Source organism: Corvus hawaiiensis, chromosome 26 (assembly GCF_020740725.1).
Source record: "Corvus hawaiiensis isolate bCorHaw1 chromosome 26, bCorHaw1.pri.cur, whole genome shotgun sequence".
NCBI classification, from domain to species: Eukaryota; Metazoa; Chordata; class Aves; order Passeriformes; family Corvidae; genus Corvus; species Corvus hawaiiensis.
Genome location: NC_063238.1, coordinates 28,212,934 through 28,285,022, shown reverse-complemented (window position 1 = coordinate 28,285,022; position 72,089 = coordinate 28,212,934). Strand labels below are relative to the sequence as shown.

Sequence of the window (72,089 nt, the reverse complement as noted above, 5' to 3'; positions counted from 1 at the left end):
TGGATTGGAAGGGACCTTAAAGATCATCTCGTCCCAGCCTGCCTGCCATGGGCAGGGACATCTTTCACTAGATCAAGTGGCTTATAGCCCTATTCAATCTGGCTTTGAACATTTCCAGGAACAGGACAACCACAGGTTCTCTGGACAGTCTCTTCCAGTGCCTCACCACCTGCACAGTAAAGGATTTCTTCCCAATGTCTAATCGAAACCTACCTTTTCTTCAGTTTACAGCCGTACTCCCTTGTCCTATCATGACATGTTCTAGCAAAAAGTACCTCTCCAGCTTTCTTGTGGTCCACTTTAGGTAATGGATGGCTGCCACAAGGTAACTCCTAGTCAAACAATCTCAACTCTCCCCCTGTCTTCATATGGGATGTGCTCCAGTCCTCTGATGATCTTCGTGTCCCACATCTGGGCTCTCTCCCACAGGTTCATGTGCTTCCAATGCTGGGACCCTATAGCTGAACAAAATACTCCAGCTTGGGAGTCATGGGAGTAAATTAGATGGGAGGAATCACATCCCTCTGCCACGCCTCTTTTGATGCAGCCCAGGACAGGTTGACTTACTGGGCTGCAAGTGGACATTGCTGGGTGATGTTGAGCTCCTCATCCACTAATCCCTCTACACAAGTCCTTCTCCTCAGGGCTGGTCTCAATCCATTCTCCACTCTATCTGTATTTGTGTTTGGAATTGCCCTGACCATGTGCTGGATCTTGAATTTGGCCTATAGAAATCCATAGATATTTCTTCTCTAATACTATCTAATATTCAGATATTCTCTTGATCTTTCTTTCCATCTTACTTTGTAATGTTTTGATGCTCACTGCAAGCTGAAATTTCTCATTGGTCTTATCTTTTTATAATCTGATGTTCAGGAGAGGTTCAGTTTTTTTTCTTTTTTGATCGGCCTTCTGTGTAGGGTTTTCTGAGCCTCTGCAGATGTTAAAAAATGTAATGGATATTCCTGAGACATTACAGTTAAAAGCAGCCTGCACATTGCAAAATGGTGTTTGCTTACATCCACGTTTGATGCTGGCAAGAGTCCAAACCTTATAGGTTCCTAATCTGCTCAGAATTTATGACTAAGTAAGGATTTTAGTCTAATTATAGTAGGCTAATTTATATATATATATTTAGTCTAATTATATATATATATTATGAGTTTTGATGTATATGAATAACAGTGTTCTAGATGTTTAAGAGTTTAGTTTGCTGTCACCTTTGCTCCTTCTCTCCTTAGTGTGCTTACAGTCACAGCTAAATCCTGTCTTTCATGAAATGTACCAAGGTGAATGTTCTGCTACAATGATAATCAATTACTCTTAATTATTGATGGTTCAGAATATTTGGGGGTATATACTTCAACATCTGCAATTATTCACATTAAAGCATATTTTTCCTTAATATATGTAGCTGTAATAGATTGTAAATATATTTTAACCTGTAACTTCAAATGCATATAAGAGGTATAGGCAGTAATATTAATTAGAAATTTGCTTTATATACAATATTATTTATTAGGAAGGAATGTTTTCTAACAGATATATTGTGGTAATCAGTGAAGTAGGCTTACCACTGTTCTATGATTATGGGGATTTGTCTTTGCTTTCCCTTCCATGATCTGTCTTACCATTCTAGAAGGTAAGTTTTCCAGGGTATTATGTTAAATTTTATTACTGTATTTCAACCTTCAGGTTGATATATAACACTAAAGTTTGCAATCTTCTTTGCAAGCACAATGAAAAACAGGGACCATCACCTTAGCTGGTATAAATTGCATAGGATTTTTCAAGTCGGCTGGTTTATATCCAGCGAAGATCAGATCGTAGCTGGCAGGCTGCTTGAAGCTATATGTAGGTTGCATATCCATTATCTTTTTGATAGCTTGTTGGTTCCTTGCACAATAGAGATGGTAAAAGGACAGTGTTGAATACAGATTCAAAATCAAGTGTCATCACTAAGGCAGAAAAACAATTTACAAATATGGAGCATTTAATTTCTATTAGGAACAAACACATAACTAAAATGAGACTAAAATAAGTTGCTGTGGAACACAATTTTTTTCCCTCTTGAAAGTCTTCATAACAACGTTTCCTCTCCCAACAATTACTGAATGTTGGACAAAACTTAAAATACAACTGGATATCACTGAAACTTCTGAAGACAGGGCCAAGTTGATTTTAGTAAACACAAAAGGGGAGACTATTCTGAGGTAGGAGGAAAATAACAGAAAATAACTAGGATGTGTATTACCATTAGATAAACTTGCAAGCTTGGATACTACTGGAGGGAATAACTGAAACATGCAGGTTTTCAAATATTTATGCAAGAATTAATGTAGAAAAAAACCTGTTTCCTTTGGATGTATAAACAAAGACTAAACTTGACATAAATTTGTATTACCTCAGTCTGGTTTTCAAAAATGTTATTGGAAGAACCATTTGGTATTTCAAGAGACATATAATGATATATTAACTTGTGAATTGCACAGTCATTATTGCTAGCTTGCATGTGTTAAAATGTCAATAGTTGTTGACTTGCCTGTAATCAGATTGTCTATGATAATGTGAGGAAAAAAAAATCTGTAAGAATCTGCGTTGCTTAGGCTTCTGACAAGCTGGAAATATGAGGTATGTGTGTAGTCATTACTCTGCTTGGTTCTTCAGGAAGCAGGTGGAAAAAGGATTTTGAGAACAAGGTATATATATTTTTTTTTCTTTAGCAAAATTTCACATCTGTCTGGGCTGCTAAGGGGGTAAAACAATTACATCCTTATGAAAGGCAGTACCTTCTAAAGCTGAAAAGTCAATTCAAACATAGCAGAAACTCCTAGATTTTTTTTTCAATAGCATTGTTAATAACAGTCAAGAGAGATATTACTTGATGGTTATTTGTCAATAACTGTGACATTTCGATTTTGCTAGCTTTCTCTATTGACAAGACTAGTATGTTATAGGCATTGCCAATACAACTTTTCTGTGATGGAGTTGTGACAACCTCTAGTATCATTTGAGTGAGCAGATGCTGACCTCTGTAAAGTAGTTGCAGCTGGGAAATAATAGTCTATTCCTTCTAGAAGTTTTAACATTGATGTAGAAATATTGTGGCTTTTTTTTTTTCCTTAATCTCAACATTTTCATGGGGAATTACATAATGCAAAACCTTGGAAATGTACGGGCCTCGAAGTCTTGACTGATAAACACTAATTTCTTCTAAAGTTTAGAAAAATACATCATTTTGAGGTATATCTTGTTACTTAGGTAAAATATGTCTGTAATGAGCCTAAAAAGAAATGGAAGCAAGGCCTATAATAGTAAATTTAGTGAATTTGAGACCATCCTTTGGGCATAACAACAATGTGACCCACCTCAATATTCCTACACTTTCTTATCCTGTCATTATTCACTACTTTCTGTCTTCAAAATCTTCTGTGCAGTTAAGGTTACATCTCCAAGGGTGCTGGGGTCCTTAAGCTATGTCATGGGTATGTTTAAAGTGAAACCCATCTGTCTGAGACTGAATAGGTTGATGATCACCTCACCCCTAAATTTGTTCAAGGCCTCTAAGCAGGGAATTTCCCGATTTGGTAACTTCTATGGAGAATAGTACTGTAGGACATGTCAGAACATTAAATTTGATTGATCCCAAAGCACAGCAGATAAGGTTATATTTACTTGAATACTTAGTTGATGATAAAGGTGAGGCCAGCTCTTTCCATCTTTCAATGTGGGTACTGTGGACTACCAACACTCTTCTGAAATTCAATAGAGTTGGATCATTTAAAAAAAAAAAAAAATCAAACCACTTAATTTATAATGTCAGGAAATGTATCACATGAAGGCTGGTAAGCAAGTAAATCTGCTTATACTGCGCATGATAAAACTAATAAAAAATTATTGAACATAAAATTGTATCTGTAGTGAGATCAAGGCTGATATTCTTCTGTCATGATTGTTTTTCTGTAGCTCAAAGGTACCTAAGTTCCAGAACCATTACTGCAGTCTTGAGACTATTCTATCTCCCCATGTTTGTTGGTACTTGTTTCAGTCTTTTGGAGGAATGAGATAATCTGTTTTCAATTGCCATTGTCCTTACTTTTTCCTTTGTTTCTGTTTGGTTGCTAATTTATTTTCTACTCTCTGCTTTTCAGTCTTTCTGGCTTTTCAATTTTGTTTTTGAGTCTTTTGTCTGATCATTACACCTTCAGTCTTGAACAAACTATGAACCCCAAGCAATGTTCAAATTCAATCAACTGGGGATGTTTAAAAGATTTGGACACTAGATAAAATAAATGTTGGTAGTGTCCATTGGGATGATTCTATAGAGGGTAGTTTATTTTAGAAAAAAAATATGACTTTATGGATGAAATTTTAAAATTGTCTTAGCACTCGTGTCTTATGTCTTATTGCTGTGAATCACTAAGCCTACCAAAATGAAAGCAGACTGCTTTTACCATTATGTGTTTGGGATTTGCATATATAAATCAAACAACTTGTAGTGCTCTAGTGTGTAACATGTCTGCTTGCTCATGTAGAACAGAATACATATGTTTTTTAGCTTCTGTGCCTGCTAACAATAAAAGAGAAATCAGTAGACGAAAATATGTTTCAAAGTATTACCAGCAAAGTAGATGTAGCTAATACCTTTCTAATACTAAGGTGTCTTCTGTCGATGCAGACACAAGAACTGCAGAAAATATGCCCTGAGCTTTGATTACATCTAGGAGTCAAACACAAAAGATACTTATAGTGATACCTATACTGAGAAACTGAATTAATTAGAATATCCTTAAGGTTTTACAGGCATATATGCACATGAACACAGGAAAAATGTGGGAGAAAAAATTACTATCTATTTTTTTGCGACATATTTATCACATGTAGCCTGTAGTCACACTTTTCAAAATGTGAAACATTCCCATATATTTAAGCTTAAAATATTTTTTTAGAAGTTTAACTTTTCAGACATCTTAATGTTTTTCAGAAAATTCGATTCTTGTTTTCTTTTGAAAGACCTCCCAGATACTTTCAAGGTCTGAACAATTCCAGGCCTGACCCATTTTCTAGGGTCATGGTCTGACCTAAAAATTCTTTTCTTGAACACTAGGAAGAAACTTCGTGTTCTTTTTGTTTTCACTTTCATCCTTGCCTTTTTTCAGCATCACTGATGGTACTGAACTGTATTTATGATGTTGGCTATAACTACATTCTTTTATGATGAAACTTTTTCCTGAGAATATGCTCTCAGAAATATTAAGGAAGCCTGTTAATGTGATTTTTAGATTAAACATGTTGATTCTCTTCCAGTAGCAATGATGCTGTAGCTGTATTTATTTCAGCACAATAAGAGTGCCCAGAAATAGAGCTATGTGTAGTAATAAGATGAATCAGTACTGCAGTCATGCTTACTGGTACAGAAGCATCTTACAGCTGATGCTTTGCAATAATACATTGCAGAATTTCTTTAAAGAAAAAAATCATTAAAAACACATTTCAAAAGGCACAGAATTTTGAATGGAATGGATAGAAACTTTAAAATGTTTAGAAAACCTTTCCAAATTTATCTGAACGATCTAAGAGTTAAGAAACAGATTTCTTGTAAAGATTCTGGGCCACTAGACTGCTCCAAGTACAGAGAGCACAGGGTGTGAGATGTTCTGTAGTTGGTCTCCTACCTGTGGCCAGAAAATTAAAAATAATTTAGACATTTGTGAAGTAGTGGGTCTTGTTTGACTTTATTTTAGGTATGAAGAAAATTACTTTTTATTTTAGCTATAAGTGTTCATTGGCTCCTGTATTATAATAGATATAGAAAGCAAGCAATAGCTATGTTTGGGGTTTTTCAGTTGATTTTATGAAAAAAGTTTCCATTTACATGGATCTTAGTGCTGCAAATTAATGAACACATCACAAGTGGCCCCACATTTTTTGAAACTCTAGCACTCCAGAAAATAGTCCAAAGGATATATTTGATTTAGTAACCAACTTTGCTAACACAATAAGATAGAAGTGCAGTATATGCTGCTGTTTCTTATGAAAGCAACAGCAATAATACTGATTATGTCTTTGAAATAAAAAAATGCTTATGTTTTAATTAGATTTTTGGTTTTTGTTGAGATACCAAAGGTTTAATTTCTGTGATTTTCTTCATAAGGTTTATCTCTCTCTAACTCATGTGTTGTCAGATGGATTCATAACATCCCAGTGGCACAGTTTTACACAGCAATTTATCTGAATTGCAAAGATACAGTGGAAAAAGCCTCTAATGTATAAATTATTTCTGCTCATAAGAATGTTTTTGTTTTAGTTAATTTGTTATGTTTGAAATTACACACGCTGAAAATCTGATAGCAGTGCCCCTGCTGCATTTAATCAGATATGGAATTATTTGCTGTTGTTAAAAATGCGTGGATTATTAGCTGCCTTAGGTGTTTCTGAATTGCTAACATTTTTCCAACATACTCGGCAAAGAGCATCTGTTTAGTGATTTCTCTCTGTTTAATGATACTTTAGTAAATCCACAGTCTAAACTAAAAATTCAAATAAAATAGTAAAATAGTAAAAAATAGTAAAAAATAGTAAAATAGCCATATAAGCTATATTTCATGTGTCATAGAAACTGTATTTTTTTTTACAAAAGAAAGACTTCTAAAATACTGTGTTAGAACTTGTAAAGAAGGAAATTTTTTAAAGATTGGACCTTCAGCATGATTAATATCTAGTTCTACCTATCAGTGAATCTATTTCACAATTGTTTACATAGTTCCTTGACATGGAAAAATTTAAAAGTTAAACTGCAAATTGGAAAGTTGATTTGCTTTATGATTGTTTAAAATTTTAATGCTAGAAGAATAAAAAGGAACACTTCTTACTTTTGAACTCTTCAGTAAGGAGTTCTCTAGACACCTTCCAATTTCTCTGCATGGCAAACTGAAAATTCACATTTCTGGAGCAGAATGCATTGTGATTTTTCACCTACTGAAATTGGAATAATTCATGGGAAGATTTAAATTAAAATATATAACATTTTATTTGGACAAAATACAAACATTTATGCCATGCTAAAAGAGAGTAGAATAGTTGTTTTCACTTTCCAAGCCTTTTTTTGAGAAGTGTCACATTTACTTAGATCTGTAGGACATCCCACTGAATAATAGAAATAAAATGTAACTCAGTTCTTTTTGTTGTTGTTGTTACTAGAGGAGCACTGTATTTATATTAATCACAGTAAACGTGCTATTTTCTTAAAAATTAGTGAAAATAATTTTATTCCTTTATAATTGGTACCAGGATTTCTACCTGCAGCCATTGCTAAGTGAAAAATCAATTGTGTCAGACCTTACCTTACAACTCTTCACTATTCACAGTCATCATTCATTCTTTTTTGGTCTCATAGAATCGGAATATAGAATAATTTATCTTAAAGGGACCTGGATACTGGCAGGTCCCCCCCCAGTTTGGTGTCAACCTGATGAGATGGCATTCTGTCTCACCTTCCAGGATAATTAATAAACTAAAAGTGTGCTAGCCCCAGTATTGTGCTGTCTCTGTCAACTGTGTGGCAATTGAACATTGTATTAAAAATCATAAGAGTCCCATCAGTTTTTAGTCCATTTTCTATCCCACCCAACATTTCTCTCACCATTTTGACTGTAAGAAGAGACTTGAGAGATCAAAGTCTGCCTAAGTCTGATCAGATTCAAGCATTGTTTTGACATTTTTGCTTCCAAAAATTGATCTCATAGGCTTTTTCAGGAACCACTATTAGATGGAGCTCAACACAGCATATAAATGCAGGAATGTGAAATGCCTTTTTTCCACCTCTCTGCACTTCTTTAATCCAATAGTTCAGTGGTTAGAAAACATCTGGAGAAACAGATGATCTTCTGCCTAGAGAAATCGTCTTTTTGCCAGATATATATTCTAAATTATAAACTAACATCCAAAGCAGTGGGAGAGTGGGAAGAGTGCTTATTTTTATTCTTTTGAAAGAAAAGCTAATTCAATATTCATTTAACAAGAAAAATAAGTCATTATATAGCGTTATAATTAGACACCTCACTCTGAAATAGGGACGTGGGTTTTAGTCATTAACCCAGTGCATATATATCATCAGATGTTTAAGTATTCATTTCAGGAAGGAATAGAGCATCAATATTCACTTGCAGGTGCGTTTCTTAACATTGTGTTACAAAGTCATTCATGTATTTCTTCACTGGTCTTCCTAGTATGAGTATGCAAAGAGTAGGGGAGAAGGACAGTTCAAGGGAAGAACTGGGCTCATGTAAAGCCAAGACTTCATAGAATTTTGGAGAAACTTACATTTCTTCACTTTATTTGAAGGGGAAGCTTTCTTTTCTTAGGAGGTGTAGACCTGGACTAATGTAGCAGAAGAGGCCTAGAACTCCTTTTGCAGGAAGAGAAATGGGGTGAGCAATTCTAGCTGCTACCTGGAAATGTAATTCGCGGAAGTCTTTACACAAATTATCACACCTCCCTTCACAGCAGAAAAGCTGATTTACAGACCACATGGAAAAAGGCAGTTAAACATAATTTTTCCACATGCCACCCTGTACAACTGTGCATTATTTTGATGCCTGAAGATATTCTTGGGCTACTGAAAGCATTTACTATATTTGAGAGATAGAAGATGAGATCACATCAAGTTATGCAAAAGATATAAAATAATCCAAATTCTCAATTCAAATAGTCTGAACAAGTGTGGCAACCGCTGAAAAGATAGTTAAAAGATGGGAATGGATCCTATCACTGGCTGACTGCAAAGACTATGAATTAGGTCAGTGATCCATTTCTTCTGAAGATGACAGCAAAGTCACTAAAGGCACCCTTTTATCACCTTTTTGTCAGCATTTCTTACTAGCTACCTTAGGCAGTTTCTGACTCTTTATAGTAATTTTTCAGTGTATCTTCTCAAAACCCTTATCCTTCCACTGAAAAAAAAATTAGGTTTAATTCAGCCCTGCAGATTCCACCAACAGACAGAAACCTGTATTGTCTTGACAAAAGCTTGGGGCTTTGGCATGTACTTCCTTAGTCTTGGCAGAACTATGACAAGGATCAATGGTCAAACAATTATGTTTTAAGTCTTAAAATGGTATGATTCTTTCTAATGTTTATAAAATACTGGGTTTTTTTCCAAAATCCATTGTCCAGACATCATTCCCTCAATGCATTACTTCTACTTACTTTGAGAGATTGCTTCTGTGTAACTCTCAAGTGGGTGGGCAGCAGGATGGGGACTGGGGGAAAAAGGTCTTTCACACTCTAATATCAGGCTCATGACCACCTGAGGAACCTGAAGGTACTTTAGTCTGTGGGACGCAATGAAATACATCTCAGAGTCCTGAGAGAATTGGCTGATGTCATTACTCTCTATGATATTTGAAAAGTCATAGCAGTCAGGTGCAGGCCCAGGAGACTGGAAAAAGGGAAACATTGTATCCATCTCTTAAAAGGGTAGAATGGAGGACCCTGAGAACTACTGACCTGTCAGTCTCACCCCTGTGCCTGGGAAGATCATGGAAAAGATCCTCCTGGATGCTAAGCTAAGGTGCATTGTGTTGGTTTTGTACGGCCGGGTTCTTGGTAGTGGGGGGCCACAGAGGTGGCTTCTGTGAGGAGCTGCTAAAAGCTTCCACTACGTCTGGCAGAGCCAATCCCTGATGGCTCTGAGGATGGGTATGCTGCTGGCCAAGGCTGGGCCAATTCAAGATGGTGGTAGTGCCTCTGTGACAACTTATTTAAGAAGAAATCAAAACAAAGTTTGTGGCACAGTTTTAATTTTCTAGCTAGAGAAGAGCAGAGTGAGAACATGTGAGGCAAACAATATGGTGACACCAAAGTCAGTGGGGAAGGAGAGGGAGGAGGTGCTCCAGGTGCCTGAGTCAAGATTCCTCTGCAGGCCATGGTGATGACCATGGTGAAGCAGCTGTGCCCCTGCAGCCCGTGGATCCACAGGGGATGCAGAGATCCGCCCCCAGCCCGTGGGGAAGGTGCCCGTGCGGGAGCGGGTGGATGCCTGGAGGAGGCTGTGATTCAGTGGAAGACCCGGTAGAGAGAGAGCCCTTGCTTGCAGGCTGGAGCAGCCTGTCCTTGAAGGACTGCACTCTGTGGAAGGGTGCCCCATGCTACAACAGTTTGAGGGGTACTGCTGTCTGTGGGATGGACTCACATTGCAGCAGTTTTGGGAGGACTGTTGCTTGTGAGATGGATCCATGTTAAAGAAGTTAATGGAGAACTGTCTCCCATGGGAGGGATCCCGCAGTGTGGCAGAGGAATGACTCATCTCCCTGAGCAGCAAGAAAAGCCACGGATGGTAAACTGACCAAAACCCCCATTCCCTGTCTCCCTCTGCTATCAGTGGGAAGGAGAGAGGGTTTGGGGGGAGGGGGCAGTGAAAAGGTGCTTTTAAGGGCTTATTTTGCTTCTCATTTTCCTGCTCTGACCTTGTTAGTAATAGATTCCCTTTATATCTCTTAAGTTGAGCCTGTTTTGCCCTTGATGGTACTTGATGAGTGTTTTCGCCCAGCCCTTATCTCAATTCATGAACTCTTTGTTATATTTTCTCTCCTCTGTTCAGTTGCAGGGGAGGGTGAGTGAGCGGCTTTTGTGGGTGCCTGACATCCATCCAGTGTCAAACCATGCCACACATGGAAATGAACAATTGTAATCTCTAAAAACCTCTCTTCTTACACCACCCTGTAACTTCAATTTAGAATCTAAAACAGTCTCTACTGATTCAACTTGAAGCATTCATTCTGGAGATTTTGTGGGGAGCTGTATTTTTTTGATCAAGATTTTTTTTAATCAGTTTCTATATTATGCCCCATTTGAATGCTTTCATAACTTTCCCTTAGAAAATTATTAGATATTGTGATTCATCCGACATATAAGATTTCCTCTTCTAAGTTTGTTTCCAAAAAACTGTCAAGCTGTAAAAACAGCTGAGACTATATTGGAATTTAATCTGCATTTAAAACGAAAAGATGATAAAAAGAAGCAAAAATCACAATATTGCTTCTAGTGTTTAACCCAATGTTATTTCAAAATGACTTAAAACTGCAGTCTTTCTTGTTATGGTCTTGTTTTCAAAGGAAACAGGGTAAATACTAGTTTCCATTTTTTGCAGTTTTTGACAAGTGTGTAAAGGATTTACAATGATATAATGTGACTGTTTATCTGCACTTTGAAGAGTACAGATATTTACACTGTTTTCTAAGCATAATTTTTATTAGCAAGGCTAATGCTCCTGCTATCTGAATAAGACCTAATGCAAATACAACATTACAGGATTTCATCAAAATTTGCAATATCTGGCCTGAAACTGATCTCTTATAGGATAAATCTATGTTTTCATATATATTTCCATCTAGTCCAGCAAAACCTTCATTTTTTTTTTATTGCAGCTTTGGGGCATTATTGCCATGAAAATATTAGGGAGTGAGTACAGCAAAGTATTTTCCCGACTATCTGGGATTCTTAAAGAAAACGATAAATTTCATTTTCTGTAGAAACTGGAGCAAAAAGTAATTTTAATATAAAAATCTTTTTCTGGTTTCTAAATAAACTATTCTCATTTACTTATTGATATTTCTTTTCTGTAACTTCAAGATTATAGTTAGCAGCTTGTCAAAATATATGTGAGAAATTACTGCTTCTGGAAGTAACGGAATACCTAGTAGTATAAATGAAAATTAAAGAGGTGAAACAGAAGTAATAAAAATAGAAACGAGGAATAATGGCGTGCAAATAATAACGAAAACTTACAAATCTACATAGAGGGAATTAATAAGTCTATTCTCATATGTTACAGTAACTATGAAAAACCCAACCAACAGAAGAAACCCAAAACAAACAATAAACTAAACCCAACAAAACCAGTAAAAATATCAGAAATCTGAGTCTGTAAATTACTTGACTAATTTAGAAAACCACTACTTGGGGAGGGGAGGAGGGTGCTTCTATATCTTGGACTTCCAATTCTGCAAACTGTAAGCATACCAGTAATGCTATTGCTTTAAAAATTTGCGTGCAAATTAGACATTCAAAAGGTGTCCTGGTAACAACTGATATAGAGTTACTGCTTAGAAATCTTCAAACTAAGCATTCTTCATTAGTTGAATAGCAAGTGTGAAAAACCTGTATATATCACACTGTCATTAGTAAAAATATTTTAGTAACAAGTGATTAATTTAAATATTTATTAAAATAGGCATATGAAAAATATATCCGTATATTTATAGGTACTTATAGATATTTATAAATAAAATATAGAAAATAATATATATATGTTCTTTTACTATTTCCATGTTGCTTTTAGTCCTTGAGGAACCAGAAAATAAGAAAGTAAAAATTATGTGTGACAAAAAATTTACTAGGGATTTCTTGAACGTCTGGAAAATCATCACTAATAACTTTTAAAAGAAGACTAATCTACATCTGAAGTAAAAGATACCTTGAAGATTAAAGGCCATATTTTGTCTGAAAATATATGCTCCAAAAGGTTTTAATGTTGCCATATTTAAGAAAATAGAAATCTCCCATGGGAAAATAGCAATACACATGTTGAGGGAGTGCACAATTTAACCATGTGGGTGGTGACTGCAGTTGACCACAGATAATAGCATAAGTGGAGCCATCTTTTGATGATGTATATCAGGCTCTAACAAACATCACTGAGTTTTGGTTAAGCATGCAGAACTGATTCCTGATATTCTCTATGGTGCAGTTATACGTCTTGCAGTATCTTGAGCAAATGTTATTCAAGCCCATCAGCACAAAAGCATAACTACATGTTTTAGATCTTTTGAATGGATGTTAGAAACAAAGAAAATCAATTAGGTGGCAGAAAGGGTCTGTGACTGTATGGCCGGTCTCAAGGAAAACACATCTGTAAAAACCAAGTTTTTTGCCTTTTTGACCTTACTGACATTCTGTCCCAAGGCATCTCCTCAGTACATGGGCTGGATATGTCCATGAGATACTATATGACTTGTTACAGTATGCCAAGTGGATGAAAAGAAACCTTTTTCTTCCCATTTAAGGATGTCCTTCTAGTGCATGAACGACTTTTCTTCTCAGGAAATTTGACCTTTCACTTTTACAGTGAAGGTCCACCTTTTTTCAGCTGGAAAATCATTTATACTACTTGCAATCAAGAATTATTTCACTGCACTCTCAGTTTATTTGTCTGGCTGTATAGTAGAAAATGGATGCTTAAGAAATCATTGGAAAGTGCACTTTACCTATAAACCTTAGAATATTTCCCAAATAATTTGTTTTGTTCTCACCTTGCATTCTGGTTCATCGTCAGTATTTAATCAAATAAACTGTTAAACTCTGATGGTTGCATTCATTATCTGGTGGGAAGTGGATGAAGTAAGGAAGCATTAGGTATCCATATCTTTCCATTCCTTCCCTGTATTAGGTAACACTTTTTTTCTTATATAGAAACTTTTGCATAAGCTTTATACTACAGAATAAAATACTTTCTATAAATGTTATATCAGCTAGCTTCTGATCACTTAGTGTGAAGTGAGTCTTGGTCCACAGACCCATTTGAGATCTCACTTGTTCTTGTAAAATATTGAGTTAATTTTTTCTATTATGTAATAATTAATTTTAGGTAAAAGGAAGTGTGCTAGATTAATCATGTTAAAATGAAAATATTTTGTTTCCAATATCAGTAGTTTGAAACTTCACTGTTGCCAAAATGTATTCTGTGAATGAGAAGACCTGATTTTTCAGATCCCTAGGTAAAGAAAAGGTTGGTTATATTTTCTTCCTTAATTGCCAGACCTGATGGCAAGAAAAATGCAGAGCTTTTTTTCACTGACAGCAGAGGAATAAAATATATTAAGAATATTTTTAAAAACCCTGCATAAATGAGAGCAACATCATGGTACCAATAATAAAAGAAGGAATGGTGTCATTTTAGTACAGTTAGAAGCATTGGTCTGTATTAACTAAACAACTAGACTCTGGGAATTTCAAAGGATTGCCACAAATAAATTGACATTTCAAACTTTTTTCCATTGTCACATAAAATCTCAACTACTAAAACCCTGCACCTTATGTATATCCCTTCCTTATTCTTATTTTAATTATTAAGAAAGTAAAATGATTAATGAATATCTGACCTGTTTTGGAAAGAACAGGGTTAGGTTTTTTGCAATGAAACATAGATTTAGAAGAAACATAAAGATTTTAATTGTAGGCTAGCTGTGTGGAATGGGTGGAATAGGAAAGAATTTGGGCCTAGTGAGAGTTAGTTGAAATAGTTAGGAGAGCTGGACCCGAAATAGGGTTTTAGATGTTAGTAACTGATTACCAAATAACTGATGATCTGTCATTTGCATGTTTGTTTATCTGTGCTTAGAATAAGGAGTAGAAACATTGATAAGTTGATGTATAGAACAAGGACAATTACCAATTTCCTCCCTTTGTGGGAACCCATCCAAAAGTCATGCAAGAAGAAACTTATTTCATCTTTTTTGGGACCACTGACCCAATTCAAGTCCACCGACTCAATTCAGAACACGCACTACGCATGTTTAATGACATGTAAGCTCATTTCCATACGAAGCGGAGAATGGGAGGTGTTAACGCTATGAGTATGCATTTTGTATTTTGGATATTCATAATATTTTGGAAATAAAAGGTATCATGTTTGCTTGTATCGGGGCCCTGCGTCTTAGGGAGCTGTCCCACGCAGTGCCTGGCGCCAAATAAAACATACACTTTCTAACTCTAAACTGTTAGAGAGTTTTTGTCCATCTCAGTTGGATATCGATATTAGATCGATATTCCTATTTTGGTAAATCAGCAATAGCCTGGACTGTCCAGGACCCTGATATTATTCGGTACTACTTCATGCCAATAATGGGAGCAGGGGAAAGGGACTCTCGCTTCTGAGGAGAAGGGTGTTCTGTCTGGTCAGGAGAAAACGTGGTGGAGAAGAGCAGATCGGTGTTTGTTTATTGTTGTAGGCTTTCCATGTGAATAATTTCTTTGTCTTAAAGAATTTTGCATTAATATTGTTGCTGTCATTGTTTTTTTCTTCCATCACTGCTGATCCCAGTAAAGTGTTCTTATCTCAACCTGTGATCTTCACCTTTTGTGTTTCCACTTGGAGCAGGAGGGGGAGTGAGCAGCATCGTGGTTTTGGCAGGAGTGTTAAATTGGAGAATACCATTCCAGAGCCAGGATAATACTGCAAATTTTATCTGTAGACCACAAATGTTATCAGTTTGGGCAATTTTAATGCCTGGGAAGGGTATAGAAATAGCATTGCTTGTGGTAAGAATATTGATCAGCCCATAGGCAATGGGGTGAAATTTTCATAGTAAATTTTTTGGATTTGTGTCTGACCTTCAGTACAGATGATTACAGAACTGGAGTCACTCATGATGATGGGACAGATAATAAAGGTTAAATATAGTACAAAACCATCCTTTTCTTAACTGTTATTAACAGGAATATAAGTTATGTGAACTTTCTCTGGCAGCATATTCAACTTGGGAAATAAACTAAAAAGATAGATGAAAGTAGGAATTTATCCCTTTTGAACCACTGTTTCTTCAATTACATGTAAAATATCTATTAAAATAATATTTATGATACCCTAAAGACACAATGAAATGTGGTTTAATGACTGTAAATTTAAAATGTAGCTTTCCCTTTGCCAGGGGTACAGTACAAATATGGGCACTGTAAATTTTATTGCAAGGAATACCCCTATGCCTGCATAGGGATGGAAGCATAGCTTATTCAACCTTCTTGCACTTCAACCTTTGCAATATTTCAGGAAAATTTCTTAAATTCTTATGTCACTTAGATCTCAATTTGATTTATTCCTGTATTTTCTTTTAAATCTTGTTTCTCAGTTTTTTGGTTTGGGAAATTTTTGGGGTTTTTTTAATGTTGGTTGGTTGGTTCATTGGGGTTTCTTTTTTCTGTATCTCAAACAACTTTCCTTTTACTTATAGTTAGGACTGTACTCTGCTGTGCATTAAGTACGTGCAGGTACCACCAGTCAGTGATTTGCTAGTATAGTAAGAACAGAATAAACACTTAGTACAAGAGATGTGAATATAGAGTCAAATGTGACATCTGGAAATCTACATTCTTGTGACTGATTACTTTGTAATGTGCCTTTGTGACAGCTCAAATTGAAACATTTTCTCTAAAGAGAGAGACAGCAAAAATCAGAGCTTTTCTAAGACTTCAGTTTTTATGTAGCTGAAACAAACATTTTATGTACTGTGTATATGTGGAAATAATAATGTATTATGAATTTTTAGTTAAAATCAAGCCATTACGTTTAATGTGTAACTTAGTTCAAAAGCAAATATTCTCATGTTTCAGTTCACACTTGTAAAAATCCTCTATCCAGTATTTTATGAATTAGTCAAATACCAAATGCTTATTTTCATACTTATTCTGTCACACTTAAATATGAGTTAGATTCTTTATGCTATAATCTTATGTAAATCTATGCCCATAAAATCATGACTATACTTGACCATACACTGTTGGATCCTCAAAGGCTTGTTTACTGCGATGGCAGTTGGGTATGCACTGGAAATATGCTATTGGTAAGAACTGCAATGCTTCAAAGTTTTCTGTTTTGTCTGTGTAGGCCAAGTAATTTTCTGTTATTTTCTGTTTCTTTATTGCCACTGGAATAAAAGGAATGTGAAAGAATTTATTCTGGCTGTCCCTTTTAATTCATCTCTACGTATTCATTTCTCAGAGTTTTCAGCTACTTCTTTCAGAAACTGTTTTTGTGTTTACATTTCTCTCCACTATTCTCTCCACTATTCTCTCCATTATTATCATTATAACACGATTATTTCATACTGGATTCAAGTATGCCTTAATCATTGCATAAAGGGTTACATAACATTTTTTTAATTTGTCTTTGCTTGAAGATCAACTTTTCTAGAAAATGCCCTTAGTGTTCAACTTTGGTTTAAAAATTAAAGGACCACAGTACTATGCATTAAAATGTTTTGGTAATCATTCTGTTGCAGTTTCTGAAACAAAGGTCTTAAAAAATCATTTTTCTGATCTATCTTGCAACCTCTTCCTTTTAGCTACTCAGGCAGATCTAAATATACTAACAATAAGAAAAAAGAAATACTAGTATAATTATCTTAATAAGATAAAAATAGTCAAAAATTTCATAAATGCAGGTACTGACAGACAACACTTTTGGGAACAAAAAAATAAGAAGCTGGTTTTGTTGCAATGCAACAGAATCTGAAATATCTTTTGCAATAACATATTTATAATGAAAATGCAAACAATAAATACTAGAGAAGGAGGAAAAGTCAATAACAGACAGTTATTATTAATTCAAATCCTTCAACACATGCCTAATCTGATACATAATACTGCTTTCAAAGATATCGAGCACTAGCAACTCCATTTAAATTGTAGTTGTTCATTGAAATGGAAAGTCAAGTTTAGTTGATACAGATTGATTTAAATATTTAATGCAAATATACAGCTTCTAAAATTTTAGAATTTTAGAATAGAATGTCACTTTGTTATAAAAACACTAAGTAGAACAAGAGGAAAATAGAGTAAGACATATGTGTGTGAACCTGGTATATAATTAGACTGGTTTTTGGCCTAAAACCTGTTTCTTCAACAGTGAACAATCTTCTCCCACTCTTTTATGATTAAAGTTAGGAATTTTTAGAAGAGGGCATGAAAATTTCAGGGGACACAAAAATCTCGTGTAAAAATATCATGTTCTTACAGACCATGCTATGAATGTGACGTTTTCTTTTATTTTCTGTGTGAAAAGGGTAGGTTTCAGGATGCCACATGGCTGCAGGAAGTATCTGGATATTAAGTACATGGTATTTATGGAGTTTCTTCTGTGTGAATCTCTCTTGATGATAAAACATTCTACAGTCAACAAAAAATTAACTTTGTCCATAAGGTGGGGAAGGAATCAAGGTTACTAATTAAAATAAAGACCCAGTCATGTTACCAAAACTGTTATGTATTTCGTAATCAGAAAACAGATGATAGATTCTGTTAAGAATCTAATTCTTGTCCCAGAGGAGATGCTCTGATGGACAGTAGTAAGGAACAAGGAAACAACAGCACTTTAGGGAACATCACAGAAATGCCTGTTAATCTTCCCAAAGGAATTAGATAGCATGCTTCCCAAAAGTGAAGAGGCCAACAGCCCAGCTGAAGTGCCACTACACCAGTGCACACAGATAGCTAATGAACAGGTGGTGGGGAACCATGGTGAAATTAGAAGAACCATGGTGAAATTAGAAAACTCTGATTTATTTCCTATCACAGGAACATGGTGTAATGAATTACATGATGGGAGCACTGCAATTTAGTGCCACAAGATTTTCAGAAGAGATAGGCTGGGAAGGAGGGGTGGAGGTGTTGATGTCTATGTTAAGGAAAGGATAGATTGTGAAGAGCTGCCTCTGAGTAACAGCCATGAATGGATGGAGAGACTGGGTAAAAATCAAGCAGATTACCTATAAAGGACAAATTCATACCTTAGTTACAAGCTGTCTTGCAACTAAACAGACGGTAAATGATGGCAAGGGTAAAGGGGCAGCAGGTTAGTGTCACTCTGTGGAGCCCAAGATGAACTCAAAATTAATTTTCTCTTCCTTTTAAAATGGTGTCGTAACAAAGAAACTATATGGAGATAATGTGAGACAAGTAGACATATAGACATATGCACCATATTATCTTGTTTCTGAGAAAAAGTATAAGCACTAATACCAGTTTGTAATATTATTAGTAATTTGTTGGTTATCCTGGGTTTGCTTCAGTTTCATTTCTAATGAGCTATCCATGTAGGACATTTATTTATAAAAGAATTCAGAAGACCAAATTTCATTTTTTTAGAAACAGAAGAGTTTTTCCATAATTTATAGCTAAATACTTATATAAATGGTTCTGAGTTTTCTGACACTTAATGAGTTTCCAGTCAAAAATGTTAACAATATTGTTATTCTTAGTTCATGAAAGCTGGAAAAGTGGAGGTTGAGGGTTGATTATTATTTTTTTTTTAATGCTTGAATGATGACATTCTTAATAGAAGAAAAAAAAAAAAAAAACAAATAGAAGAAAACAGAAAAAGACAAATCACATAGTTCTGGGAAAACATAACTTTCCAAAAAAAGTTTAGTCACATGTTTATAGAATAATTTACCTAAAACATTAACTTAAACTAAATTGTTAAAAGAAAAAGCAGATGTGTATTTGAAAGAGTGTTTTCTGCATAGATTAGGAGAGAAACTTTTCTACACACAGAGTTGAATTGCTTCTCTGAACAACTTGTAATAAATTCTGCAATATAAACTGTGAATAGTGTAGTAATTTCAAATCTTTTTTCATTCTAGTGTTACTAGATAATGGCACTTGACAATCTTCAAAATACGACTTCATTTTGAAAATAATGTGAGCTTCTGATGCAACACACTTTTGGAGGCTGGTCACATTATAAGTGATAGAAACTGTAACACAATAGGGAAGCTGCCCAGCAGCTGTCCATAACTACAATGATGATTTATTCAAGAAATGATAAAAATTAACGGTCTGCAGCCTGTTGTTCTTTTTCACTTGTATGTTATTCAATTTCCTGTTTATTTGAACAAACTTGATTTGAGAGGCTTTAATTTATCTCAGAATTGAGAAACAAAATTAAGAGGCAGCAAATTTAAAAACTTGATGTTTTTAACCAAGTGTTAAAAAAAAGGTAATTTATGGCCTCTGACAAGTAAATTACTTGAGTCTCTTGTAATCCTCACCCTTTGCCTGTGTTATTAATTTTGAAGTAAGTTTCTCTTACTGTGTACAATAGAATACTACAACATGGTGGGCATCACATTTTTTTAATCCAGAAAATAGTTTTAAAAAAAAAGAAAAAAACAAAGACATAAAATAGAAAGAAGAATTAAATATGAGACATAAAATCACCTAGCACCCTCAATCTATCTACATTCTGATAAACAGAGTAGATTAAAATTTGGCTGAAGATTGGCTGTAAAGGCCACATCATTTAATAGATGTCTTAATTATAATTTTCTTTTTTAAAGGAAAACAGAGAAAAACAAAGTAGTTGTAATCATAATGTGTGGCAAACGTTTGCCAGAACTGAATGATATCAGTATACAAAGAGAAAGGACAAGTAGAGTGGGAAATCAAGTTTGTAAAAAACCTAAAACCCCCAAAACATTCTGTAGGTCATCTAGGTTGTCATGACCCTGCCTGAGCAGAAGAGAGTACTTTAAATGATTATCTGTAACTGTCCAACTCTGTATTTCTTATTTATGAGCAACTGTCCTGGTTTCACCTGGGCTAGAGTCGGTTTTCTTCTTAGTAGTTGGTACAGTGCTGTGTTTTGGATTTAGTATGAGAATAATGTTGATAACACAATGATTCAGTTGTTTTTAAGCAGTGTTTACTCTAAATCAAGGACGTTTCAGTGTCTCATGCTCTGCTGGTCTGGAGATGCACAGGAAGCTGGGTGGTAGCATAGTTGGAACAGCTGAACCAAACAAGCCAAAGGGATGTTCTGCACCATGGACTTGGTACCCAGTATATAAACCGGGGGTAGTTGGCTGGGAGGAGCCAATCACTGCTTGAGGATGGGTTAGGCATCTGCCAGTGAGTGGTGAGCAATAATTTTGGGCATCATTAGTTTCTCTTGGGTTTTGTCCCTTGCTCTGTCTCTTTCAGAATTTTTAATATTTATTATTCTTAGTTGTAGTATTCTTGTATTTTATTTTCTTTGAATTACTAAACTGTTCTCATCTCAACCCATGAGCTTTACTTTCTTTTCCAATTCTTTGCCTCATCCCACTTGGGGTATGGAGGGCAGCGAGTGGGCAGTTGCATGGTACTGAGTTGCTGACTAGGATTAAACTACAACTGGAACAAAATATTGAGAAATATTAAAACTGTAATGGCACAAGAAAATACCAGTATTACCATTGATGTATTTGGTAGACTGACAGTATTATTATAGTTGGTTGAGATATGAGCTTAAAGAAGGTATTAAAAGAGATTTAATAACCCATGATATATTTTATTTTAAAACAAACTTTTAAATGAGTTCAAATAACTAAGAAGTGTTTCAATAGAAAGAAACAGAATACGAGTATATATATTCTTAAAGGTTATCAGCTATTTTAAAGAGAAATTGAAAGATTATTATTACCCCTTTATTACAAAGAGAGATGAAGGTTATACAAGTGAAAGCTAAAATAATTTTCCTCTCTATTTCAGTATTACTTTGAAAATCTATCTGAATTCAGAAATATGCATATTCTTTGCCTAAATGACATAACTGATACATTTTGGAAATAATAACGAGGTTAGGATAAAAAAAGTAGAACGGGAGAAACCCCAGAAATTTATTGTCTGGCCATCAAATGCTCTCTTTATATTTTGTCAAAACAAACTTATGTGTCTATGATCATCAAACAGAACTGTTTGCTTTCTTTGGACCTGCAATGCAGTGCTTTGGTACAGTAGTCTCTTTGGTGTCAGAAATGTGACTTTGAAAATCCTGCCTCCACAGCTCGTACTTTTCCAGGCAGTTTATCATTTCCCACAGTTAATCAATCTTCTAGAAATGATGTGGAGCTATGAACTCCACAGGAACTTTATAGGTATGATTCTCACATGTTGAACTTGTTTGCCATTGTTCCTCCTGCCCACTGTGCCTGCTGTGCTGAAGTTATTTCAATCTTGTCCCTGGGAGTCAACAGATGATCAGAAACAACTGAGTAAACCGAACAGCTCAAAAAATTTTATTTCTTGAAGTTTCAGGAATTCTTGGTAGTAGTTTGAAAAAGTACCATGAGAAAAAAATGCTTGCTCTTGATTTTATGGCAACTTCAACAATTGAACTCAATTCCTTATTTCCAGGCAACACTCTAATTTATTTTTTTAACTTACAATAAAATGGAGTCTTGATGTTTTACATAAAATAACCTCCCTATTATATTTGGTTTTAGCAGTTATCTTGGAGGCATGTCTATAGAATCCCAGAAAAAAAGGGGCTAATTTGTTTGTTTCAATAGCCAGATGGCTGTAAATCCAACCCAGAACAGTTATAACAGATAAGAATTGTTGTTAATAGAGCTGATGATTGTTGGAATTAATATGCCGTAAGAAAAAACCAGAGTTTTGATTGGAGGTGGGGGCCATGTGGACATACGGCAGAACTTTTCTGGGACAAGCATCCTTGTTATAGTCCACAGCGACACAGCAGAAAGAAGACAACACAAGAGCAGGAATGAGGCCAAGAAGCAGGCATGGACCGCAAAGAGAGATCAAGACTGCCAAAGACTCCTGAAACCTTTTGACCTATTTCCAGAACGGCCTGCGCACAATAACTAATCTGCATAGAAAGTGAGGAACATATCTTCAGGGTGGAGAAACCTATTCATAAGAAAGTATCCATCCCCAAGTCCAGGTGGTGCTGGGGTGCTGGACATCCCATCAGCAGGATCAGTGCTGGAACCAGTACTGGTGATTCCTTCCTTCCCTCCTTCCTTCCTTCCTTCCTTCCTTCCTTCCTTCCGAATTCCGAATTCTGAATTCCTTCCTTCCTTCCTTCCTTCCTTCCTTCCTTCCTTCCTTCCTTCCTTCCTTCCTTCCTTCCTTCCTTCCTCCCTCCCTCCCTCCCGCCCTCCCTCCTGCTCTCCCGCCCTTCCTCACTCCCTCCCTCCCCTCCCTCCCCTCACGCCCTCACGCCCTCGCGCCCTCCCTCACGCCCTCCCTCATGCCCTCCCTCACTCGCTCCCTCACTCCCTCACTCCCTCACTCCCTCACTCCCTCCCTTCCTCTGTTCACTCACTTGAAAATGACTCAATCCCTCTTTTCTTAGACAATCTTCACCTGAAGTTCATCTTCCTATGAACTGAAAGAATCCAGCACACAAAGTAAATTCATACTATCAACAGGAAAGAAACTATTCTGAGGACTGAACAGGAGGCTGCAATGTTAATGTCCAGTTGCACTGACTTCACTCATGATTCTTTCTTCATACTAAGAACTAGACTGGGCAGCACAGAAAGAACACAAATGTTTCTTTCAGTTCAGTTTACAAAGCTTTAGTTATAAAGCAAGCAGGCCTGATTTATATTTAATAAGCTGAATTTAATTCTTTCAATCAGGAGTCAGTGATATGGCTGGAGGTTTTAAATAAGCTTATGCTTCTTAAATAAAACTAAAGGATGCTAGATATTGGTTGTCCATAAGTATACCAAGTTTGAGTCATGCACAGGAGTATTTATTATCAATTGTAGTGGATGAGAGTCAATGCAAGTTTGGCATATTTAGTCATCTAAATTTCGGATTTGAGCAATTCAGATCAGTTTCCTTGGTAAAAATTATTCTTGTTTGAGATTATATCTGACAGGATCTACAGAAGACTGATGCTGTCCTGGGTTGCCAGCTGAAGTCCAGTACTTTCAAATAGATGCCTACCTTTTATTAACAAGGTCTGAATCTAAATAGGAATCAGAGGCTTGAATAAGTGAGTTCACGTCAGTTGCTTAAATACAAACATAAATTGCCATTGTAACAGCAGCAGAGTATTCAACCCACCTAGATAGATATATGAAGATATATGTCAAATACGGTACAAGAAAGAGATGCACACCAGGGAGACACCTATAATTTTTGACCTGCAGTTATAGACCAGGTAAGAACAACTTGTGAACATTTAAATAATGTCACAAGTCTGTGTTTGATAAACTGAACTATCCCATGCAAAGCCATTGAGCCATTTTAAAATACACATTATCACTTCAAATTCCACACTTAATTAGCTACACTGAGAAATACTGTGTATGCCAACAGGATCAACTAGCTGAGGAAATGCTTTCAGAGCCTTCACCAGTTGGTTCTTCAAGGAGATGAGAAAGGCATTCCTACGCAAAGGGCAAATGACCTATTTTAACTAACAATTCCACTTCAAAGCCTCCTATGAGTGACATACAACATCACTTAAGGTGAGACTTGTAACAGCAGAATTTGTCCAGATGTATGTCTATTATAGATAAGCTAAGCAATGTTTAAGTGAAATGTGATCAGCTGTTATAGGTGTTAATTGGGAGTCTGAATTCTCAAGTTGTTTTTCAGGCCATTATGGTGTTCCTTAGTGCTGCAGTATTGCTTGTTGATGTTAAATTTGAATTATGCTTTCCACTGCTTTCTTCTCCCCATACTTCTATGTAGTCATTCTACACAGTCCTTCTTAATAAGATCTTAGGTGTTATACAGAACTCATTTCTACCGGGTCTGGAGCTGTATCACACACACCAAGTGCAGGTGACGCTGAATTCTGTCTTAATTACAGTGGCTTTCAATCGTACTTTAATCTAGTTAATATTCTCCCTGTTTTAATACGATGAGTGACAAAAAAATGTAACAACAGAGAAGACAATCAGCATTCAGAAGAACTAGCTGCTAATTCAGGAAAGTGAATGGGACTTAATAGAATTATGGCAAAGGATTTATGTCCCTGATATTAATACAGCATGATCTTAAGAACTGTGAATAAAAGCAAATCCCAGGATATCAGGGGTGAAAACATATAATTCTTAGGTTTCTCTTCTAAGTTATTTAAAAATTCTACTTTCTTTTGTAGTGTTACATGTAAATTGCTCAAGAAGAACAACTGATATTCAGTCTTTCAAAAGATGCTTAGGAACTGTAAAGAACATTTATTTTCAACTATGATCTCTCTATTGGCTCTGTAGTTTTCATTCAGAGCTATTCTATTTTTAATCTCTGATAAGATGATATCAGCAAGACTGGGCCCATAGAGATGGTGAGTTTCACAATCTGTTAGTCCATAACAGCTAGTATTGGGGCACTTGGTTTTACTTCCAGGCACTGGTGCAAAATAACAGAAGTAAGCACAAATTCTTCACAGTCTTTTCTTTTGAACTGTGTAGGAAGCCTGCTCAATAACCTACACTGTACAAACCACAACTCAGTCTTCTATTCTAATTAAAAAACACAGAAAAATCAGGTAGACAAAAGCAGGGATTAGACCGAAACGTATGCTAATATTCAAGTCTCTTTTTAAAACCTCTTGCCAGCTTTCTTCTCCCTACTCATTTTCTAATTAGGCATCTGTCACAAAGCATAACATTTGTAAATTTCCATGGTGCCAGGAAAGCTGCAGTGAAGAAGACACAGAAAAACATATTGTCAAACTATGCAAAAAGTCAATAATCTCAGAAAATATCTTGGGAGAAAGCAAATTCAAAGAGACACAAGTTAATATTATCTCTCTCTGTGACCTGGACACTGTAGGAGCAGTAGAACAAAGAAGTCTGGGAAACAATGAACACAGGACCTCATTTTAGTAGAAACCCTTTATGATTAAACTTTAAAAATACTAATTCTAAAGAGTCTTGACTATTTACAAGAGTGGTAGTTTAAGTAACAGAAATTTTTGATAACAGTACATGCTATATCACCTAATAAGAATCCCACAAGTACTCTTGCTTCATTCTAAAATATTATTTTGTACCTAACTGTCTTGGTTTGAAAGACAGGTGTCTGCCAAGGAAGGCAGGAGCCTCCCTTGAAATGAAAAATGCCACCCTCTTCCCTCTGAATTATTATAACTTTGAAATTAAGGGGCTTTCAGGCAAAGATATGAGGAATAGGAATAACAGTTCTTTACTAATATATATATATGTATAATAACAAGGTAAACAACAATAACTATGGCAGTAACAGCAAACAGAACCACCAACCCAGTGCCAGCCTTCTTGGCTGTCAGGCCCTTTCCCCTCGGGTGCAGTTCCGCTCGCAGCCGGCAGGGGCGCTGGCGGCTCCCGGTGAGCAGGGCAGGTGCGATGGTTCCCCCGCGGCTGCAGGGGGCGCTCCGGAGCGAGCTTGGGGAGCACGCGGCAATGGCGGCTTGGCCAAGCCAGGGAGGGATGGAACAAAGGCTTCACAAACCCCCCTGGGCAGCTGATCCCAGTGCCTGGCCGGACCCTCAGGAAGAGCAATCTGGAACAGCAGGGACAAGCACAAATCCTGGGTGGCAGACAAGATGTATTGAACTCCGGAGCTGCAGTGGGAACCCCGGGACATCTCGGCAGGCAGTGTAGCGAAGGCTCAAAGTAACGACAGGGGCAGAGTGGCCATGGCCCGGCTTCCAGCGGGGCAGGGAAAGGCAGGCTTGGGAATCCCAGGGTTTTCCCTGAGGCACCCGAGCAGACAGTGAACAGGTCCCTCTTTCAGGAAGGTGGGGTGTTAGGGTCCCAGTGCAACAGCTGCTCCAGTGAGCAAGCGTCACTCACGGCAGAAGGAAGGCAGCTGAAAGCAGAAGCCTGCAGCGCTGACGAGTTCCCTCCACAACAATGGCAGCCTCTCCTCCCTCCGAATGCCAAGAACACAAGGCAGCCCGGGGTGTACCCAACCCCAGGTGAAAGAGAGTAGCCAGTTGGACCCCTCCCTCTGTTGCCAGGTGTCATAGGTTAGCAAGCATAGTCCCGGAAGGGACGTCCTTGCTAAGGGGTGCTTACAGTTTCCTCTAAGAACTGATAGAACCTATCAGCTGGCCAGTTTGAATATGGACAATTCTCTAAGCCACTTAAAGTTGTGATCACCTCTGTGATCCACATTTAAGAATAGGCAAACTCCCCCTCCAAGCTCTCTCTCGTTTCCGGCACTGGGACAGGTGGCTGCAGGCCCCGTGTGGGGGCCAGCGGGCCCGGCCAGGCCCTGCCTGGGCCAGGCCGGGCCGGGCCACGGCCATCCTGAAGCCAATGGACCTGTTCCAGCCCTGGAACCCCCCCCCCCACTGCCTTGCCGTGGGCAGCCGGAGCGGCTCGGCTCTCCCCCCTCTCCACTGCGATAAGAAAAATTCAACATTCCAGCTGCAAAGCTGCAAGGCCGAGGTGAGAGTAACCCTTTTATTGCTGTGAAGAGCTGAAAACCTGAGGGAAGAGAAAGAGGAGATGCTTAAAGCTGAAAGTCTGTTGTGAAGTTATGATATATCAGAGTATCCTGTTGTAATTTCATGAAGATATGGGGGGTGGAGTGTTCAACTCGTAAGCAAAAGCACCTGCGCTGAGATAGGCAGATGCTGACGCAGCTGTAATTTCATGAGAAGTTTGGATAGGGAGAGATGAACCAGATGAGGACTTTTGCTCCAAACGGGAAAGGAGAAAACCTCAGTCCCTAGAGATGAACCAGATGAGGACTTTTGCTCCAAACGGGAAAGGAGAAAACCTCAGTTCCTAGAGATGCTCCCAGAGATAGTCCTAACGATGAAGATGATGAAGACCCTTTGCTCCCAGGGAAGGAGAAGGGCCTCTGTTTTTGTTTCTGAATGGCTCAACCTTAAAATTGTACCCCAAAAAACTTCAAGAGTGGACCCTCGAAAGCAGTTGCGGGAAAAGCTGCAAGTCGGGGGAAAGGACTCACACGCAGGCAGAGAGACTCCTCTTCCTAAATGGACTGAACAATATTTGGAAGTGGGCGGCTGTCTCGTTGTGATAATGTTTTCATAGCATGAGCAAGAAGAGACTTCTCCTTCTAAATGGACTGAACAAGGTTATTATGGAAGTGGTAAACAGACTGAACATCTTAAGGGTTGTCTTTTTACATTGTCAGTGGGAGAAGGGAGGAAGGTGGGGGGAGGAGGAGAGTTCTGAAGGTGGTATAATTTTTTTCTTCTTTTAGGTCTGTTAATAAACTTCTTTATATTCTTTCAAGTTTGGTGCCTGTTTTGCATTTCTCCTAATTCTTATCTCACAGCAGATAAACAGTAATGAGTATTTTGGACCAAACCACTACACCAGGTCTTTTTTTTTTCTTAAGCACCCAGTAATTTGTTGCCCTGGAAACATATATGGGAAAAATTATTTAAGAAAAAAAGAAAACAGGAGAACTCCTAAAACCCCAACACTAGCCTATTACCGCAGGCCTGGTTCCTACGGTATATCACTGTGTCCCGCAACCATAGGGAGGACGAGGAGAGAAGATCCAGCAGGCAGGAATTGTGCAGCAAGATTGATCTATTTAATTATTTTACAAACTCTTTTATAGACTTTTTTCTTTATAGTCTAATTGGACAAAGGTCAGCCACCCCTTGGGGGTGATTGGTTAAAATCCTAAAACATTCATTGTCAAAATATTTTTCTACTGTACCATAAACAAGACTTTTCAAGGTTGCAGGTGGCTTGGTTGTTTACATAACTGCTACCTCTTCTGTGAGAGAGAAAAGTCTCTCACGGACTTAGAAAGTAGCAAGAAAATCCTTGCTAGCAGCATTTTTGTATCTACACTAGCCTAATGATTATTTTTCCTTTTTGGATGTTTCATGTTTTTATTTGGTCCTTATGTGCTAAATTCCGGAAGTCAAATGTGGATAACTTGTTTCTTTGATGTTTTTACCCACCTATGGAGAACAAGCTGACATTTCCAGTACCCAACAATCTGTATTTTCTAATCTAATACATGCAGTCAGAATATTGTGTCTGTGTGACTCAGTAAAGAGATCAGCATTTCATTTTTTAACAAGTGTTGACTTATATTGATTCAATTGATTGATCTGTACCCCTGCAATGAAAGTAGTATGAATGTCCTGCTACTTTGTTATAGTCATTAAAGTTTTAATTTTGACAGTGAAGAGTAATGAGATAGTTCAACTCTATGTGTTGTCTAATGCACTTTGGAAACTTCAAACTGCAGGGTTGAGGAGCAGAATCACGAGTGTGGGAGACAGAGGAGTAGAAACTCCTGCAATTAAAGGACGCTTTGATTTACAACCCTGGAAGAGACTAGGTCTGGCTTAATTGACAGAGATTTGTGGACTTTAAGCAAAAGGATTACAAACTTGTGTTCCTATCATTATAAGTAAAATTGTACACTGGGTGTTTTGGTGAAGGGTTTTAAAATATAATAGTGTGGTTTTATATAGTTTAAGTTAAGAATGTAGATGGTATAAGAGAGACAACTGTGTGTACGTGACATGAGAAGTTATTGGTCAAGACATAGCTGCATTGCATATGAAGTGCCACAGGTGATAGGTCATTAATCTAAAACAAAGTGTCATTTTAAGTATCTATTGGATTAGAAAATTATAAATTATGATGTAACCCTAAATCTTGTGACTAGTTGCCATTACTCGGAGGTGTTGTAAAATCGCACGCCTCAACTGATGCGTTTGTTATTTTAAACAATAAATTCGTGTAGTTGCATAGTCCCATCCCTTAAAGTTATTTTCCTCCGACACGTGAAAGCGTGGGAAACGGACACACGAGAAGAGAGACAAAGATTGGGGGTGTTTCTATTATTGTTGAGGTTTCTTGCCATCTGAATTTTAGAGGCTTTTGGGGATTTTTATTATTCATGAGTTTATATCCCAATCAAGTACATGCTTCATATTTTAATATACTCTTTTATCTGTGTTTCATAGTATGTTTGAACTATGTTAGTTTGCAAAGATATAGACTGTTCATTTCATCTAATCTATTTGGAATAAGTCAATTTTAATTTGTATTAAACACGTCTTTGATAATGAGATTTTCTTCGACATGTCTTTCCTTTTCCCTATAGTCCTGTAGAGCCTGACAAGGATATTTTTGGCAATTATGATTTAATTAAATATTCCCTGAAGAGTTGCTATATAAAGCAAAGTCATATAAACAACTGACAGCCATTTGAAATCAATACTTTTAGAAGACATAATTCCCACCACTCTCATCAACGTCTTGAAAGAAGGCTTTGATTTAGCATGGATTAAATGTGGGATGGAAAGCTAACCTTCATTGTTGTTTTCACAGTCTCCAGAAATGTCATTTATAAAACATACCAGAAGGTTACTTGTATCAATAAATATAAGCGTAAAGAAAGTTGATTTTACAACTGTATTTGTATTCAGCCCTACATTCTTATAGGATAGGAACTATAATATCTGCTTGTTGCTCATACTTACTTACTGAAAATATTCTTAGTTGAAAATTGTCACTTTTTTTTCACTGAAAATACATTTTTGGAGGATGAAAGTGAAGGTAGAAAAGAATGAGTATGAAGTATCAGTCTTGTGTAAGAGCGCAATAATCTAAAAGTTAAAAACACACCTCCAAATTAAAAAAAAATAATAAAATTAACACTAATGCTTTTTTTTTTTATATGCTGTATTCTAAGGAGTAGTCCCAAATGATGACTAGTCTTCACTTTTTCTTTAATTCCAGTGAATGTTGTCCTTTTACCTCTTCCTATATCCCTATCCATTTTGCAACTTCAGTTTCCTTGTACTGATACATTTACTTTTCAAAAAATAGACAAAAATAGTCTGAAATTCCAAAATTCAGAATACTTTATACATTTGTTTTTAGTATATAAATGTAAACAATATCAGCAAAAATAAATGGGGAAAAAAACCTAACTGAAAAGAAAAAGGAAATTTATTGTCTTAAATCATGGGTGTATTTTGATATTACATTAGGACTTTATGCTAAGGAAAATTCTGCTTTGATTTAATATCAGCCTTTAATATTTCCCATTGTTAACCTTTTTCCATCTTTTGAAATTAGTGGTCCTTATTTTAGAGACACTAAACTAGAAGGATCACTAAGATTAAAGGAAATTCTCAAGAAGACAAAAGAATGTCTTTGCGGTTAAGTCTAGAAACACTTGCCTATTAGGCAATTGTCTAATTCCTTCTTAACACTCTTGTGTTGGAGTATTGGCAGATTCCTTGATGCATATTAGTCTGTACTCCTTCCCAAACTTTTGGTTTTCATTTTGCTGAAGCCTTGATACAGAATTTCCTAACGATGACTTAAAGAGATTAGTTGCTTAAAACAATATGTTTTTCTATCTGCTTCAAATTTTCTGTCTTCCAATGTGACTGAACAACCACAAGTTCTTGTCTTATGAACCATTTTGAATAATGCTACTTCACCTCTTCATGTACACCATACACTAAACATGCCTGTTTTCTCTTATTTACCTGCTGCTCTAGCCTTTCCAGGATCGCTGCAATTTTAGCTATCAATTCAAACAGAAGATTGCAACCTCATGTTTGCTGGGGATCTGTATATGGCGTCCTTATTTAGAGCAGGTGAAAAATGTAAGTGAATTCATACATTAACTAAAAAAGGGCAGGAAATATTCAATATCCACACTGCCATATCAACACCCACAGTGCTGTATGAACAGATAAAAGTCTCAGCTGTAAGCAGAAAACTTTAACTCATTATCTTCATTTCAAGAAGATGAATAAAACTTAGTATCAACTGCTTCATTTTGAAAAAGATGCACTGAACTCAAATGAGAAGGAAATGGAAGAGAAACAGTATTAGCAATATTTCCTCACATAGAATCTGCAAATTGCATTCACCATCACTGCTCATTCTAACAAAAAAAGGGGAAGGGACAATACACAAAGCCCTGCAAACCATTGCATGTCATGTTAACACCAAAATATGAACTAGAGATATTTGACAGCTTCTTACATTCTTACCTATGAAATGTTACTACCTTAACTCCTGTGCCATGGGTGTAGGGTGATGTATACACTGCTGAACCAGTACATGAGGAAGAAGCAAGGACTTGCAAAGGTAACCAGCCAAATGGAATACTAGTGAAACCTATGTACCTGAATGTGCATTGCATCTTGTATATCTAATGCTAAACAAGAGAAGTGAGAAGCTGGGATTATAGAGAATAAGGTCTAGGATTGTGGATGACTCTCAATATCAGGAAATTACTTGACAGCATGGAAAAGACACCAAGATTAATAACATTACTATTGTTATTTCCATCATTATATGGTGGTGATGGGAGCTAACTACAGGTAAATACGAAGTTTTCAATGCCAAAAGGAGAGCAATTTTATTCATGAATTCAGTAAAGAATTAAATATTTTAGTATAAGCATTTGAATAATAGAAGTGTGATCCATCTGTCAAGATGCTGAGCTTCCAGAGGGGAATGTAAGATACATCTATGCAGACATCTTTAACTGAGATGGTTACTGAGTTTCCTGCCAGTCAGAGAGAAATGGGTACATGAGGGAAATAATTCAAGTCAGCTTAATAAAAATGTTTAAACCAGGTCAGAGTAACTGTCACCTGAACATAGTCTCATTTTACAAAAGCCTTTTTTGCATGATTATTTTAAATAAAGTTCTGTTGCCTAGAGAGGAGAGAGAGGAGAAAACTGATTTGATTTTTGTGACCCCTCAGTTCCACAACTGCAAATGATCACTGGGAATTGTCTGCAACCTATGGTAATTTATCATGAGTTACTCAAGGGATAAGAGACATTCTTACCATGCTGGTGTATTTTTGTATCTAAAAGAGACAAAGATTCAGAATAAACTCTAGCTGGGTCAGGTGAAAAATTTAGGAATCTTTGACAATAACACTGTATTACAATAATATTAACATATGTTTACAGTGTGTGGCTTTCACACAGGTCCATTAGGTCAGGATTTGACATTTATAGAATTCTTTGAACCTTATTTATATGTTACAATTTTTCTTGAATCAGTTCCTTTACTCTGGCATCCATTGCTCATCAGGTTTTTGGTGCATTTTTTTTGAGGTTTTGCTTAGAAAATTAAGTCTAGGAATGCTTTAAGAACAACTGCAAGCCTCTATCAGTATTTAAATGCTGTTAGCTTCAGCAGTTGAAAATAGTCCCCTTGAACATGTGGATGATGACACACACAAGACAATCCTATCTGCAGGAGCTGAATTTTTATTCTGCTTGCCAAAGGCGAGTCTGCACTGGCAGCTTTTCTACTCAAGTGCAGGTGTTTTCCCCTCTGCCCACGGCTGTTGTGCATGACAGATGGACCAATAATATAAAAAAGCAAATTCTGAACTTAGCATTTAAGAGCATTGAAGATAACTTTTGAACAGGAAAAACTGTTTATATTATTTTGATTATCTGCAACTGCATTATTCTTCTGTTTAAGGATTTTAAATAAGGAATAATCTTATGTTACCATATAGACTAAAAAGAGGGACTCTCCAGACACTGAGTAGCTGTTGTGCAAGATCACTTTGCTCAAATTAAGAAGTATACCATCTGGCAGGTGTCTTGTACCTGTCATTGGGGATGACGATCAAAATAAAGACTCTTTTTGATCAAGAATATAATATACGTATCTATAAGTCTTACCTGTTTGGGATTTAGAGGTGTCATTTATCATGCTCTCTTGTATCTTCCTGTTTTCATCAGCCCAAATTCTGAGATCTCATCCCAAAGAAAATATACAAAACCTGTTTTATTTAATGCAGGTGAAACAAGTTGTGACTAATCTGGTAACACTTCTGTGGGTCAGAGCCTTGTTATGTACTTTTTACACATTTTTAATGACTTATATTTGTTTCTCGCCCGTCCCAATGCCACTGTAGAAACTCACTATTCCATCTTTGTAATCAGCTCTCAGACACAGTTGGAGATATTATAAATAAAAGTCTCACTGGAATTTTTCAGTTATGGACTGACTCCATGAGGTAAAAACCCCCAGAATTAACAATTTTGAATTAAAGAACCAAAACTTTATACGTAATTTTCCAATTACTATTTGATCTTTAATCAACTATCAAGTGAGCATAAACCTGGTATTAACTAACTGCTCTCTGAAAATATTTGTTGATTGCAATCTTCAGTAGAATATTTTCATTCCAGCGAAATCTCGTGTTAGCCCACACTCCCATTTCTTTAGCATTCATTGATTGAAATTTTCTATTATCTAAGTTGTCCGTGCCTTCGAAATACACAAGCTTCTTTGGTGTATGTCATCAGAGATGTCAAGCAGTACAGGTATAAAATGACAGTTACTTTGATTTTATTTTCCTAAACTACTTTCCTTCCCTCCTTCATAAATCAACTTAATTCCTTACTCCCTTCTCTCCCCACACACAGGATTTCAAAGAGAAAGCTCTTCTCCCTTGCCTTACTTCCTTCTGCTATGTTTTGTTTGGTTGTGAATTTTTCTTGTTACATAACAAATTCTATTAGTTGCCATGAAAAAATAGTTACACATATTGATATCAAGGGCTCTAAATTTTTGTATCTCTCACACATTTTCCATGTGTACTGGGCTGAACCAATATTGCTGTTTCTTGTTTTAACCTAATAAGTTTGCCATGTCTATGTCTTGTAGACCCACCTGTTTTGTTTTATTCTGCTGGTAACTTTTTAAGTGCAAACATAGATTCCACATATTCAGCTTGTCCCACCAGTGTCCTGCATCAAAAGCTGTAAGAGACACTGGAGGTTTGTAAGAAAACATTTGAATACCGACTCCCTGGGTCATCCTATACAATCTTCCCCCCAACCCCAACCTACCCTGTTACAAAACTCGTTCTTTGAGAAATAGAAGGAACATATTTCAGCATGAGTAACTTAATTTGAGTACCTGTATATCCATGTTGAAGAATTTTTTTATATAAGCCTCCAAGTTAAAGTAAAATAGACCACCGCATTCTTTTAAAGCTTTCAAATTATGATTGTAACATGCTAATAAAATGTAAAGATAAAAGTGCAACCAGAAAATATGTACCTTTTTCAATATATTTGAAGGTATTCTATGATAAGTTCCTTAAACAATCACGTTGATCTAGCAAAGTTATTTTCTCAGCTATCTCTGAAATCTGATAGCAAATTAACCCAATTGCATTGAGCATTATCCAGCCTCATCTGAAGCACATACTTTACATGAGCTATAGAGGCTCCTCCTTCAGTCTGGTATTATCACCTAATGAAGCTGTTCTTAATGAAAGAATTTCTTTTTGGCCCTTAGATTTGAAGATCTGACCATATAAACCCTGCTACTTCTTTCTAATAAATTGTTATTGCCAGTTTGTATATGCTTTGCTGCATATATTATACAGAGGATAGTTCTAGTAACTGTTTTGAAAATTACGATGGCAAATGAGATAAGACTATATTATGAATAGCAGCAAGAAATAAAAGAAGATGAAAAAAACTCTATCTCTTTCTATCGGGTTGTGCTTGAATATAAATGTACAGTGTATGAGTTTACTAGTTTAGTCATGAATGTGACAATCAGATTAATAAATTTTCCTTGGTTGAAAGTGAAAATAAACAGCAAAAATGTCAGTAAAAAAACCCCAAAACCAAAAATGATGTTTAGACAATGATTTATGATGTGAAACTGTTGAATTTATGAGATACTGTGGTCCCCCCTAAAATGGTTCTCATCTCACACCCATACATGAGACACCAGACTGCTCACACATATGTTTCACCATTGTAAACAGTACAGTTTCTAACTTTGTTCTTACATAAAGTGTGATTTAAAAAGCACTTAAGACCATTGTCAACAATATTAGTGGTCTTTAGAGAAAATTTTGTGATTAAATAAATGTCTTTCCTCATCTCTTCTTTGAATATATAACAAAAATTACATTCCTGTAAATATCTTAAGACAATATTTAACTTGTCATACTCTCAGAGCATGCAATTTTTTTTCCGTCATGTGTTTTCAGGAAAGTTCTATCAGACAGAACATCAATTATATTTTCAGCACAGTTTTCTGCTAAGGGAGTTCTATGACTTTCTTTTACATGTTTTAGAGTTTTTAAACTATGATTACAAAAGACAATATTATGGGTATTTTTACTTGAGTGTAAGAAAATTTTTAAAATAGTATAACATAGAAGTAACACTTTGGATAATTATATATGTTTTAGAGTGAAAACTAGTCCATTTGTTTAAAACAAGTATCATACATACAATTATGAGGTACTTGAATACCTTGGTTCACTATGGCAAAATAAATGAGAAAAAAAGGAAAATATTTTGGAATAAAAAGTGGAACTCCAACCAAAAACTTTTAAATACCTTCAAAATTTTAAGTTTTTATTTTTCATATTTTGAAAGTTGTGTAATTTCAATCAAGGAAGATTCAGGATTTCAGGTTAAAGATGGAAATTTGAAGTGGAAAGAAATTTCAATGACTGAAGCTAAAATTCATGTAGAACACACCTGTGATAACAGTTCTGCTTACAGATTTTGAAGATGAAACTATTTAATCTTACTGAAAAGTTAATGCTAATTATGAAATTATTAGATCACTTGTGATTTAGATTTGCAGGACATGTAAAATACAGATTTTTTACAGTGGATGTGACAAATCAAGGTAAAGTTATTTTGAAACTTTTGACCAAAAAATATTAAGATCTAAATGTAAGGAATTGACAGTGAGAATTATCTGTGCCTTACTCTCCAAGACAACTGATAATGCTTCTAATAGGCTTAACTTTAGTTTTGTTTGATTTTTTTCCTGGTTTGCTTTGGTTTTCTTTTTCTGGTTTTTGGGGTTTTTGGTTTTGTTTCTTTTTTTTTGGTTGCTATGGTGATGTCCATTTTTTGTTTTGGTTGGTTGACTTTCTTTAGTTTACGTTTGTTTAACACTTCTCCATATCCCACCTTAATGGGGCTTAATCTTGGCTTAATGAATCTCAGGTCAGTCAAATTTGGTCTGAATTTGCATGAAGGTTTGCAAGAGAGAAGAAGAAATATGATATTTGGCAAATTTAGATCCACTGCCCACTTAGGTGGTGATGTGCTTGCAATAGGCTCTGTCTGCTCCTGTGCCAGCTACAAGTCACTGGTGAAAAATACAAGTAATTCAAATCATCAAATTGACAGTCATGCTGATGAACTGACATGTTAAGTATGTTAAAATCAAGCCTGTATTTCCACTGTTATAATTTTTATTCTTCTTTTAGATAACCATAAATAATGGTTAATATATTATATTATATATATAATATATTATATATTATATATAATATATATATATATATTATATATATAATATATATATATATATAATAAACCATAACTGATAAGATTTTTAGAAATCTCTTTTCTAAATATTGATGTAGTAAACTCTGGTAATTTTTAGTGGACAGAGCACTGTAAGGTCCTTCAAAAGGAGAAACAAAAATGCCTAAAGTAATATTTTTGTGGCATTTTATTTTCTGAAGTAATACCATGCTTAGGTGTGTATAACTCCTATGTAAAATAAAGTAACATTCAAATCATTATAGTTTAACAATATATATTTAACCAAAAGTTTGACGTATTCTCTTGGCCTATAAGCAGTTAAAGAATGTCAACTGAATAAAGTTTCTATAAAAGAAGATATCAGCCATAAAACTGTATGTTGTGTTATTTGCAGGATAAATTTGAGTCTGTTGTTTTTACACCATAAATCTCTCTCAGCTTTTCCTTTAGTTAGTATGGTTAGTTACAGTCTACGTGAAGTTTCTCATTTTCAAACAGTCCTGTCTTTACATGTTCTAAAAACCTAGATAATATTTAATTGGGCCCTTTTTTCCTCTTTGAAAAGATTTTGCAGAGTATACTTGCAATTACATTTATCTGAAAAGACTCACTTCTGCCTTCAGCTTTCCATTGAAGCAATATTATTCTTCCCTAGTGGTTTATAAGTAGAGTTGTTTTCATAGGATCTTGGATGTTACTCTTAATGCTACTTCAAACTTTTGGGGATCTATTTATGAGAATTGCTGAATAATAAGCTCACTAGATAGTTCTATCAGATTCTGACAGTTTCTGGAATGAAATTCAAATGTAGATGAGAAAATACCTCTTTGAAATCTTAAAGTTGTCAACAAACTTTGCTAAGTTGTACAGTTGCAAAGCACTGTAAACACACGGAGCACAATGGTATAATGGCTGTTTCTATGAGAATCTATCCAGAAAGAAAATGCAATCTCTTTAAAGATACTGAAGAGTATGTCTAAATAACCTAATACACTGTATTACTTTAATGACTTCTATATTCACATGGCTTTGGATCCAATATCTTGTGGTTGTTAAAAATCTGTTCTAACATTCTTCTCTGCAAACACAGATTGAAAATGTGATTGAAAATACACTGTCTATATAGTCTATAAAAGTTTAGATTGTTATCCATATAACCTTTCCTTACATATTTAATCCACTTGACAGCTCTAGTCACAGGACTATGACTCTTTTACTGTATGCTTCACAGCTTTTTACTTCACATTGCACATTAACTGGAAAATTTGATTGATCCAACTGGCAGTTCTGGGTACTCCAGGGCAACATAAAAGCCCACAAGGTTATTCTTTTAAAATACCTAATATATTGGAATGAAAACTGGCTGAACATCCAGACCCAAAGACATGATAATTGGTGTCACAAAGGCTAGTTGGAGACAAGTCAGTAACAATGTACCTCATAGGACAATATCACATTCCATTCTGTTTTAATTTCATTTGAATTTTCATTAATGATCAGGATGATGAGACTGAGTGTGGCTTCTGCAGGTTTGAAGATGACACTAAATGGGAAGAGTGGCTGGTATGTCAGAGGGTCCTGCTGCCATTCAAAGGGACCTTGACAGGCTGGAGAAATGGGCTGACGGCAATGTCGGGAAGTCCAGCAAAGTCCTACAGCTGGGGAGGAACAATCCCATGCACCAGAATATGCTGAGGGTTAACTGGCTAGAAAACTCCTTGTCAGAAAGAGCCCTGGGCCTCCTGGTGGATCCAAGTCAATCATGAGTCAGCAATGTGCCCTTGTCACAGATAAGATATTAAGAACCAATTAGTGAGAGATGGCTCTGCATGAATTAGCATGCAAACAAGACCATATGCTGAAGTCATTAACACAGATACAATAAATGTGAGGAAGAGAGGCAAAGAGAGAAAAAGACATAGAAAAGAATGGGGGGAGAGATTGAGAGATCAGGCAGAAGATAGTCACCATCCATGGATCAGCAGTGTGCAGTTGATCCTCCTTCACCCTGATGTTCTTGGTAATGGGGATCCCAAGGTATTTCAAAACTTCACTATTTATACATTTTTGCAGAGGAATTTATGCTCATTGGCTATAGAATTCTCTTATTCTTTTGGTTAAGTGATTCCCTTGCTTCTAATGAAAATTAGTCACATTCTCAGTCTTTATCTTCTTTTGAGTTGTTGGTGGCTGTGGTCTTCTCCTGCCAGAATTACCTTTTGCCCAGTCCAAGCAAATTTCATCACAATTGCTGAGCTGGTTTTCCTTCTGGCCCATAAATTCTGCCATTATTAGCAATACATTCTTCTTCCCCAGTTTTGTTTACCTCTCCCTAGGCCTGAGATAATATTTGGACAATAGTACCACTTTTATCTTATCTCAAGTTCCCATCACTGGTGGCTTAACTTACAGTCCAAGCTCCAGGTATCCACGGAGGCATATTCAGGGGGTAGGGGGGTTTTGGTGGTCACAGATACCATCTGTCCCATAACTGACAATGATTTTTGTTTGACCAGTGGTATGTGTACAACCAGTTGCTTCTTTACACAGTTTGCCATTGTGTGAATTTTGTGTGGATGCATTACCCAGGATGTGCTAACCAGATCTTGCCTGCCCAGGCCTGGAGTTAGTGCCACATTGTCACTCCATTCTATGCTTATCTCATGGCAAAGTCCTTCTGTGGTAACAGTGTTTGAGACAGGCAAATGTGCTCTTTAAGTCCTTACAGAAGGCTGATGTTACACTGGGCTGCATTAGGAGGAGTGTGGCAGGATGGGGGAGATGATCCTTCCCCAGCCCTGGTGAGGCCACACCTGGGGTTGAAATAGCAAATAATAATAATAATAATAAATCATGAGCCTTGTCAGTTTATGAGTAACTAATGGTTCTCTTGATCCTGAATTTACAATACAGTGCCCTGATCAGAAAATATTTTTTAAAAAATTTTCACATATAATTTATTTTGGTGATCAAGACAATGAATACCGCTTCATGAGAAAAAAGATTTGTACGTGCATCCTTTGAAATCATGTACATCAAAGGAGATTGCAAAATTTATATGACCTTTAGAACATATCTGCATATATAACATGAAGCTAATTTTTTAAGAAAGCATATGCTCATTTTCTTGCTTCTCTCATATCTGAAGACATTTCATAAAAAATCAGAGGTAGAAAATTTATTACAAAGCTGGTCTTTTTCTCCTCTTTGTGTTCACCTCTACTAGTGTAGATATCAACTATATTATTATGCTGGCAGGATAAAAATAAATGTATGGCATCGTCTTTTTCTGCTTCTCACCTCTGACAGAGGCATATGAAGAATACAAGTTATACTTAAAGATCAAATTCCTCTTCCTCTTGGAAGATTGGTCAGCATTGCTAACAATGATAGCGTTTCTGTGCATAGATACATTTTGCTTTTCTTTAAAACTGATGTGTCAGGACTGAAAAAAAAGCCAAGTATCCCAGGAGAAATGTCAGTAACACTTTATTTTCTCTTTCTGTCTTAATTGGTTAAATTATATTCTGACTTTTAATTATTTACTGTTCAAGAATTAAAAGCTTCTTTGACACTAATTTTATAGTGAAATCTTTACACAGTAAAATTCTTTGCAGAGTAAATAAAATTTCAGTTCCTCTCCATGTACTTACTCTTTTCATAAACAGGAGAAAACTACATTAAATTCCTTTTTCATGATGCTCAAAAGCAGATACTGATCTTAACCAACAAATGCCCCATTTCAAACATAAGCAATCATCAAGGAAAAAAAAATATATAGCTCTTTTCCAGAAATGTATACAGTATTTATCCTTACCAATCCTTAGTAATTTAATATTTTTATTTTCACTGAGAAAATATTCTTGATTTCCATTACTCGTGGATATCCTAGCTCGTGATGTCCCCAGACATGGGTACTGTATTTTACTTTCTTCCTGTGGTTCTTTAAGAACATTTACTTCATCACCCTTTGCCTGTTGCAGCTCCTGACTGCATCCTGTTCTTTTCCATCCTGTTTCCTCACAGATGTTTTCTTAATATCTCAATTTTTTTAAGGCTTCTCATGTTCTCAACTGTCCTTTGTCTTTGTCTTCTATACTCTTACTTGGCTTCCTTTTCTGCATTCCGTAACTCTAAAAAAGTTGCAGGTATCTTCAATTTATCATGGTCTTCCAAATTTCTTTTGCTGTGCATATTTATTTAATATTATTTTCTCTTTTCACAGGACCACTGCTACAACTTCTGCTGTTATAAATGTCTGTTAGGAGTATGCCAAAAGGAAAAGAATTTGGACAACATAAATAACCAAGTAGATGCATTTCATGTTGTCGTGGGAAGTTCTCTGTCAGTTAGTTTATGTTTGTTTTTTTTTTTTTTTTCCCATGGCAAACTATGTCTCATAGTTGCACATATTGGTATATTTCTAACAAAATTCATATGCGTAATTACCTGATTATAGAGCAGCCAACTAGGGCTCAGCTTCCATCTAAACATATAGTGAAAAAAGTAAATATTTTTTCTAGAAAAGTTCAGTTTCTTTTACTTCAACTGTAAGTTTAGGTGTGGAATTTGCTATTTAAATAAGCAAAAGTTGCAAAAAAAAAGTGTCATATCAACTGAAACATAAACCAACACAAACAACACATGTATATTATTCATCATAAAGTTACTTGTGTGAAAAATTTACCAATGTTACCATTCAGAAATCAAACCAAACTGATGTATAAACAATAACGTCTTTGAACTATGTGTGCTGAGAATACATCTGAGGATACACAGTAACCTGAACAACTCAAGCATGCTAAAATCATACTTGTTCTGCTGATCTAGAATTAGGGAGTATCAGTAACTATATAGACCCATGTGAAAATTTTGGGAAAATAAAAAATAAGTACTATTTCATAGTCCAATTAATTAAATATTGGATTTTAATCCTGCAGATTAGTCAAAAAGAACCAGATAGAAATTGAAACAGCAACTGAACAAAAATGACATATGAATAACAATTCTAAAAAATTAAGAAGTGCTTGAATATATCACTGAAGACTAAGAAAAAGTTACTCATATAATATTTTATGTACTACTATAGTACAGTAACATTATTAGGTACCCAATCCTCTGTGTTTCAAATGTGGAAAAAAATTCCAAGTTATATAAGAAATCACATATACTGTAGGTTTTCAGCAGAGGGAAGAATGAATATATTCAAAATATGAATACACTTTGAAGCATCATGACAGTGAAACAGAAATGCATCTATTGAGATTAAAACTTCAATTCTTTTGATGAACTACCCTTGCATTTAGTTTAAGGGGGAATAAGAAATGATGAAAAAGAGAGCTAGAACTTCTATGTAATCACAGTTCTTTGTGGTAAAAATGGAGTATGACGTTGCTGATCAAAGGGTGGAAAGAAACAAGCCCAAAAGGCTACTGCTTCTCAAGAAAATGCACTGATGCTTGAGGATTATAAAGCTGCCCAGCTCCCAAAGACAGGCAATTGGGGAAGACAATAGCAGAAATGTGATCTGGCAGCATATTTCAGACTGAAAAGGCCACATGTAAGCTGATGAATATCCCATTGTGGCATCTCTAAGATGAGGATTATCATATGACTAAATAACTGATCACTTGTTCACATTCTCTTTATAGTGAAAGAATCCATATGAAGTGACAGAATTCCATCACAAGAGACTAGGAGAAACCCATCAAAGACCTATCATAGTGGTGGTTAGACCATTTATGTATGAGCTTTAATGTCTAATAAGTATATTACATCTAAAATTTTCAGAGTGGGTACTTCTTTAATGCATGTTAAGTGTCTGATTAATAGGTTCTTATGTGAAGATAATGCCTGGATCCGTAGAATGATCAGCAAAGAGAAGGAGACAAACCAAAGTGGAATGAATCAGTATTGGAAGAAGGATAACACTGCTTTCAGGAAAACCTTAGACAACTAAAATCTAGTAGAACTGACACAGAAGATATGACTGAGGCTTCCTTTGAGAGTTTTTATTACCACTTCTATGTTTGTCTCAGTCTTCCTAAATAATAACTAGATGGATATGCTCCTTAGTGATTTTAGCCTTATGGCTTTAATTAATACACAGATCCTTCACAAAAACGATACACAGAAATATTCTAGGAGGTGTTCCTTCAGCACCTCTACCTTTAGCAGACTGTGCCCTTACTCACTAAACCTCCAAGAGTTCTTCAGGTGTATGATCCCAAGCACCTGTGTAGTAAATTGTGTTCAAAAATTATTTCTGTAATGTCATAGAACAATTTTGATGCTGTCCTTTACCCACCTTACACATATACTTCCAATATTTCTCAAGGCATTATGGCTATAAAGTGTGTACTTCAGACTGGCTAGTCTAGACAAGGAGACACCTGAGCACTCAGGCATGATAATGCCCATTTAGTGTAGCTTGTTCTCTTCATCCTTGGTTTGGAGATGCCAGAAGGGGTAATTGAGTTGAGCACCATGTATTTTTATAGAAACATTATACAAGGCTTAAAATTCTGCTTGTCAGTTAGTTAGAAATCTACATGTGAACCAACATGCAAAAGTATGAAAGTTAATGGAACAGAAAATGGAGCTGCATGACATTAATGCAGAAAATGTCTATATTTAACATTCTGTTCTCATCCACTTCAGTGCCACAGGATTTTACCTCTAACTTTGAATTACAAATCTCAAATGTAAAATTGCACAATATCAATTGAACTACAAAGGAATAACCCTTTAAAAGCCATTATATTTGCATTTCTAGTAATTTTTCAGGACAGATTCAGTCAATTGCTTTGTTTACATTTTTCCTACTGTGGTTAGAGGCACAGACACAAAACAAATATATTAAATTTTACTTTGTTATACCTCTTTTCAAAATGGCAACATTATAGCATATAGGCTAAGGTGAATGTGTGCTGGAAAGCGTAAAGGATCTATTTTCCTTAACATTGCATGAGGACTTAACGAGGCAATATTGACCACCTCAACTGTCTAAATCAATGCTGACTGATTAAAAATCTGCTTAGAACTACCACCAATAAGTCCAGATACCATCCAAAATTTTTTTAAATTCAAAAGTTTTTAAAGGACGGAGCTATTCTTTCCTCTCTTTGGCTGTTCTTTTTAAATTGATTAGTCTTCAGGGCAGATGTAGGTACAGAAATTTAAGGAGCTACCACAAGATAAAATAAGTGGAAAACTGCCAAGGAAAAAGCTCAAAGAGAAAATGACAAAATAAAATGTGAAGATGAACCTGTTAGTGAGAGACACAGGAAAGTGCATGCTGAACTGATAAGAGAAACTTTGTATTGTGTGATCAACTCCCAGTTATAAAACTTGGGGGTTTTTAATGGGCTTTTCACTTTTCCAAAAGTCTTTACTGGATTCTTTTTCTGAATGGTTCTCTAAACTGCAATGATAAAATTATATGTTTTTGAGGACCATACTGAGAAGGTATGATCATTGCTCATTTTAAAAGGTAACTACAGGAGTGTTTCTAGTGCCTAAGAGACTACAGAACAAAACAAAAAAAATATATTGCAAAGAGAATATTAAATATTGCACTTCTTAGTTTTGTATCCTTTTTTTTGCTTGCAGTATAAATGATAGCAGTCATATTCTGAGATAAATGAAATATTATCTTAAGAAAATAAAGACTTTTAGGCTACCAACTAATGAGCTTTTTTATACCACAGCAAGAGGGAAATGAGAGAAAATGATAGTTCTATCCTATGGAGGTAGTCCCTGGTGCAGACAGAAAATGAGATAAAATCAGTCATCACTACAGCAATTGTCTCATTTGAAAAGGATCGGTCAAAAAGCAGCAGGCTGTCATTCGGGCAAGATCTTTGTCATTATAACTTGCATTTCTATATATTTACATTGCAGTTGTTTGAATTTAAGCCTGTTTCATTAGAGACTTCTTACATATGCCAGCTCTAATGAGAAGCTTCAGTGGGTAATTGCTTAATTTCTGTAGTGAGAAACAACATAAATGGTTGAAAACTGGCCAAAGGGGCATTCCGTGACGGTCAGAGAGGGTATCTTCAGCTCCTAGACAGCATACTGTGTTTCATCAAAAAGAATGTGACCAGAAAATCAATGAGGGTGATTTCTTACATTTACGCAGCACTTGCAAATCTCTATCTGAAGAATCAGACACCATTTTGGGCCACCTTGTACAAGGCAAGCTCTGAAAATCTGAAGAAAGTCTGATGAAGAGCTTAGGTGGTAAGGGGGTCTGGAGTATGTGCCATGAAGGAACTGATTCAACCTTGAAATTAAACATGCCTTAAGCAGGAGGTCAGACCAGATGAGTTTTGGAGGTCTCTTTCTGGAGCAATTTTATTGTGATCCTATGATTTGCAGAATGAAAATCAAATTTCAGATCTTCGTAGGCCCTGCAGAGAAAAAAAAAAGTACCTTGAAGGGAGTACATGCAGGCAAACCCATTCAATAACCTGTCTATAGGGTGATCCTCCTTTATTATAGGCAGGCATTACCAGCTTAGGAAGACTGCAAGTACAGCATTTTGTGTAGTTCATGCGTATGAAATACTTGTACAAATCACTTAGAGATACCGAGGCAGACTCAGTTCTCCTATGCTCCCAGCATTGAAAAGTGCTCACATATTTCTCATCTGACTTTCATTGTGGCTCTTATTTCCTTTTTTTTCACTCTTTTTCTTATCCAGCTTAGCCATGCTGGCAACTTTGACAGTCTGAGTGCTCCCAGTCCAAAGCTAACAAGTGGAGCTTATCAGAAGTTACCCTTTTTTTCGTGCCTCTGATCACAGAACCTGAACTTTGGTCCCTTTATCTTTTATCAAAACAAACTTTCAAATCCTTTGAAGTACAGCAGCCTCAAGAGTGCTGGTATCAGCCTTTCCCAATCACACATGGCTACAACCATTTTCTCACTGCTCCTTTGTGCATGGTGTGGGAAAGCACTGCTTGAATGAGACAAATAGAAAAATGTTACAATACCCCTTTAGAGCAAAACCATAAAAAAGGAATAGTCTTCTGAGACTCATGCACTTGAAAGGATGTCCTTGAATGATTTAAGAATGGTCTGACATTATGGATACAGCACAATTCAAAGATGAATTGAAGTTAGGTATTTAATGCAAGCTGTATCAGAACTGTGAATAGACTTTTTGGCTGAAATCTTGTCTCATTTGGAGTGTTCTTGCTGTTTAAAATTGCATATAAGGCATAACATTTTCTTCTATTTAGTATTTCATCTTTCAGAATGTGTTTTCAGGCAGTATCTGTACTTCCAAGGTGAGGGTGAACTGCTGAGGACTGCTGACTATTTTCACAGTGTCCAGCATCTTAGAGAATTGGCCAGTGCACTCCTGGAAATGTTCTTTATTTTGATGAAGGGAAAAATTATAATCATGCATGCAGAAGATGAAGTTGAACCAATCATGTCTGTTAATATGTAGTGCACAAAAAAATCAAAGCAGAAGCATATTATGGGCATCTAAAATAGCAAATATCACTCAAGAAGCCATAGATAACACAGACTGATAAAGGTACTGAGGGAAAAAATAAAAAGAATAACACTGATTGGCAATCTGTGACATGCCAAGTGAACAACAGGAGTGTGGGAAACAGTGCATGCCTTTTAGAGAAAATTTACTATGCAGAGGTAGACCTTCCAGCTGAGCAGGAATGGAAGCATGAATGTGAGAGATTGATGCAGAGAGCATTACTGACGGTTGCTATCAAGTCTGAAAAATAATGGTGAAAAGAAAGTAAGGAAAAGAACATTTATACACAATCTCAGAGGCCTTAGGACAATAAAATCATTGTTTAAACTATATTACCAGATATTTTCCTAGTTTGGCACCGTATTTATCTGTTAAATCAGTATTTTTGTGGACTAAATAGCATTTTAGTGGAAATAATACTAACAGACATGAAGGTAAATTGTAAATTGTTTTGTGGAGGAAGTCTGTAAATACTGTTCGTAACGCATGACTCATAACAGGATGAAATGTAATGAATTATTTTGTGCAATCATTTAAGAGATATGAATGAGTTTTAATCAAGATTAAAACATATTCTCTTACTCCTGTTCTTAAGAAAATACCTTAGCTTTTCATTCATTGCTCATTTTTAGAATTCTTACTTTGTTACTTGATATGCAGCTTTTCATGGACACTAAATTAAAGTCACAAATATTTATAGTCTTTATCTGATCACACACTTGGGATTAAATTTAATGGGTCAACATGCATAAACCACAAACATATGTATCTACACAGATAAATTAAAGAAAAATTTCACTATAGATATATAAGAGTATGCTGAAGATTTTCAGAACACATTAAGGAATGAAAAGAAAAATGGAACTTTTGCTTCTGCTTTGTGCTATACTGAGATAATCATGCCTCTGTTTAACTTTATTAAACACTTATTAATCCAATTTCACCAGGGTGTCATGAAGACCTTTCAATACAAGGGACTATGTCAATCCAATTTTGTTATTACAAAAATTCAAAGCACATCCTAGAAGGATGGATGAAGTACTTTTTCTCTGTTCCAATAGTAGAACTGCAAGCACTGCAACTAGAAGGATGACTATAGAATATTTCACTAGTGAGAAGCGTGCACAGGTTTTTCAGGCTTAACAAATATGTTCACTACAAAGTATTGTCCCTTGATTCCTGTCACAGAATGCCATGAATCCAAGTCTTGTCTGACTTTAAGAGACATCATGGAATGATTTGGTGTCTCCCCTCTTCTCAGGAAAAATTTCTTTCCTAGGTACTCTTAGACCCAATGGTAGTAGAATTTAACTTTTTGGTTACACTAAAAGAAATTTGAATGCCTCCAGTAAAATCTTGAAAACCTGTCTTAACAGTTACAGCTATTTAGGGTTATCTGGTTTTGTTTGGTTGTTTTTTTGTTTCCTGACAAAATATTGATAGCTTCTGTTTTAGTGAGAGCTATGTATAAATTATAGGTAAAGCATTTTGAAAGCCTACTATTAAATTCTTATTTTAACAAAATATGAATGTGAAACATCTGTGAGTTTATATCCTGAAACGAATAGCTATTCAACCATAGACAGTAACATTTGGTGATCTACCTAACTAGCTACGGAGTCAAACAATTCATATAGCAAAGTAATGAGACAACAGCAGCAATCACACTTTTTGCATTTGGGAGACAAACACATGTCCATTTACTGTCAATACTTCAAACCTGGAAAAAGCTGAGACATGACATTTCTTATAAGAGATTTCTAGTCTAAACTTTAATACAGTCAAATTCATCCTATGGAATATATAAGGGAAAATCCTACAACAAAGAGATAATTCCATGTTCCCTATAACCTTATTCATTGAAGGCATTGATGTAGTAATTTCTGCAATGAATTTGACCATTCCCACAATAAATTTAACCACTGCTCAGTGACCAGATGGAGATCAATGAGTTGTGTCCTTCAGGGGTCCATATTAGGACCAGTACTGTTTAATGTCTTCATCAATGATGTAGACAGTGGGACTGAGTGCACTCTCAACAAGCTTGCAGATGACATCATGCTTAGAAGAGCTCTTGACGTGCTGGAGGGACAGGATGTCATCTAGAGGGACTTGGACAAGCTGTAGAAGTGGGCCTACATAAAACTCATGAGTTTCAACAAGGCCAAGTTCAAGGTGCTGCACCTGGATCAGGGCAATCCCCGGTATCAGTCCAGGCTGGGGGATGAACAGATGGAGAGCATCCCCGCCGAGAAGGACTTGGGGTGCTGGTGGATGAAAAGCTGGACATGACCCAGCAATGGGCACTTGTAGGCAAAAGGCCAACTGTTTCCTAGGCTGCATCCAAAGCAGAGTGGCCAGCAGGTTGAGAGAAGTAATTCTACCCCTCAATATCACCTGGAATACTGAGACCCCACTTGGAATACTGCATCTAGCTCTGGAGTCATCAGTACAGGAAAGACATGGACCTTTTGAGGTAGGTCCAGAGGAGAGCCAAAAAAATGATCATAGGGCTGGAACACCTCTTCAGTGTGAAAAGGCTGAAAGAGCTGGGGTTGTTCAGCCTGGAGAAGAAAAGGTTCCAGGAAGACCTCATTGAAGTTTTTCAGTACTTAAAGGGGACTTATAAACAAGGTGGAGGCAGACCTTTTAATAGGTCTTGTAGTGATGTGACAGTAGGTAACAGTTTTAAAATAAAAAAGGCTAGACTTAGACTCCATATTTTTTATGAAGAGAGTGGTAAAACACTGGAACAGGTTTCCCAAGGAGGTCCCACCCCTGCAAACATTCAAGGTCAGCATGGACAGGTCCCTGAGCAACTGGATCTAGATTATGCTGTCCCTGATCATGGCAGGGGGATTGGAAGAGATGACCTTTAAAGATCCCTTTCAACCTGAATCATTCTATAGTTCTATTATTCAGTTTCGAAAGGACTAGGCTGCTATAACTAGTTCTAACGCAAACAGCACCTGGGGACAACCAATAATTCCAGAAGAATATAAATCTCCAGGTATGAAATCAATTCAAGAGAAACAATAAACTCTGCTTGCCCAGTCTAGGACAATAAAGTCATGGTAACACTGTAACTTCTGCAGTATTCAAGGAGTGATGTTAATTAGACTCAAGAAAGGAATCTATGATTTCCTCACTGAGCACAGTACTTCCTGTACATTTTCAGGGTAATTTTCCCTGTGGCATTCTTCACAACTCCTTCTATTCTAGTTCTTGCCTTTATTCTCTTTGTCCTCATCTGTAAGGTCACTGAAGTACCAGAGTATTTTGTACATGTCCAGCTCTATTCAATAAATAATAGAAGTCAGAAAATGGACTTTCTTTTATATCCATTTGCTGAAGTCCATAAATATTAAGCTTTATCACAGGAAGTTGTAGACATTTTTAAGATTAGAGAGAGAGAAAAAAAAGGGTATCTGCAGCATGTCACAGAAACTCACATGTAATCAGAACTGAATACTGAATGAAATGAGTGAAATCTGTACACTGCCTATTGTCATTGCCTATAATAGAATATAATATACTCTTCAATTGTCTTATTGTTTTCAGAAATGAGGAGGAATGGCTTTAATATTTGATAATGTAATGCAGAAATTTGTAATGCTAGATGACTAGTTTGGACATCACAAAATGGCATATAAGACCACCACAGTTGCCTTGAGATATCATACAAAGACAGTAGTGGGGTTTTTCTTTTCCCATATATTCATTGTTTTTAGTGTAACGACAGTCTAAAAAATCTGAAAAAAATCAGTGTTATCTTTCAGCAAGTGCTGCCATTTACTAAAAAGAAATTCATGTGGACTGTATTCAGTAGCCTACCCCCAGATGCTTATATCCCAGGAAACTCCCAGCCAGAACTGCTTTGTATGTCTGCTGGCTTTGTGACCAGAGGTCAAGTCTGAAAGCTGAACCTGAAGGATTTCAAAGAAATCTGCTCCAGGGAACTTAAGACCTTAATATTTTGGTCTCATTCACAAATTGGCATTTAAATGTGGGTCAATAGTTCATGTCTGAGTCAAGCATGTGTACCATGGAGAACAAGTTCACTGCCACCAGTCATGCTGTTTTGCTTGCATCCTTCATTGTCCATTTTAAGTAGAAATGAATACTACAAATCTTATTGCTGCCTTGAGTATCAAAAATTCTAATAAAAAATAGTGTTAGAATGTTTATCTCTGTTAACAGTTTAAGTACATGATTACCTAATCTCTGAGAGACTTCTGAATAGATTCATCCAGCACAAGTTTAAGTGGTATATCTGTTCTAAAAGAATAGTAACCTTTCATGACCAGTGATTACTGGTCATTATAGGGACATCATAGGGATACCACCTGGAGTCCTGGGTAAAATCAGATAAAGGATGGCGATGAAAACAGAGAACAGGCATTAAATGCATGTTGAACATACTTATGTAGCTATTTTCAAATGCAATGTAGATTTGAAGACATAGCAAGGTGCAGAGTATGTCGGTCAAAGTATGAGTCTGCATTTTGCCAAAAGAAGTCCCCACTTTGTACGTGTCTTGGCAAAGTGAAGTGCAGATTTTAAGGAACACTTAAAACTTATCTTAGAATAAAGTGTGTAAAAACTAATTTTTAATTCTGTGCCTATCTGTAAATAATGTTGTTTCAATACTTATACATGTATTCCACAGTCTATTTTCCCAACATGCACCATGAACACTTTGTAAATGTAAATTAATAACTTGTCATCTTCCAGTATGACCAGTTTGGAATTTCCTACTAGGACCAAGTAGAAACCCCACAGCAAAGTTTAGCAAAGTTCACTGCAGCAAAGGGAGGGTTTAAGATTTATACTGACACTTTAAGGACATTAAAAGGAAGAGGAGATACACTAATGAAGATGCTTAAGGCAATAGAGAAGAGTACTGCAAAGCCAAGAATCAGGTTGATATATCCTGCACCTAAACAATTATTTCATCCACTGTTTCACCCAAAGAATACGGTTTAAAAATCCTCAGAATTTTAGACTTCACTTCTATTATTTCTAAAATTATCAGGAAAAAGATTTAGTGAGAAATATTCAATTGAAGATCACGATAAGCAGTAACAATTTCTGGTATTTAACAGAGTTTTAAATACCTTTTGTTCTAATAAATTTGTTCAAAACAAACAGAAGACAGAAGCCATTTAGGGAAGTTCCCTTCTTACAGAATCACCATGCCTGCAAATTTATTTTATACTTAATTAAATGATTGCACATTACAGCTAAAATGAAAAGTAATTGCCAGTTGATTAATATTAAATAAATGGCCTGAGGGAATTCACCTTTTTTTAGACTATGGTATTATTAAAAGAAAAATATTTTTCAAGAAATGCTTGATTTACTGGGCATAGAAAACATGAAAATATCTCATGTAATTAGATGATCAAAGACAAAGCAAGTCAAGTGGGATATGCAGTGATATCAGTCCAGTGACATAAACTCCTGTTGCTAGGAGCTTTGATATCAGTCAGAAATACACTGAGAAAATTAATTAGAGAAAAATCATTACTGAAGACATAATATCACTGATCTTCATTACCCATCATCTAAAAAAGGGCTCATATAATTTGATAAATTTTATTATTATTGTGGAAACATAGATTAATGTTTGCATAATAATGGTATATTTCACCAGTTGCTGTCAGCATACTTAAAAAAAATTAGTTACAACCTGGAAATATAGTAAATTATGGAAATCTCTATCTAAATTAAGCTAATTTGTACAGACAAAGTATTCAGGTTTTCCACCCTAGTTTGTTTCTTTTCAATGTGAATGCTGCATAAATATTTATCTCATTTGGGTGTGCTTCTTGTTAGTTTAATTTGCCTATGTTGACACACTTACAGTTACTTTATAATAATTCCATCTCTGTTATCTCTTTTGCTGTCTTGCAGCAAGATTTTTTAACTGTTCAAAGTAACAAAGAGAATAAAATTTACTTCCTGTTTCTTCAGAAAATTTGACCCCTATTGACAGAGGAGAGAGTGTACTCTAACTCAGAAAGTTACTGCTAAGAGTTAATGGGTTTGCCTGCTCAACCTGCTTTAGTATAATAAGCTAAATTGTGAGTGATAATTGTGCACCCACGCAATCTGTATGAAAGCTCGTCACAGCAATGCTTTCTGTACTGGAACAAAAACAAAGGCACTAAAAGTATGATTCCCAGAAGGGACCAGGAATAATGAGATCACAAGTGCCACCACAATTTTTCCAAAGCATACAGCAAGACATAGTAAGAACAGTATACAGATTTTATTGGAGATTTTTTTTTCCATGTATATACCGCATTCTCCTTTTTGAACAAAAGAGCCATTATTATCTCTCAAAAACTATATTCGGGGCTATTATTGAAAACATTGTCAGTACATATCCAAGCTATTCTGCACTGTCTCCAAGAAATACTATATTATACTATATAATCCTAGAAAAGGAAATTATAAGTCCTCTAGTTAATTCCCTGGAAGTCCTGTAATCCAAACTCCTAGTCAAAACAGGGCTAACTGGAAAATTAGAGTAGATTGTTAAAGATCTTTTTCAGATGAATTTTGAAAACCCCCAAGGATGGAAAGTCTGAAAATGCTTTGAGCAAGCTTTTCCATGGTTTAATAACTCTGATCATTAAATTTTCCTTACATTCAGTAGGAATTTCCAACAGCTTGTGTTTATTGCCTCTGGTAATTTTCCTGGTGACCCCCTAAGATGAACCAGGCACCATCTTCTCCAAGCATCCTCCTCCTTAAGTCATGGAATTCTGCAATTAGATCTATCAACAAGTAGCAAGTGGAAGCAGGATGCAAGGACAATGCAAGGGGAGGCACAGACAGCTGTGTCACAGGCAGTGCCCAGTCTCACAGGACCCCAGAAAGGCAAGCAGAGCAGATCTGGTGATGGTAACCAGGTTCAAAAAAGAATAGAGGTAGCCAAACAAGTCCATCTTGACAAAGCAGTCCTGAAGTCAACCCAGGAAGTTAAGTTTGCAAGTCAAGGTCAGGATAGATCTGGCAATAATTAGCCAGGATTAGAAACCATACAGAAATTGCCAGACAAGTCCATTGTGATGAAACAAGTCTGAGGTCAAACCTGGAAGGCCAGTATGTGGCTTACTGTTAGTGACTGAATGAAGGATCTGTAAGGCTGATGCATATAGCTTGGGCCAGAACCATACACAAAACCGCAGGTTAAAAACAACTTTCACGTGAAAAGACGGAGAAGCCTCTGATGAGGCTTCTTAGAGGTATTTGAGGCTTAGAAATATTTGAGGCAGCTAGTTCTCTGATGCTTCTTCCAGACTTTCCTTGAGCTTCAGGGCATCTGAAGCTTCTCAAATAGCCCTGAGTATCAGGGAGATGGCTTTTGAGTTTAGGCAGCCAGATGCTGACCTTCACAACTGTCAGTGAAAACTGATTTCCTGGGCTTTCTACTGATAAGGTCTATACAGCATTTCACAACACTACATGAATTTACCAGCTCGGAATTCCATTCTCTAGTGCATTTCTAAACTTTTTGTTCATTACACAATGAAATCATTTTGAGAGAATGTTTTTGGAGTTTTTTTCCCCATGAGGATGTGATGTAAACACCATTTAAAAAGGGGCTGATCTTACCCAAAACATAGATAACTTTGAGTTATTCTTCTGGTTGTATGTACAAATATATCTATTGCCTCCAAGTGCACTCATGAGTTGGTGATTTCATGTGTATTTCCTTCTTTCTTCCTAGGAGACCAGTATTGAGTGTGAGGCATGAGCCTACCTGTTCTTATCCTGGGGTAACTATTGAATTTAGTACTATATTTGATAAAGAAATATTTATGAGAACACATTGAAGTATACACACTCCCCACAAGGTGAAACTTAACATCATTAAGAAAGCAGATGCTGAATATCTGAATGTAAATTCTGGTTTTCATGCTTTACCTCTCCCCACATAGCTGAAGGTTCCTGTGTAACATCTGCCCATCTAGTACAACTCATGAGCTTATTTTGCTTCACAGGATTAGTAAGATTTTATGTGGCTAAGCTAAATGTTAGACCAGTAGGAATGTTTATCCATTAGTCAGAACTGGCATCTCCCAGAGATTTAGATGTTTCATGTGAGCTAGATGTATTGCAAAACATTCTGAAGAGGAGAAGAGTGGTATCCAACTTACATACAATTTTGCCCTTGCAAAAGAGGGCCAAAATCTAAATGTCACTGTTTCCTCAAAAAGGTAAGCATACTCTTCCCAGTTAAAGAACTTCAGGCAGGGAGTACACCTGAATGCTTTGACTTGGTCATGTTGGTTGTTTAAAACAACAACAACAAAAAACAAACAGCATCCAATTGTAAGAACTTTTATTTTTAAGAGTTTTTCTTTAATAATAGAAAAGCTGTCCATTAACGCTTCCCTACAATAAACAAGTTCTGGAGAAAACTCTTATCTGGCCTTTTCAAAGCTGCTGAAATATTGGAAATCATGGTAAGAGCAATGTAATATAATGCTATTAAAAAAATAATTCTTCTGTTTTGAGGGATTTTGTTGCCTATTACAGTATTCTCCAATCTTAATCTAGAAGAAAATGTTAAGTAAAAAGGAAGATCTCTGTAACATGGGACTGGTAATGAAATATGCCAGGTGCTTTCCTTTTTCCTACTCTTAGATATCTTCTCAGTGGCCCTTGGCTGTTATTTTAAATATATACTTACACAAACAGATGAGCAATCTGTGTTAAGATATGTATTAAGAAATAGCATTAATTGTTTTTTAGTCTTTTTTATAAATGTATATATAGTCATTGAAATGGACTAAACCATCACAACCTAAATTAGATATCAGGATGTATTAGTAGAATTTTCTGTGGATGGAAAATAAGACAGAAGTTTTGCATCATCTACTTTTCTCTGCTAGTAGCATGTTTGATGATGACCACAAGAGTGACCAGATGTCTCAATGCTAAATGGAACACATACACATATATATGTTACTAAACTTACATAACAGGAAAAAGGAAGAGATCCATGCTTAAAAGCACCAGGCAAATAAATTTTTAAGACACTTTCTTACAAGTATTAGATAAGTACAGTGCAGATTACAAAATTATATACCTGTGCGTGCACTTTTCATAAACATGTGTTTCTACATCTCCTTATAGATATATGCATTTTTGAAGATTTGTGTACGTGCAATAAATTTCTTAGTTAATGAGCAGCAAGCACTAATATTGACTCTTTTTTTCCCAAGGAAGTGTTGTTTAACATTTTAATATTACATCCAAAAAACAAGCTTATAGCTGGGATACAGTGGTATTTCCATCATTATAACAGAACTTTCTTATGATGTGAATCACCAGTTTATGAGAAATTAATTTTAAACTAATCATCTGCTCTACAGTCTTCCTCTATGCATTAAAAATAATTTTTGCCACTACTGGATTAGTATTACTTTCTATATTATTTCTGTAATACCCACAGGCTATCAGAATTACAGCTGACAGAAGTTGAAGTTTCTCCCCAGTAGCTTTTACTATATATATCTGATCACGTTACAATACATTTAATCTCAAACCTTTTCTCTGAGATTTATAAGGGCCAGTATGCTGAATCTACAGGAGGCTTTTAAGGCACACCCATATGCAATTATATGGTCCATGTGTAATTAAGTGTATCTAACAAATTGATTAAAACTTAATCAAACTTTAGGATTCTAAGTAAACACTGACTTAAGGATTTCTACAATATTCTATTTACTGTATTGTCTGGGAACATGGGAAGTTGTCATTCTTATCACAGCTAAAAGGAGTGTTTGCATAGATATATAGTGGCTGATTGAGTAAGCAAAACACAAATTTATCCTGGATACTATTTCTACCTCTTTCTCTCAATTCTTTACATGATGAGGTTTCTTAAGACAGGCTTCTGATGTCCATTGATGGAGCCTTAAAATAGGAGTCTCTTCACAGTTCGTTTCTGAGCTATGTATGTTGCATTGAGGGGAGATATTCTTATGTCCAGACTGACATGGACATCTTTACTTATGAAAGCAGATGCTTACACACATGCACAAGCACACAAATCAATATAGAAACTTTAGTCATTCAGGAATAAACTTGATATTTTACATTTAAGCAACATGACCAGGGTCTTCTGAAGAAACTAAAAAGGAAGTGGAATGAAAACATATATATAATGTCTCCTTCTTTCATATTATAAAAAAATAAACTGCTGAGTAAATACATTAATGGAACAGGTAAGATTCCCCTAATGTCTCAAAAAGTAGTCAGTAATAAATTACATGTTTAAAATATGCATGCATGAGAGAAGAGAATATTATTTCTATTTTGTTTTTAGATTTCAGTGAGTTCTCAATCAGAGATTCTTTTCAGCCATACTAATAGCCTCTGCACTACATTTTACAGTAAATTTCTTCAATTAGTCTTTAATTAATTAGAAAACATACATTAGGGTTGACAAGCAGGAATAAGTTCTGTGAAAAACACTCCTTAATGAAACCATGTCCTTATAATAAGCAATGGTCAATTTTTCACTTTTCTAGGCCCTGTTATAAAAAGTCAAATATATGAAAAAATGGTTGATGTTCTTAATTTTTATACTTAAATATTTACTCAGATACTTTAAGACACATTCAGCCTCATAGTAAGTATAATGCTCAGATAATAACTAAAGGTTAAATTCTAATTCTCTAAGATTTCTACTCTATTGGAAATGCTCACATAAGCAAAACAAATGTTGATTCCTTCATTCAAAACTCATCTTTCTTCTCTTACCTATTGCGTGGGAAATAAAAGATAGTCTTGATATTCTGTTTTAATGTATAATTTTACATCCTCATAAAGGTTGCAAAAAGAATGCAAAAAGAAAGGTCAGTATTTTAGATGAGGTTTTTCAGTCTAATATTTTCAGATATATTCTGGTAAGAGGACTAAACAGTAGGAAGCAGCAATACAATTGCCACAGAAACATTAGAGATATTGTTTTCCAAATCCATTTGCAAATGAAAGGTTTTTTTTCCTCAAACAACAATGCACAAAATATATATTATTGATTTGACTGATTAGTATTTTAAAACACTGTGGAAGTTTTTCTGAAAGGTGGATCCAAAATGGAGGTAAGGAAATTTTTAGCTTAAAAGGCATTTGTTGTGCTAGAGAGAGCTAAGAGGACAAAAGACCCCCCATATATCTAGTAGGGAGAATGAGGAACAAACTGCATTACAAAGGTGACATAATAAGCTTTATGAGAGAGAGGGTTGGAGAGATAATCAGACAAGACGGTGGTTAAGATGAGGACAGAAACACTAAATGCAAAGAAAATCATCAGAGGGAATAAAAAAGTGATTTCACATCAGAACAAAAGTACTGAAGACTGCAAATTTGTTCCCATTTCTTTGTCAGTTTAATTCTTTGCAAATCTTTTTCTCTTAAGTTTGAAAATACTGCTGTCAGATCAGTGAAGCCTTTTACAGATAGCCAAGCATGATTTTTCTTCCTTGTAAATTTACAGACAGCTTTATGCTTATTGATTATGATGCCACAAGGTGAATATAATTAATAACTCAATGCAGAGATTGGTTTCAGGTTTGAATGGCTTCTTTCTTCTCTCTGGGTTGAATCCCTGCTGATAGTTCAAAACAACTGTTCACATGACAAAAATTTCCTTTCTTTTTTTTTTTTTTCCTGTGAAATAAGCTAAGGTAGTTCAATGTGCAGTGACATTCCTATATCATCTCCTCAGAGGTCATGAACTCCTTCTTCTCCAAAACCCACCTGTTATAATGCGTAATAGGCTGGTGAAATGAGAATATTTTGCCTGTTAGGTTTGTTACAGAATCCATTAACTTCATCTCATACACTTCCAGCTTAAATAGATATAATGTAGGATGGCATGTCAGTCCAGTCTAACTTCTTTCTGCAGTCAGAGATACTCAAAGTCACCACACTGACTTCTGGTTTAATCCTTCAAGAAAAAAAAAATAGGCAGAAAGTAAGGAAGGCATGAAAGGAATTTACCAACCACCTAGATGAGTGCAAGAGGTAATTTCATGCTGCATATTCTTTTTTTCTCAGTGTGAGGATGAAAATTAATTACAATATCAGAATGTGGGCTTGGGGAATTTTAGTGATAAAAATACTCTACAGCCTGTCTTGTATTGTGTTAAATGTCTATGGTTAATTGACTGTTTATTTCTACAAGTGACAAAGGAAAAATATTTAGTGTCAAAGGAAAGATACGGCTTTCTTGAAGAATAATAGAAGTAGTGTCTTTGTACATGTTTTTGAAGAAAGAATCATATCTAGAAGCTTCAGTAAAAAGAAGAGGTACAACAAATATAAACCATCTGATATAAACCATATGAAATATTTGCAGAAAGCAACCTGCTTATGAAAGCCACTTAAACAAGAAATCAAAAAGCCTGTATTTTTTTAAGCTTACTATTTTTAGGAAAACAAATGAACAAACCGAACCAAAACAAAAAAACAACCAAAAAAGTCCTCTCTGTCATTTATGATGAATAGGTATCTAAGAACCAAGTGACAATCTAATATCATGTTTTATAGATGGGAATAAGGGTACTGAATTAAAATAAACCACATCATAGCAAGATGGATAGAAGAAAAATAACTAAAGGTATTAAACTGTTACAACTTTATAAAAGAAACTGTGTGTGGCAGGGCATATCACCTCTCTCCCCACAACGGGTGGCCGGTGCAGATAGGAGAGATAACCCAGGTGGACAAGACCCCGCAGGTATCATCTCCTGGCACCAAAAGATGTGCCAGCTTAACAGATGTGGGAAGAGATAAAAAAACATAGGAGACCAAAACGCTTGTTTTACACTATGAAAGTACTACAGTTTAACACAAAGGCAGAATCTCTTACACACTCCTTGGGAATGTGCTAGACGATTTCTTCCCAAAGCTTGGACCCAACTTCATGATTACTTTCCTGGAAATTGAGGGAAAAGATTTCAATGTGTGCACCTTCAGCAATTTGGTGGTAAGAAACATTGGATCCTAAGTTATAGTGTTTCTTAGCTAGCTGTAAATTAATGGTACCTTTAACCCTGTGTGTATAATAATAGTATTCCCTTTTGTCTTATTCCTGTGTAGTAATAGGTCTGTTTTAAGTCTTATATATGTTAGTTTCGTGTCTATTAAATAAATAATTCATTCTATAATAGACTGAATCAGCCATTGTTAGAGAACTTATGAATGAGAGTGGGTCTTGGGGCGCTGGCCACCTCAATAAAGCTACTGCCTGCTGCCAGAGGCCTGGGAAAAAGGCAGGGACTTACTTAAACCCACATCATCCATTCATAACTCTGTGTTTAACAGTACAACCAACCAAATGATCCATGGTGTGCTAGCATGAAAGCAAATTCAGAAGATCAGTTCTGTATGTAAGTAATACAGATCAGTGGTTGACATGATATTGAGGGTACCTTCTGTAAGTGTAACTGTATTCACTGACAAAAGTATGATTTGGTCTGTTCAGGTATGAAATGAAAAGAATGTCTGTACTCTTCCCTAGTTTTTAGAAAAAGCCTGAAGAACCAAAACAAGCACAAGATGACCTTGATGCAATGCTTATACTCTTAAATTCAATAGAGGATCAGATTTAAATCCGTAGAGTGAAGGGCTTATGTTCCATTACTATCATAATCAAGAACACAGTAATGCAAATTCTAAATGCTTTTATTAACACGGAGCTTATTTTGCTCATGTGCTGCTTCTGTCAACTGCTTTTTCTCAATCTGCATAGCTGAAGTCCTGAGAGCACAAAGCACTCTAAAAAATCCTTCTTAGTAAAAAAGCCTGTTTAATATAATTTCTTTTCTGTAAACTCTGAAATATTGTAAGAGCCCTAAAAATGTCTTATTTTGAAAAATATTTGAAGTAATCAGGGAAAAAAAAATCACAAATACATTATTCTTTGAGAGGTGTAACATGGTTTCTTCCCCTTGTTGAATCCAAAATTTTTCTACATTTCACTGTCTGTCTTTGTGAGTCATTGTGTTTTGGTGAATAAATCATCCCCTGACACTTTCTGTGGTATGCTTGCCCAGTAAGATTTTGTTCAGGTCCATTCATGCAGAGAAATCTATTTCCCTCTGAAGATGAGATGCTGGCTAAAAGTCATCAAACATGAAAGCCTCAGACTGCATCTGCATGGTTACTTTGGTGATTCTTTGAAGAGTTACTTATGCCTTTGTTGGGTGAGAAAGTTTGAGCCATGTCAGTGCCCTCGGACATGCTGACCTAGCTACTTTACTACTGCTGTGCTGCTATCACAAGTGAATTGAGAGTCACAGAGTAAAGACAGCCAGGGAAATGCTTTGGATGTTGAAATGAAAACAAATCTTAATTTTGAAGCTCAAATATACCTGGCTTCTACTCAAAATTCTTTCCTTTGAGAAAGTTCCAAGTCATGGAAAGAAGGGTAAAGCCTTAAGTTACCACAGATGGGCTGTGCAATGCAGTGGTTGTGCTTGCTTAGACAAGTTCTCCCTGTATTGTCTTGGAGCAACATCACATGGTTGGGATTAGATTAAAAACTTGTTGCCAGTCAGCTAGGACCTACAGGTAGCTGAGCAAGATATGTCCATCACTGTAATGTGGATGCGAGATACAGTAATCAATGAGATATAGTAAAATAGTCTGCACTACTAAACCCAAATATTTGTCATCAGCTAGGAAGACTCTGCCTGTACACAGCCGAAAGGCTTCACAGACTGGGGAAGAAATATCTTCTTCCTTCAATCCTCAGTAGTTCTTAAACATTCCTAAGGGTCCTCAGTCTTTGGCTACTCCTTGGAAACCAGGGGATGATAAAAACCCAAGAGCATTTGTTTAATATTTCCTCTGAAAGGTTTTTTCTTTTATTTAGATTGTGACCTTGCTGTACTTATCAATGGCTTTGTCACATACTTGGTTGCTTTGGCAATTGATGGGAACAGAAAAACATTTCTTTTGTGCTTGGTTTGGGTTTGACTTTTTTTTTAGCTTAGTGTCTTGAAGGGTCTAGCTGTACTAAAATAAATGTTTACAAATTACTTTCTATTTCATATCAGTCTGAACTTCAACGCTGTCGATGACAGCCTATCTCCTACGCAAACATCCTTGTTGTGAACTGAAGTGTCTAATGGAGCCCTGGTGCATTTTAGTTTTAAATATGGTGAAATTTGATACACATTTGGTCTGTGTACATAAGTATTCAGCAGTTAAGAAGTCGAGGTAGGTGGCATTGGTCAGTCTTCCCTTGTTTACCAGTGCCATCACTCCATCATAGAGGGCTATTGGACTGGTCACATACAATTTGCCATTTGTGAAGCTGTGCTGGATGTTTCAGTTCACCTCCTTGTCTTGTATGTACCTTAGCATTGCCAGGATTTGTTTCAATGAGCAGCTTCAATCATGAAACAAGTCATTAAGCAGTTGTCTGCTGGGCAGGTGGCATAGAACAAGGAAAAAAGATGCACACATTTTTACATTCTCTGTGATTTAGCCAACTTTGATTTATTAGGTTAATATACTAACCAGGTAAGTCCACAATATTAGTTAAAAATGGTCAGAGGTAAAGTAGCCATTCTCGAAACAAGTGTACCATGGTTATAATAATGTTGGCAGGCTTAAATTTAAAACAGAGAAATAGTGAAACTATTTGGCAGTTGTCTAAAAAGAAAAGTCACTAAATTGTTTTCTAAAGAAAATGGTAGATTTTAGAATCATCAAGTAGAGATGTGTAGTATAAAGTGATCTTTTTTAACTGCAACCTAAGCATGGTAGCTCACAAGGATAGCACTACTTCGTGCAAATGTAGATTAAATCTAGACAGTTCTATTTCCCTAAAGTCTTAATTAATAATGTTGAATATTTTCATAAGAAAAAAGGAAAAGTTCACAAGTGGTGTCTGAAGCAGAATTTTTGTGATGGTCCTGAAGTGGTAAAGGCTCAGCTAAGAAACATCACAGTACCCCTTACTAAAGAAAGTGACAAGCAGATAAGATAATTAGCACCTACAGTAATATTGCAACACTTTTTATTATCCTAAAGAACATTATGACTGCTGTTCTTGACTTTGGTAACTCTTTTGTTGGTGGAGTTTATCAGCAATTGAAACCCATTCTATTCTGCCTGTGTACATTCCTCCAGTTTAGAGGTAGAAGAAAATTGCAGTATCGAAATGTAGGTAAGTAGAAAGGAATTAAACCACTAGAACTGTCAACCTAGCACTTCTCACAGATAATACTCATGAAAAAAATAAAATTTCAGGAAAGGTACACTTTGTTTATATTTTCAAAATCATTTACATCTTAAGTCTCCATTAATTATTGTGCTTGATATTGGAAGGTTGATTAAATTGCTGTTTGAAGCCTGTATAGAGTTAATGCTAATGTATTTTATGTAATCCATAATTTTAAAATCTGGTAAGTAATTCTTATCACAGAAACAGATTGTTAGAATCATAAATCTTCAAATACAGTAAAAGAAAATACAGTTCTTTATATGACTGAAGAATAAGACCGTTTGTTGCAAGGACACTAAAAAATAGTTTTTTCTATTTTGAACACAATTAAACATCAGATCCATCAAGTGATCACTTTTTTTTCCAATCTGTATTTTGCAGCACATGTCAGACTAGCTTGGTAAACTGCAGGGTAATAGCCTCTTCAGTATTGTTCCTGCTGTCAGATTGAGTGACTTGGCTGGAGGGTTGATGCTTTTAGCTTATGTAGTTGATGAGAACGCAAAAGTATTAGTATTGACTTTCCTCCAGAAGCAATCAAAATTGTCTACATTTACCTTCCAAATTCAAAGCTGTCTTCTCTAGACTGATATAAATTGATCAGTGTATATCAGTATGTAGCAACTGTTAACAAAACATCCATTTTAAAGACTGTGTTTTAAAATGTCAAAATCTATGAGAATTATTTACTTGGCACAACACTTCACTCCTGAAGTAGACCTTGAACAGAGTTTTCAACACTGTTGAAAATTCAAGTCAGTTGCAAGATCCTGGCTTAGGAATTTCCATTTGTAAATGTAGTTTATGTCATCAGCTGAATGTTAGCATCCTTCAGCTGAGACTCTACAAACAAGTGTTAATCACATGTTTGACAAAGTTTCTGGGAATTGCAGTGCAACTTCTAGAACCTGGATTTAGGCCCATTTTTACAAGCCATGGCCATTATATTTTCCCCTTTTCTTTAAAGAGTTTTGATGAACACTCACTTCTGTGAAAACACCTCCAAATTTTTTATAGTGAAAAGGCACCTAGTACTTGTCAGAAGAATTATCCCAATTCAAAACACAAGAGCTCATTGGACTGAAAGTGAATAAACAAAGGGAAAAAGAACCTTCAAAACTACCTTACTGAAAGTCAGTTGAATTGCTCAGTTAATATTTTTGTATTGTAAATGGGAATAAAGGAGACATGACAAGGTAAAACTGTTCAACTGGAGTAAAGAAAAAGTTGATATGACCTTGACTCATTTTTCAGAAAGTCAAATTTTAAGAAAAGTTGAATATTGATTTAAAGATTTTGTGGAGTTATTTTAACAGGTCTGTATTCCTTTAAGTCATGTTACCTGCAGGATGTTTTTTTGTGTTTTTTACTGAAACAATCACAATAAAATTAATTCAATTATGAAATTATGGAACAAGCATCCTGAAACTTTTTTATATCAATCATTAGAATAACCACAGTTTGTTGAGACATTGTAAAATTTATTACTGTGTTTTGTACTTTTTCTTAAATGTTCCTTTTCATAAATTTGATTGTACTTTAATTCAAAATCTTTAAACATGCTAGTAGAGAAATTTCTTAGAAAAAGTAACAGAGAAGTCACCTTAAATGTATAGTTAGTCACACTTGTTTTCTGGTGATGAAGTTGCTCAACATTTTATTGAAAGAAATGCAGACGAAATATAAAATTATTTTTCTTCCGCACTGCAACACATTAATGGTTAAGCTTTAAGGTCTGAAACATCAGGAAAGACAGGTCCAACTTGTTCACAAGTTCTTGTCTATAAGAAAGCTGACTACAGTAAAGCCTACACACGGAGCTATATTGTACTCCATGACTCCAAGAAAAAAAAAAAGTAAATGTTTTGCAGCTGTCTTTGCAGCTGATTTTTCACTGGCTTGATGTTGACACTAGTAGGGATGTGATAATTTTTGTTTTTATTTTTAAATATATAGCTGAAAAAGAAAAAAAAGCAAATATTCATATTGTTTAAACAGTACCTCTCATGGTCTTGGTTCTTCTCTTCCAATTCTTTCACACTGAACTTGGACACAGGCAGAAGTTAGCAGAGGCTGGAGACCATTCTGCTCAGTGAATTTAGATGTGGCCGTGATCTTTCAGAATGTTTGAGAATCTGAAAAAATGGATGTGAACTACATTATGCAAGCTGGTCATCAGACATTCGGTGAACATCTATTTTACAGATTTACAGATGCAAATTCTAGTTCTTTGTATTTCAAGAATGGTAGCTCTTAATCATCCTCTATTTGTCAACTTCTGTCAAGAGGAATCAATACTAGCTGTTCTGAGCCAGAGGTAAAACCACCCCTGCCTGCCGCTCCTGCCATCACTGATGTGGTTTGATTCTGGGGTGGAATCAGCTTGGTATTTCTACTGCTAATCTGTCAGGGCCTACCTGCCAGGTCTGCACACTACAATGAAACTACACAATGTTAAATTTAAAATTTTTGCAAATGGTTGTAAAGGAATTTGTTATATCCTCTGGTTTTGTCCTTTTTTCAGCCTACATTAAGGAAGATGAGTTTTATTCATCTAACTGTGCCAGCACTGCATTTGGCATTTTGATTTTTCACAGTTGCTTAATCCCTCTTTAGGCAGCAAAATCTTCTGATCCTTCCTTTCTGTTGAGAGCCTGCCCATTGTCTACTCCCACTGCAAACAACTGGAGCTTTTCCATTAACTAAAACCATAGTTGTTTTGTGCCCAAAAATAGACTAATTCTTGCAGAAGATTTTTTAGCAGCTTAGTTCATCAGAATCTGTTAGTCAACTTTATGTTTTTGCATTAAGTACAAATTAACTTTTAAGTAATAATAAATGTATGATTTTTATCTGCTTAATTTTATTTCAAGTTATAACACTTTAAAAAAAAATTATATATAAAACATTTCTCAAAAAATGCAAACTGTTCTGGTGAGGTAAACTCTTCAGTCAGACGTATTTCATCTTTTTTATTTTTTTCCACTAATGGAAATGGTTCATCCTAAGGGATGATGATATCTCAGCACATATATAAACCCCATGGTACCTTGACCTATTTGCAAAATTGAAAAGTCTGGAAAAAGTTTGACTAAACATTTGTGGAAACTGACCTTCTCAGGTGCTGCATGTTTATTTTTATGATGGCAGGTGTAATTATTCCTGAGATACAGCCACCAGAAAATTACCATTTTGCTCTGTGTTCGAGAATAAGCCTTTCTGCATTGCAGCTCCTATCATAGTGTGCTAAGCATAATGCCAAAGTTTTACCTGAACCTGTATTTGCTTTCAGCTAGGGTTAAGAATACCCATTAACTCTGTCCTCATAAATGGTTCCTACTTATTATTTCCGAAATATAGTGTGGCACAGTAAAAGGAAAAGTCATAGAGCATGAATATACAGATGGAGTAGATAAAATGTAGAGAGAATTTGTTCAGTATTCTAAATACATATTTAGAATAAATTCTTCACTGACTTGCTCTGATTTCAGCATGACTGCTCTGAATATAAGCCAAAGCAGAATTTAGCTATTGAGTTTAGTCATTAGTCACTTGATAACAGTAGTCAAAAGGCCTAATTAGAGTTTCACAGAGAAGGTGATGGGGGTGTAAAATGGTGAAAGAGCAGCACTCTTTGAATTTCACATTAAAGCTTGTTTTTTACATTCCCTGATTGTAATACACTAGCTTGAAGCATGGTTGTGAAATATTCTTCATAAACTATATTTCAATTTCCTGTAGTCTTTTACTGTAGGTCTCAACCAGAGATCATTATTTTAAGCATTTTTAAGGTTTACGCTTGCAGTTTTGATTTTCTTTGCTGGTTTGAATATGTTGCAGTACAGAAGATTATGAAACCAATGTATGGATAATGTACATACACACACATAGTTCTTGCATAACATTGATAACATTTGTGAAAGAAACAACAGTAAAAGCCAATCTATTTCTCAATCCTAAAGAAAAAAAGACAAGTAAATTCTTCATTAACAAAACTGATATTAAAGTTCTATGTCTATTTTCTTTTATCTAGTACACGACACATTCCCTCCATCCCCTTTCTTACCTCTCCCTGTTTACATTTTCTAGAAAATTCTAGTCCTTTTCAGAAATTTCCCATCCAACTATTATATTTACTAAGCTAATTAAATACAAGAAGAATGTCACAGGGTGGCAATACAACACTTTTGCGAACTTTCTAGGAAAGGATGCATGCAGTAACAATCAAATTGTCAGCACTCAATGATGCATTGGAAGTGTCCAAGAAGAGCCTGCACAGCTATAACATAGCTTATAAAGCTTTACCCACTAGCTGCTCAGACTGTTACCTTTGTAAAGCAGATGACCAGCTCTGGGTGGATTTTTTCTTCAAGTCTGCAATGGATCTCATAGCAGTCAACCATGTTAGAGCTTAGATGATGCTGACCAAGCACAGAGAGCCTCGTGCATCAGCACGAGATTTATATATACATAGCAGTTATTTGAAATTTGGACAAAACTTATCCTTAAAATATTTGCTACTTGCTTTGTTTCTCAAAAACTTTAAAATTCTACATTAAAATATTTGCATTACTCTTCTGTATTTGTTGCAAGAGGAAGAAAATCTGAAAGCACTGCTCAAAGAAGACCTGGACTACATATGTTCAGTATTTATATATAGATAAACCCTAATTGATTAGATTACTACTGTAATTAGATTACTACACAGAGAAGCATGGACGGGTTTTGCTGTGCAACTGTTGCCAGATTTACATTCTTCTCAATCAATTGGGACAGAAACTAAAGGAAAATAGTCACAAAGGTAACAATAACAATTTGGCATTATATAATGGGAAAGTAAGAGAGACCAGCTTGAAGATACCTAATTTATAAGTAAACTGGCAGTTTATGCTCACAATCTAATTTAAAGCAAAACAAAACAAAAGGAAAACAAAACAAAAAGAGAAGAACCAAGCTAAAAAACCAACCCCAAAACTTAGACTGTAGCCCTGTGTGGAGAAACACATTCATCTGATATGTGACATCTTACTGAAGTCCAAACCCAAGATGAAACCACTACATGTAAAAGCCAGACCCCAGACCATCCAGGAAGGGGACACAGCAAGTAATTGAAGTAATTACTCTGCTTCGTCCATGGGACTTGTCACAAATGAACAGGAGAGGCTTGGCACTTGACTTTAATGAATGTGAAATGTGTGAGTAAAATATCATGATGAGACTCACAAAGATTAACAGAGACAAGCATGAAGTTCTGAACCGACAGAGGAATAGCCGAATGCACAAGCACATGCTGGAGCCAGCCAGTTGGAAAGCTCAGAAAAGGCCCTGGTGTTCTTGATGGGCAACAAGCCGAACGTAAGTGAGGTACACTTGTGATAAAGAAGGCCAACAGCATCCTGCGGTCACTCAGCAACAATGTAGACAGCAGGTGCAGGGAGTGATTCTTCCTCTCACTACTGGTGACACCCCATCAGAGTTCTGTGTCCAGTTCTGGACTCCCCAGTAGAAAAGACATGGACAGATTGGAACAAGGCCAACAAAAATCATAAAGGTGATTGAGCAACTGGAACATCTTTCATAACAAAAGCAACAGAAGAGTCATCACTGCTTAGTCCAAAGAGGAGAAAGTTGAGGAAGAACCTCACAAATGTATAAAAAGATCAACTATTGGGAAGGCAAAATCAGAAGCCAAACTCCTCTCAGTGGTAATCAATGAGAGAAGGAGGGGCAATTGACACAAATAAAAATACAGAAATTTCCATTTAAGCATAGCAACTTTTTTTTTTAATTGTGAGAGATTTGCACCCTAGGACAAGGCGAGCTGTCGAATGATTATCCTTGGACATATTCAGAAACTAACTCAACACAACCCTGAGCAATATATGACAACTGAGCCTGCTCTGAGCAGTGGGGCTGGACTCAGTGATCTCCAGAGAATCCTTACATCTTCAAAGATTTTGTGTTTCCATGACGAGAAATAAAAATATATTTTTATCTCAAATAGGAACTGCTATTCACTCACATTTCCTGCTTAGGAAATAAATTTAGGTTGTACATCACAGTGTGGTGTGGTGTGGCCCTTCCACAAAATCCTCAATGACAGTATTCCATAAATAATATTTCCAGAAATTTTCTTTTAGAAGTGTTTCTTTTCTATATAAGAGTTTGGTTTTCTTAAACTGTTTCCTTAATTCTCTTAGTTTTGAAACCATGCCTGGAGGAATGTGAAGTTTAATGATTCTTCCAAAATTGCGTGGCAGATTGTATTGCTTATGAAATTCAATTACTCATAAATAAAATAAGCTTCTGATTCCTAACCAATTTATACCTCTGTCGACTACAGGACTTTACAAATTTGTTTTGTTTACAGACATAGTAGCAGAGTGCCTCCAAACCACAAACATATGAAGACTCAGTTTAGCTGTACTGGCAGCTCTTTTGCATTGTACCAGTTTTGTAAATGTATTGACAATAGCATAAGAAATGCTAGCCTATTTATAACAAGGCTTCTATGTGGATTGAGTTGATTTATACAAAATCAGGGCTTTGTTTTCCAATAAAAATTAGACATATAATGTTTTGTTTCAGCATAGGAATTGAGGGAAAAGCTACAAAAATATACAGCAAATACTCTGTCTTCCAAAAGTTGGTATGCCTTTTTATCTGTACCCTACGAAATGACCATTGGCTGTAAGTCTTGTATACAGGTCCTCAAGTGAGGACTAACCCACGTTACTATTGACAGGTTGTCCATGCAACACTGACATTCCCCAAAAGAAGAAAAAAGGAATTTGAATATGCTCAAAATTGGAGATCCAGAAACAAAATTATAGAGACAAAAGGAAAGACTAAAACCAACATCTCAAACCCCTTTCAAACTCAGTCTTACATTCTCTGATTACGTTATTGTTCTTATCACACTTATCATACAGACTTTTAATCTACTTCCACTGACGAACCAAATGGTGGTATTGTTAATAGAGGGAACAGGTTTGTCTGCTTTCTCAATTGTCTGAGTACATCATAGCAAGTGTTGTTCTCTTTATTCTCACTTTAAAAATATTTCTACTCCTGTTGATCTTCTTAGCAAATCTCAGATGTGGGTACATGGTCCTAGAAATTTCCAAAATTATTTTTCAGTGGATTCTCAGAAACTCAGCATGAAAAATCTTCTAAACCCCATTATGGTTCCATTCTGTGGTCATTTATTCCTTCTGGGTTTTTTTTTTATTACTATTTTACTTGAATTATTCACACATATTTTGACATTTCGGTCTTTACTATAAGTCACAGAGGATCAGTCATGTTTTGCAGAGCCATGTCTCACTTAATGGTGATATCTTTACTAGTCATTGAATCTATACCTCTTCCTTTTATCTTAGATAGAATTAAGTTGCTATAGTCATTATAATTCAGATTTATGTTTACTTTATGTAATTTTTGTAATAAATGAAAGAAAAGCTTACAAGAAAACTAAGAGCTAAACTCATTACTATTACACATATAGCAATTTTTTTTTACATTGGACCATTCCCAACAAAAAAACCAAACCAATAAAACATAAATTTATATTTGTTGATAAACATGTGAATGTAGTTACAAGACTTTATCTACTTGCTTTGATTTGCAGTAAGGTTTTCCTTTGAAAGCTGTATTTTGCTTCAGAGCTGTGTAAAAGGAAAAAAAATAAAATAAGTGCACTTTTTAAACTATCATGGAAAATATTATTTTATATGTTATGGGATGTAAAAGGAACCATGTAAATATTTTCTATAGAACCTAATTTCATACTATTAACATTTTGTTTCAAATGTTAAGAAAGCTGGAATTTACTGGTTTTATCCACTCACTTTACAATTTTCTCCTTCTTTTATAAGTATTATTTTCATAATAGCTGTTTTGCTTCTCCCTGCACATGAAATTCCCCTCATTACTGAACTCTGATGAATACTTACTATCTTCCTCATCTCATGTTTTGAACAGAATGTGTCAGAACATCATTTCCCTCCCCATTTTAAAGAACCTGGGCTGACAAAACAGTATTCACACTAAAAAGACCCCCAGAACTCTTCAAATAGGGTAGGAAGAAAGTGAGTATTCAGAAGGACTTTGAATCTAAAAGTATGTTCACATGCTCACCCTGTATAGAAGACAGGAATATTGTGGGAGACTAGTTCAAGAATTTGAAGATAAGAAAGAAATCTCTAATATGTTGGGGTTTAATTAGGAGGGTGTTTTGTCTCTAATTTTTTATTAAGTGCAAATTACAGTTATTTCCATTCTAAAATGATCTTGTTTCAGAATGCAAAACATTCTTATGCTGCAGTACTGAGCAGAGATGATATTATTAACATGGTCAGCAGAAGAAAACCTTTCTCAGTGATTAAAAATCAGCTATTCCTAAGGCACTGAACTTGTCTGAAAAATAGTAATTAATATCTGCATTGAGTTTCTCCCTATTGGATTGTGTTTTTCACTAGTTTTACCAAATGTTGTATTAATTTTGCTTAAAGTTAAAAGAAAAATAAATAGAATAACAATGTGCTTATTAATTTTAGCCTTTATTTCCTTAGTTTATATACACAGTCTGATGAGATATACCAATATGTTAATAGACAACAAGAAGCATTCAGAAAAATATTTTCTTAGTGAAAAATTTTCATGTATGAAGAAAACTGTATTTTTAACATTTAAAAAATAGCCTTTTTTGCTTTAATTCTGTTAGAATTAGCACTTGGAATACAAGTGATAACGATACAAAAATAACCTTCTAAGAGAAAGACATGCCAGCTTGTTAAAAAATTCTTCATTTTTTAATGGAGCTAATGTCTATAACTGAAAAGTCAGTGAAGCAGAAGCATTTCCTCAGAAGTGGTTTTAAGTAACTTTTCTGTCTTCTGGACAGCAGTCATGTGAATGAGCACTGAATATACATGACCAGCATCACATCACAGTACATAAACAGAGGTATGAGCAGCATCTGAAAAAATCAAAATCTGTTGGAAAAATATATTGAAAAAAAGCAAATGTATTGATTCTCATAAAACACAAGATAAAAGTAGTTCTATTTTGAGCAATTTCATTACAGTTTTCATTATATTTTTATATAGTAAATCAAATGTACAAAATTTCTCTTAAGAGAATATATGCAGAAATCAAGGTAGAATAGTATTTTTACAAAAAAAATTGGTAAAATAAAACTCCTTAACACCAATGTAGCATTAAGAAGGAAGCATTTTCTATTCATCCAGATCGACAATTAAATGGTTTTTTATTTGAGCTTGGCAAGCTTTGCTGTTGGTACATACTAAGCTTTTTATACCTCTCTGTTGTTTCTGTATATGTGATAAAGATAGAATATTAAGATTGTGTGTTTCATAGCAACTCTGATAAGCAACTTCCTTTCTTCTTTTCTACTGAGACCTTCAAACCACCTCACAGCTTTCTATTGGATTGAAACAGAATGAAAAATGTT

The 72,089-nt window shown here is 35.7% G+C and overlaps 1 long non-coding RNA gene across 2 annotated transcripts; it reads right to left on the bottom strand.

Moving 5' to 3' along the window:
• Positions 1 to 40,306: 40,306 nt before the first annotated feature.
• On the bottom strand, positions 40,307 to 67,187 carry LOC125317390. 2 transcript variants are annotated; one of them, XR_007200049.1, is made up of 4 exons: positions 66,943 to 67,187; positions 64,616 to 64,749; positions 58,135 to 58,324; positions 40,307 to 45,256 (listed from the first exon to the last, which is right to left on the bottom strand). It is a non-coding gene; the product is annotated as an uncharacterized LOC125317390 (long non-coding RNA). The 2 variants fall into 2 exon arrangements; XR_007200050.1 differs by lacking the exon at positions 40,307 to 45,256 and adding an exon at positions 52,687 to 53,370.
• Between the last annotated feature and the right edge of the window lie 4,902 nt (positions 67,188 to 72,089).